The sequence below is a fragment of the Cupressus sempervirens genome, chromosome 5 (assembly GCF_028749045.1).
Source record: "Cupressus sempervirens isolate cs-2001-9-10 chromosome 5, ASM2874904v1, whole genome shotgun sequence".
Classification (NCBI taxonomy): domain Eukaryota; kingdom Viridiplantae; phylum Streptophyta; class Pinopsida; order Cupressales; family Cupressaceae; genus Cupressus; species Cupressus sempervirens.
The window spans coordinates 313,721,650-313,793,738 of record NC_143122.1 but is presented as its reverse complement, the minus strand read 5'-3'; the positions used below and the strand labels follow the sequence as shown (position 1 = coordinate 313,793,738).

At 32.9% G+C, this 72,089-nt stretch overlaps 1 protein-coding gene across 1 annotated transcript; it reads left to right on the top strand.

Moving 5' to 3' along the window:
- Positions 1 to 35,965: 35,965 nt before the first annotated feature.
- LOC149555902 (ribulose bisphosphate carboxylase small subunit, chloroplastic-like) lies at positions 35,966 to 38,735 on the top strand. The gene is made up of 4 exons (XM_089829997.1): positions 35,966 to 36,062; positions 36,202 to 36,435; positions 38,030 to 38,161; positions 38,286 to 38,735. The coding sequence occupies exons 2-4, from the start codon at positions 36,241 to 36,243 to the stop codon at positions 38,511 to 38,513; spliced, it is 555 nt and encodes a 184-aa protein (XP_089686123.1). The 5' UTR covers positions 35,966 to 36,062; positions 36,202 to 36,240; the 3' UTR covers positions 38,514 to 38,735.
- The last annotated feature ends 33,354 nt before the right edge of the window (positions 38,736 to 72,089 follow it).

Sequence of the window (72,089 nt, the reverse complement as noted above, 5' to 3'; positions counted from 1 at the left end):
GGTTTATGAAGATCTTGTTAGATGGCTCCAAGAGGATTGGACCTTGAGATGATTGCGAATATCCATGATATAGTGGAGAGGAATTTTTCTAAAATGTTTGCTTGGTTGGAAGTTAGCTTGGCTAATCGAGTTAGGGATGGGGTGAGGAAGGAATTTCGTGAATGTTTGTGGAGATGGAGTCTACTAATCTAAAAGAGAGTTGTCTGGCTGGTTAAAAGACTTGTTCATGAGAGAAGATGGCATAACAAGGTGGAAGAAGTTGGTTTTGTTGATCAATTTGTGGAGCCTGATACAGAACTTGCAAAGCAACTAGAGGTTTTTGCTGAGGATATTCCTAACCTTGTTGATGTTGGTATGGAGATTGGTTTTCATGATCAGTTGGTTGAGTTTGACATGGAGATTGCAGAGCACTTGGTCGTGGATGATCTAGTTATTGTTGGTGGTGGCTTGTATGTTGCAGAGCATCTTGTTGTGAGCAATGAGACTAATGGTGTTGTGAGTTTGGAATCTGTTGATGGAAATCTACATATTGTTGCTGATGTAGATTTTGTTACTGCTAATGTGGAGTTTTTTGTTGTTGGTGTGGATTCACTAGTTGTTGATGCAGATGAGGGTTTTCTGTTAAAGTATTATGTTCAGTTTGTTCCTGGGAGTGAGAATGCTAATTGGATGATTGAGATTCTGGTGTTTGACATATAGATGCAGATGTGGAAGATTTGCATGTTGGTTTTCTTGTCCCTATTGAGGTGGAAACCTTTGGTGAAGATGAAGATGGTTGTAGATCTTTCTTTTTGGTGTCAAAGTGTGGGACACATTTTTCTATCTACCGGGGGAGTCTGATGTAGGAGCATCTTACATCAAAATAAAGGAGGCATGTTGAAAGTAAAAAAAATTTAAAAAAATTAAATTTTTTTAAAAAAATATTGGAGGAGAGAGAAAGTGACGAAAATAGAAGGAAAAAAAATAGAAAATAGAAAAAAGAGAAAAATAGGAATTTCTATTTTTGAGGTGCATAGGTGGCATAAATAGAAAAATAAATTAAAATGGTTGTCATTCCATTTATTGAGGTTTGTAGGTGGAATTCTAGAAGGTTGTGGATATTGTGTAGGTGGAATCCTAGAAGGTTGTGGATATTGTGTAGGTGAAATTCTAGAAGGTTGTGAATAAATCATGCATTGGGTGGTAAGTGCCTATTTAAGCAAGGCATATGAGCATTTCTAATCAAGCTTTGGAAGGTCAAGCTTCAAGGTGCAAAGGTAGAAGGTGTAAAGGCTTCAAGGTGTGGAAGCTTCAAGGTGTGATCTCTTCTTAGTAGAAGTTTGGAGAGAAGGAGGAAGCTAAAGGGTGAGTTTTCCTAAGTCTATGGATAGAGCATCAAATGTGAGTTAGTTTATAGCAAGATTGTGGTGGAGTTGTGAGTGTGTGGACAGAGCGTCGAATGTGAGGCAGTTTACACTTGGATCTTGGATAAAGTTGGAGAAGAGCTAGTGGTTGTGGTTTAGAAATAAGGAGGTTGCTTAGTGGCTTGAGAGAACAAGTTGAGATCTTGGAGGCTTCTACCAGAGTGTGGATCTGCACTAGCTTGGGTTTGGATTGGATCTTGAGGGATCTTGCAGAGCTATTATTGTAATTGCTATTGTATTTGGCTGTGATCAAGAAGGCCTTATAGCCTGACACATTGCATGTAACAATTATTTTATTAATAAAGAGTTGTGATTTGATATTAGATCTTGCATTCTTGGTTATGTGTTGGTAGGGTGGTGTACCCCTTCATCATGATATCAAAAGATATCAAAGCTATACTTGACACATCAAGACTATTGAAAGAATTTGCACAACCTATGTATGTGTAAGAGTTTCACATCAATATTTAAGAATCTTTATATAGGTGATCTTGCATGTCCTGTTTGATTAAATGAAATGAAGTTTTTTGGCTACTTTCATGTAATTGAGTTGTTATATGTTGTGAATTATTTCCAAATGGGATCAAATTTTTATTTGGGTTTTCCAACTAGCCACCTTGGGCGGTGAAGCAAAAATTGAGTATAGGGTCCATGTATTGACCAACATGAACCCCGAAAGTTAAGGTGCACACATTTTGTCTCTTCTCACCTAGCATGGTTTGAATGTTAGATCTAATGTGAACATGCATAAAAATAGAACTTTTTGATTTTTTTTTATTATTCATAAATTGAATCCAAAAGATAATGTCTTTAAATTGATGAATGTGGTAAAATAATAAATTTGATAGTATAATATTTCTAATCTATCGATACAATTATTGAATTATAACTATCTCAAATGTGAGATATGTAATGTATTATGAGTAAAAAGTCATTATAATAGGCTATTTTAAATTCTGAAAATGATTAAAGGTATTGATCTAGATGTAAAGTGGTTTTAAATGAGTGTCACCTAGGGGAAACCTACAAGTTATTGCTCAAGGTGAAATAATTGAGTGCTCATTGATTTTCATACAATAAAAACTCTAGTAGTGGATCAAGTTTATATGTACAAAAACATATTTTATATATATCTTTTTTGGCTCCTGATTGGTCCATTTATGCACCACTATTAGAGATTTATGAACCAATACTTGGACATTTGTCCATAATAATTGGTGATATGATTGAAATGGTTTTTGGTGAAATGGAGGTTTTTTATTAGTCAACACATTTTAAAATCATGTTTTGACCCTTTTGTGTATAACATCTCCTATAGAGTGCGTCATTGTTGGCCATAAGGTAAAACCTTAACTTTAATAAGTTATGTTGTCATTACTGGTACGTTTCCCCTAGATAAAATGAATAATAATTTTTCCATTTCCTCTCATGAGAGTTGGGTATTTGTGAGCCTCTACTCATGAAAGATGACTTAACAAGTTTTTCTTATCGGCCACCAAATTTAATCCTAACAAAAATATCATAATTTGAATATCACAAATTGACTTGTTGTAAGTAACACCTACTTAACTATGGTTGTATGTGGTAGTAATTATTTTAAATATATCTTATTGCTTCCACTATTTTTAAAAACATAAAATATTTTAAATACCTAGCAATTTTAGAAAAGATTTTATTTAAATTTCACTAGTGACACTTGCATTGTTAAGATGGTTATGTTTCTTCTTGCATTTAATGACTTCTATATGGATATTTTATCAATAAAGTATTATGATGCATATACAACTTAATGTTAGTGTACTTTAGTGATAATATTAAAATTTCAAACCATTTTAAGATGTTAATTAATAGTTATACACCAAGTTTAATAGAACAGACAAGCCATTAAAATCTCCATTATTTAAAATTTGATTTTTTCTAACTAATTTATTTGTTTTTCTTGACTAATATTTATTTATTACATTAATAAAAAATATGACCATTCAACTCAATAGTGGTGAATTAGAATGTATTTTTCAAATGACTAAGTATATTTTTTATTTTTTAATTCAACATATGAGTAATATTTTCATGCATTGACATGACCTGGTATTTAAAATATATTTCATTACAACTTTATATTACTACTTGAGCTCTCTTTCATATCTCCAAGTGAAATGTTGAGAAATAATATCTTTTGAATATAAATAATAAACTTCTCTAAGACATCAAATCCTTGCACAGACCTTTAAGTGTGAATAGTTTTGCTCACGTTATCTACTTCTACATTTGTCTTGATAGAGAAAAAATTTAGGGGAGTCAATATTATGAAAGATCTCATAGTGACTTGAAAGGTGTTAAGGATAGATAGTTCACTTCTTCCTTCTTACATTATTTGTCTTCTAAAGCTATTCTATTGTTTGGAGGGAGTAGGAAAAATATTTTGGAATCCATTAGATTACCATGGTTAATGACAAATATATTTTTGGAATGTCATGAAACATGAATCTATTTGAAGATTTTTTTGTTCATTTATATCTTACATTTTAAATTAATTTTTTCGTACACTTGAAAGTGAAATTTTAGTTAATCTTAGGGTTGTAAAATGAATAGCTCAAGTCACCTTCTCTTACAACCATTGTATGAAGAGGTCTAATCTTCACTTGTTAACATTATAAAGGATTTAGCAAGTATACTCAATGGTAAAATTACTTAGATAAAGGGTTTGATTATGGTTCAAATGGTTTAGATTAAAGGGTTTTCTGAAAGTTAAAGATTACCTCACATGTGATTCTAGGGTTTGATAGATAGAGATCTATCTAAGGGTTTGGTTACCTAGTTTGATTTATAGGGAGATTACGTGGGGTGAATGCACAAAGTTGGGTCGCAATTTCGTGGAAGTCAAATTCACGAAATGAGGCCTCTTAGAAATAGGTACCCGATTTTAAAAAATGGGCACCCGTTTTCAGCTCGGGTGCTCGACCCTAAATTTAAAAAATAGGCACCCGTTATTTTTAAAAATTGGGTACCCATTTTTTATTCTCAAAAAGCGGGTACCCGTTTCTCAAAAAAAAATTATTTTTTAATTTTTTGAGAAATGGGTACCCGCTTTTTGAAAATAAAAAATGGGTACCCATCTTTTAAAAACCGGGTACCCATTTTTTAAAAGTAAAAAATGGGTACTCATTTCTTAAACATTCAAATTTTTAAGTTTTCAACAGATTTTACATGCCGCTTTTAGGTTTTCAAAATGAGTACCCATTTTTTGAAATTCAAATAACAGGTGCCCGTTTCTTACAACATGAGGCAGAATTATTTTTTCTTGCCTTGGATTTTGGTTTGGGACAGGCTTGGTGAGACCAAGCCTATGCCTTGGCCTCTCAAGATTTGGCTGAGGCATTGAACTGACAAATTCATGCCTTGCCATAATTTTTAGAGAGTCTTCCCGATCAAATTTTTTTACGAAACAAAACCCCATTAGAGCTCTCACTGTCCTGATTTTAGAAATATAAATTTTATAGAGTTATGATTTTATTTACTATTTTTTAATCAAAGGTGGTACCTAAATGTAGAATAGCAATGTTCACTAAAACTTTAATAAATTTTATATTTTATATTTTTTCTTAAATTAATTTATATGTCATCAATCTACATTCAATTATTTTGAAGTTTTTAAAAAAAATTGAAAAAAGTAAAATTTTGATCAAATTATGGTGTCCGTACACGAGAGGTTTTAAAATTTTCCTTTATAGCCAATTAATTAATTTTTTTTTTTTTAATATTCATTGAAAAATTCAAGAAAAATATTCTCATCAATCTTTGGTGTGTTAGGTAACTCCATTTAAAAGGATTTACAAAAATTCATTCATTTGTGTCAAATTATGGTGTTTGTACACGAGCGTGGTATGGTCCTGAAACATGCATTTTGAAAAAGGGGTTTTTAAAGATCCATACCAAAAAAATAATCTATCATATGGGTATACAAATAAATTACATATTCAAAAAGAAGATTCTAGGCACTACAATTTTTATTTCTAAAGATTTTTAATATTTAATCTCTAAATGGCTAAAATTTTGGCATCAATTGACAAAATATTTCAAAAACAGGAAAAACACTTCCACTTTTTGGCCAAAAGTGAGACCCAACTTCTTGCACTGACCCCATGGTTAGATTAATAGGGTTTGTGTTAGATTCAAATTTGATTAGGATTTCATTCTAGGGTTTGAGCTAGGGTAACTTGAGTTAGATTAGGGTTTCAATTTGAGTTAATGTTTAAAGATTAGGATTTCAGTTATGGTTAGGGTTAGGTTCTATTGTTATCTAGTTATCTATTAAGATTAGGATTTGAGTTAAAGATTAGGGTTTGATCTAAAGGGTTCAAATGATTTCTAGATTAGAGTTTGAGTGAACTAGACTTTAAAGGGTTTGGTTGGGGTTACGGTTGTACATTATTTACTTAAACTTGGTTTGAGTTAGGGTTTGATTTAAAGGGAACTTTTAATTTAGATTAAATTAGTTTAGGGTTTGAGTTAAAGATTAGGGTTTGGTTAGCATTTGATTTAAAAAGAAATTCTAGGGTAAATGAGTAAATATTAGTGTTTGAGTTTTTAGTTAGGAAATTAGATCTAAGGGTTTGATTTAGATTAGGGTTTGTGTTAGAAATCTAAGGGTTTCGATTAAATTTGGTTCCCAGATTAGATTATGGTTACAATTCAACCCAGGGTTACATTAGCTCGTTTTAGTTACGAAACTCTAGGGTTAAAGACTTTTCAAATTGGGGTTAGAATTTGAGTTGGGGTTAGAAATTAGGGTCAAATTTTGAGTTAGGGTTATGTTTTGTGTTATTTTTTAGGGTTGTAGTTAGTTTTAGGGCTATATCCAAATCTAGCTCATTCTAATATTTTTTAATTTTCTACACTAATTTGTTCCTTTTTTGTTTTTTCTAATATTTTGTAATGTTATATATACTAATTTATTTTCTTTAATGTTAAATACTAATATTTCATAATGTTATAATACTAGTTTATTTTTCTAATATTGTACAAGAAATTAATGTTTTTTTAATATTTCACATGGTAATATTTTCCTAATAATTCTACACTATTGTTTTAAAATATTTTTATAATGTTTTTCTAATATTTTCTAATTTTCAAGAAGTTAATATTTTAAAAAATATTTTCTAATGTTTTTTCTAATATTTTGTTATAGTTTTTAAATATTTTTCAAACTAATATTTTTAAATATATTTTCTAATGTTTTTCTAATATTTAAAAATGAAAAAAATTTATAATGTTTTTCTAATAAAATTAATATTTTTCTAAATTTGTTTTTCTAATGTTTTTATAATAAAACTATTATTTTTCTAAAAAAATTATTTCTAATTAAACTATTTTTTTTCTAATAAAACTAATATTTTTCAAAATTTTATTTTCCAATATTCTACACTATTGTTTTTAAAATATTTTATAATAATTTTCTAATATTTTCTAATTTTCAAGACTAACTTTTAAAAAAATATTTTCTAATGATTTTTCTGATATTTTTCTAATTTTTTCTAATTTTTTTTCTAATATTTTCTCATTGTTTTCTAATATTTTCTAAAGTAATATTTTTTTAAATATATTTTCTAACATATTTTTCTAATATTTAAATGTAATGTTTTTCTTATAAAAACTAATATTTGAATGTAATTTTTTTTCTAATATTTTGATATTCTAGAAATTAACTTTTTTTAATATTTTCTAATGTTTTTCTAATATTCTAAACTATTGTTTTTCTAATATTTATCTAATTTAACAGTAATTTTTCTCTAAATTTGTTTTCTAATGCTATATTAATATTTTCTAATATATAACAAACATATACAAAAAAAATTATAAATGTTAAATTAATAGAATTAAGTAACATAAATAAATAATAAAAATATTAAATTAACATTAAAATATTCTTTGAAAGCATTAAAAACATTCAAATAATAACATATAGACATACCTGAAATAGTGCAATGACGAGAATTTGGAGGAGAATGATGGGGCACGCTAACCAAGCAAGCACGTTCACTCCAACATATAAGTCAAAATCAACAGGCCATAAAAATGAAATGTGCAATTAAGAAAATGACATTTAAAAACATCATAGTCACCATAAAATATGTTTGCTACCAACATATTAATTAGGTATGTTTGTTGTGAACATGCCTAATAAATGTAAAACATGTTCACTGTGAACACTATTATATTATAGGTTCACTGCAAACATACTTACTATGTTCGCGCGAACAATGAAAAATGTGATTAGTGCATTTTGCAAAGTTTTTGGATTTTCTTTGTTCCACAAAAGTGGAACCCATTATTGTGGGTTCACCCATAATGGTTCTAAGTGTATGATTTAAGGAACTATAAAACTCATACATGCAGTAAGAAACATCATATAATAAAAATAAAAATAAACAAATTAGAAATAAGATATAAATGATTTATTCTTAGATGTGTAGTGTCATGATTAGAACCATTTATTGCTAAAGTGACCATAATGATTCAAATCACTATTGGGTCATTATTCTTATAGGTCTTGTGCTTTCACTAGGTTATTTAGCTCATTGTTTTAAAAAGTGAAGTGTTGGGATAAGGTCTCCCATTTCTAACCTTACCAATACATATATTTTAGTTAAAATTATTTCACATGGAGTTGGAGGTTGGGTCATACTAACATCAATGGTCAAGTTGAGTTTTCACACCACATTATTAAAAAAATAGATGCAATTGATTTGAATGAGAAAAATGAACAAGAAAGAAGCATGTGAAAACCTTCATGCAGTTGAATGTTCCAAAATACCTACATTTACAAATAAAATACAAATTATAGGGGATTATTTTGAGAATTTATGCAATCAAGTCCCTACTATGGTATTTCTTATTCCATGATAGTGACAAATAAATATTTACAAGATGAATTTTAAATCCTACAAATATTAAGAACTTAGAAGTAGTGATAGAAAGACAAAATATTCATATAATATCAACCCTAGAAAACTAGAAAATCATCATGTTGTTTTCATAAATTAAATAGATTAAAGTGATTTGATAATGGATGTGATAAATGCCTAAGAAGATCAGATGCACAAGATCAAAACAACAATGTTGGTATAAGGCTTGATTAAGAAAAAGAGAGGCTAAGAGAGAGTTGTAAATTTTTGTTGTTGTTGCATGCATGTGTGTGTGTGTGTGAGGGGGGGGGGGGGGGGGGAGAGAGAGAGAGAGAGAGAGAGAGAGAGAGAGAGAGAGAGAGAGAGAGAGAGAGAGAGAGAGAGAGAGAGAGAGAGAGAATAAGGCTCACTAGCTTATGCATCCAAAGTAGGAAATAATCACATATCTTTTTAAATTACATTGAAAGGGGAGTGATCCGATTGTCTCAAGATATTGGGCACAATGTGGATTCAAAAATCCCTTGTGAGGATTTGAAAATGATATCCCAATTATGTAAAATGTATATGGGATCTAGGGCTAAAGATGGAGAAGTGGGGATTTTAACATACTCATAATTATATAAAATAAATTTGTAGGCAAACATGAATAGATTTGGAAATTAAATGCATAGAAGTACTAGTTGCAAAATTTTGGGCTAGAATCTAAGGGACAACATCTACTTAGGACATACCTAGAATCTCAAAATACAAATAGAAGTGGGTTTTGGGATCAGAAAGTTACTCAAAGGATTCCCAAAGATATTTTTTTTAAATGTTCAAGATGACACTAGCTAGGGTAGTTTCAACCCTTCTATTTATTTATAGTTATTTGTTGCATTGGTCTAAATTTTAAATCACACCTTTGTACCCTATTACCTACATGCACACAAAAAAAAGGTTACTATAGGAATAATAATGCACAAAACACAATTGAGAAGGGGGGAGGGGTTGAGTCAGTTGTGACCAAATTAAAACTTTAAACCATCCATCACTTATTAGATCTGAAAATATTAATTTTAATACAAAAAAATAATAATTAATACCAAAATATTTTGCATGGAAACTCAGTTAAGGGAAAACCCCAATGGGATCAAACCCACTACAAGATGCACTAGAACATATAATTTTGGAAAAAGGTTCAATAGTGAATTCACATTCATTTGAAGCACTTACTTGGAGCTCATTACTCTAGTACAGCTAGGGAAATAAACTTGATTGACAACAATCCAAATAGAACAAGGGGAACAAGCCAATGAATGAACACCAATTCATTGTGGATAAATCCACTAAGATGATCATACCCAATACATTATTATATTCCACTCATAGCTCTTCTCAATCAATTCAAATCCCTATCTTTTATCTAAACTCACATCATCATATTCACGTCATATCATTTTCTCTACCAATACACACACAAACTCACAAATGAATCCACTCTCTTATACAAGTCTCAAAACACTTATTAGGTTAGCTCAATATGAGACCTAATTACACAATAAATTACATAAACTAATGTGACCCCTTAATTTTTAACTAGAACACATATATAATACATTATAATGTCAAATAACATGAAAATATCTATAATGCCCTACCAAGGAACCCAAAAGAAATTAACCTAAAGTGTCACTAAATTTGCCAATTTTTTGTTTTGAAAGATTAAAACAACAAGAGATAACATAGTGGAAGCAATAAATCACATACATACAAACAATCCATAAATAGATCACATGTCTTAAGGGTTCCATGACATTGAGTCACATACATAAGTTTTGTCAATACTTAGTCTGATACATAACAAAATCCACATCCTAGAATAACCACAAGTACAAATCCAATGAAATAATATACAATTACATAAGATACAACATGGCATAACTAGAACGCATAAACATCCATTACACAAGTCATAGGGAATGAAAAGCTCAAAGAATATACATCATGAATAAATACAACATCTCTTGAGATATCTAATAATCAAGTACAGTACACCAGAATATAACCATTGAACATAAACACAAGTACATCTAACAATGACATCTAGCTGTCGGATCTCAATGGTGTAAGAAACACTACCAGCCAACCTCATGGAACCTAAATAGCCCACTCCCACCATGCCGAGGAGATAATCTCAAGTCCCAAATAGATAAAAAATTGAATAGTCATAACCATCATCTAGGTCAAGGAAAATTGATAGCAATCTATCTCAAAGATACCAAGACACTAGTAACATCTAAACCCAGAGGCAACAAAGACACATAGAAAATCTACTATGTAAGTGGGAAAGTGTCATCACATGAGCCAACTCTAAGGTTACCCTGGCAGCCTCTTTGGACTCCAGCCCCCTAGTGACTCTATGTGATAGTAGTATCCTTTCATACAAACAAGGCATACTAATGATGCAAGGTTGCAACCAAGCAACCTCTCTACTCCCATCCTAGCATGTACCAGCACTCAAGGCATGGGCAAGGTAAAACACTAATTCTTATTAATTTATTTTAAACCCATGTAATGAAATATTATCACTTATTAAGACAACCTACAATGGGTTACCCAGGTAGCCTCTTTAGGGCTCTAGCCTCCATTGCAAGCCACTTCCCAACATACATAAAGATAACCTACTCGAAGCTCATAACAGAAAATATCATAAGGTCACAATGACCACATTAGCTCTATACAACCAATCAGAAATCACAATATAACCACTGATCCATATCTCAAAGATCAAATCACATAACCACGACATCACATATAACACCACAAAGCAATAACTCCCAAGCCTCTAGTAAACATCCAAAGCTGGTCAACATACTAAGTCAAACTCAACCCCAATAAAATAAATTATACATGACACTAAATGTAGTTTCACATATCAGTTGTTTAAAAACATAAAATTTTGATTTTCACAAATGGGTTTAAGTTTTCATTTTTCAAGTGTCATATTTGCTAAGGTTTTCGAGTTCACAAGTATCTGAAAAGACTCAACAATCCATTAGAATCACTTTAATATAAAACCCATTTTTTCTTATAAAATGAACTACCATTTAAACAAAATCCAAATCTCATTAAAAATCTCTTAATTAAAGAAAATCAAAATTACAATTATCAATTTTATATATTTATTTATTTATTTTAATGGTAACCCATTTAACAAAATATTTAATTAAATATTATTAAGATCTAATAAAAATTATTTAATTATTATTATTATTATTATTATTGAATTATTAATAATATAATATTTATTAAATTATTAATAACAATAACTGTTAAATTTACTATTATAAATTAACATTTATTAAATACTAATAATATTAATTAATTAAAAAAAAAATTAATAATTATTAAATTCAATTTAAAATATTTTTAAAATGGTGAATTTCAGTCTCAATGTGAAAAAGTAGAGTAGACTTGTGGGCATAGAAACAAAAACCATAAAAAATTTCAAGATGTAGGCAGACAACCAATGTTTGTTCTAAAGGATCGATTTAAATCTCATTCCTCAGCCATTCATTGGAAGAACCCTTACTTTCCAATTAAGAAAACAAAAAGATTCTCATTTTTGGATAGATTGGAAGAGATAGATCGGCAAAATTGGCACATCCACCATGAAACAGTTTCTCAGCAAAAGGAGTCAAATGAACGGTTGTCTGATTCAAAGATCTCCTAGGGCAATCTTAGTCATAATATTTCAAGAATATTAGGTAACTTGTGACCTTAGCCATTTTTACCATTGATAGTTTGGATGAACATATTAGAGTTTTTAACCTAACTAAGTATGCTCACGCTTGTCTGAGTAAGTTGCTACCTTATCCAATAGGATCTGATTTGTTAGCGACTACTAATCCATTGCATTCCACTAGTTTAAGGCCTAATATAACCTCTGGTTTTCCACATCTGAGTTTATATTCCTTCACACTGTTGACCTGTGGCTAAGGTTTCTATAGTTTCACCAAACCCTAGGGATTAGCTAGGCTCTTAGGCACCTCCAAAAGATGAAGTTAATTCCATCTTCATTGCTAATGAGGAAATTGAAGATTTATGGTGTGATTGTCAAGAAGTGGGAATCTTTGCCATATGGAATAGCCTAAAGGAAGATCTATTTCTTCTCACAGATTGGTTAGAAGACAACTATGAAGAATAGGTAAGTATATCTCACTTTTTGGATAGAATTATTTATTTGTGTTGTATGGATTAATCCATTAAAAAAGATTTTATTGATGTGTTTGAATGCTTTCTCAATGGTTATGCTGTTAATTTTGTGGAATGGAGCCCAAATTTCAATGTAGAAGGGTTAGATTTTATGTGTTCAACTTGGTTTAGTATCCAATCCTTACCACTAGAATTGAAGCAAATAGAGATCCTTAGGTCATTAGGGACTACATTGGGAGATCTTATAGGTGTTGATTCCTCCATTAAGTGTTGCAATAATGTGAAATTGCTCATCAGAACCAAGTTTAATCAACCATTTCAAATGCATAGGAAGATGAAAACAAATAGAACATCTTATGATTTAAATTTTAAAACATTCAAGGGGAAAATATCAAAAATCATCAAGCTAGATGATAACATGAAAATTTGACTCAAAACCTTGTTGCTTACTTTAGACTTTAGCAACAAGTTTCCTTGGATAAGAATTCAAAATAAGAAATTGAGACCAAGGTACTTAGATTAGAAAACTTCCACACCAGTTGATCATAACAATGAGAGATCAATTGATCCTTTGCAGACTAACAGGAAAGCCATGGACACGAATAAGAATATGATAGAAGATAAGGTAAGGATCAAATCAATTATAGTGGTTGATTAGAAGAAGAGTCCAAAATGACTCATGGGAATAAGTCAACAACAAAATAGAGATCCAAAAAAAGACAAGAAGGTTCAAAGAGTGTCATAGGGCAGAGTAGTTTTTCAAAAGAAGATAGTGGTAGGGATAAGAGTGTGACTAAGGCAAGATGTACTCAAGATCAGTCAGCTTCCAGAAAAAGGGGAGTGAATTTATTAAGCACTATCAACTATATTCAATAGGAACCACATACACCTCTCTGCAAAATTACTCTATTCAAAAATTCAAATTACACAAGTAAGGAAATCTCAGATAGATGGCTATCAACTTCTCATCAAAAAGTATTATGGGTTTTTGGAAAAGAGAATATAGAGGATCTAGAGAATTCCTTGTTATTTGAATCAAGTCCAGATAATGAAAGAAATCACACTACCCCAGAGGAAGTAATTAAAATGGAGGGAAGTAGGTTTCAAAGGTTAGAAATACATCACCTAACAAAGAGGATTTTTATAAATCATCCAAGTTTTGGCAAACTCCAACAGCTATTGTTAGTTCACCATTTACTCCAATTGGTATTTAGAAAGATGTGGACTACAACATAGAGATTGTAGAAATCTCCTTGGCAAAAGAGTTACAAAATTTTCTAAATAAGGATAGTGTTATGGATCGAGAACTGGCAATGCAAGAATCAAAAGATGAGTGTCTTGATCAGTTAATGGATGATTTAATTCAAGTCCTTTGTTTTGAGAACATTGACAACAGTACAGATACTCAGAAGAAAGATTTGATTCAAAGGATTCTTAAACTAGGTGGTAATATCTATACATATGAGGATTTGAGATGAGATCTATAGAACATTGAGGTTAAGGACAATAACATCGGTCAAATTCAGTCTAGTGAATATGCAATGCCTTCAGAACAAAAAGATAAAGGGGAAGATAAAGATAATATAGATGGCGTAGCCACAGAAATAAGAGATTAGTCCAATATATTGAATCAAATCTTAAGAGAACTTGAAAATGATGATTCTGAAGGAAAGGTCTGCAATAAGAATTTTGGTGCTCAAATTGACATAGAGCATCTAGGGATTTAGATGAATCAGGAAGGTTTAACCTCTCCCAATTATGACAAAGTCAAAGGCCAAAGAGGTAGAAGATATTTGATGGAACTCAGGGAAGCTGATGGTCTTAGCAAAGAACAACAAAAGATAGATCAATTATTTAACATTGGGAAGGGGAAGAGCCTTCCCAAGGAGCCATGAAGATTACTACATGGAATGCAAGGGGCTTAAATTCCCTTAGAATAAAAAAGCTTATTAAAACAAAACCTTAAACTATTTGAGTCAAATATTATTTTAGTACAAGAAATAAAGTTGGATAAGGTAGAAGGATCAAAATTAGACAAGATGCTCGGTTTATGGGGTTCCATATTTCAAGAATTAGCAGGTGCTTCAAGGGGTTTAGGTATATTCTGGAACCTTAGGAAAGTTTGCATAGATTTTCTGAAATGCAGTAATAATTGGATTTGTGTTAGGGTCTAGAGTCTAAAATCCAATCTTTAGTTCATTTTAATTAACTTATATGGTTCGATCAGTCATTTAGGGAAGAAAATTGTTTGAGAAGAAATTAGTATGTTCATGAATAATTTGGAGGACAGTTCTCTTATGATAGGCAGTGATTTTAATAATGTTTTAGATCTCTCTGAAAAACTAGGAGGCATTAGAAATCTCCCACAATCATCTTTGGATTTCAAAGCATGGTGTAGATATCATAACCTGATTGATATTCCTATCAATAATGGGAATTTTACGTGGAATAATAGGAGGAAAGATTTTGCGTACATTGGTGAAAAATTAGATAAGTTTTTCCTTAAAGGTGATTTGATTGCAAATAATTTTAACATTCATTCTTCTATTTTTCCTATTGCTAGGTTAGATCATTACCCAGTCTGATTAGAATTTGTTAAACCTATTAAACCTACTATGAACCCATTTAAATGCAAGAAAATGTGGTTCTAAGAGCCTAATTTCATCAAAAATATAAAAGAATGGTGGAGCAAGATAAAGTCGAAGGTTCTAAAATGTTTACTTTTGTTTCTAAGATGAAGATGCTTAAAGAATGAATACTTAGATGGAATAGAGAAAATTTCAATAGTATCTTCAAAGAAAAAAATGATGTAGAAGAGAAACTAAGGAACTTAAATCTAGAAGTTATTAAAATAGGTATCACTAATGAATGTTATTTTTTAGAAAAAAATTACTCGCTAAACAAGAGGAAATATTTTGGAGACAAAAATTGAGAGAGAAGTGGTTAGATGAAGGGGATCACAATACAAAATTCTTCCATAATTCCACTTTATATAACAGGTCAAAGAGCAGAATAATCAGTATTAAAAATCAATTGGGTATCTGGACTTAAAATCCTTGCAAAATTATAGATACCTTCGTTTCACACTTTCAAGGAATTTTAAATAATTATGAAGGTTCAAACAGAGAGGAGCAAGTTAAATTACTCAAATTTATCCCAAAATTAATTACACCTGAGGATAATAAGGTCTTGAACAAACCTATTACTTTAGGAGAAGTTAGAATGGTCATTTTTAATATGAACCATGATAAGTCCCTGAGTCCTGATGGTTTTTAGGCCTCCTTTTTTCAAAAATGTTGGGATATTACTGGAGAAGACCTCTAGAAAGCTATTGAAGCTTCAAGGAATGGTGGTACTTTGTTAGAAGAAATCAACTACTCCTTTCTCATGCTGATACCTAAAAGGACTAAACCTGAGACACCTTTGGACTTCCAACCTATCGCAATCTATAATATAGTGTATAAGATATTGTCCAAGATATTAGCAAATAGACTAAAGGAGTTCCTCCTGAGGTTGATCTTTGAGGAACAATCAGGCTTCGTCCTAGCAAGTCGATCCTTGATGGTATCCTCACTATTCAAGAAACTATTCATTCGGCATGTAAGAGCAAAGAACCTTGTATGTTCATGAAATTAGACATTCAAAAAGCTTATGACATGGTTGATTTGTGGTTCCTTTGTAAGATCCTCAAGTCCTTTGGATTCTTGTAGTAGTGGATCAATCTCATTTTTAAATTCATTTCCACTCCCAAAATTTTAGTTTTGATCAATGGGATGCCGAAAGGTTTTTTTGAAATTTCTAGGGGTATTAGACAAGGAGATCCATTATCTCCTTCCTTATATATTATTATGGCAGAGGCCTTCAAGAGAGCTATGTCACATGCTTATAATATTCAGCAAATCTCAAGTATTATGGTTGCTAAGAACATGCCTAACATTACGCATAAGAAATATGTAGATGATACTATTCTACCTAGCAAAATTGTAGCAATAGAAGTGTATGGGCTAAAAGCCATCATTGATTCATATATGGGTGCATCTGGTGAAAAAGTAAATGAGCTCAAATTTGAGATTTATTTTTTGAATACCAAAAAAGAAGTGGAAAAAAGGATCTATAAAATCATGGGTTATAAAAAAGGTCAGTTTCTGTGTAAATATTTGGGCATTGCCCTTGAAAAGGGATCAAAGTCCAGCAAGGTTTGGTGCAACACGTTGGATAAATTGGATGCTAAGATTGGGAGTTGGAAAGATAAATGGCTCTCCAAGGTAGGTAAGACTACAAAAATCAAATTTGTTTTATCTGCCATGCCTATCTTTCCTCTTTCTTGTCTCCCTCTCTGCAAGAGTACTCTCCTAAAATTTGAAGCTAAGTGTAGGAATTTTCTTTGTAAAGATTTTGAGCAAGATAAAATACTAGTGCTCATCAAATGGGAGAATATTTGTAAACCTAAAGACATGGGAGGTCTTGGAATTAAGAATTTGCAATGGCAAAACAAAGCCTTAGGTGCAAAACTAATCTAGCGTCTATATAAAGAAAGGAACCACAAATGGGCCAAGATATTTTACAACAAATATCTTAATGTGGATGATCCTCTATCCATCTTTAGAATGAAGAATCTTCCTAGAGGATCTGAAAGATGGAATTTTATGATAAAGTGTCGACATTTGATCTACAAGTTTCTAACATGGGATGTTTGTTTGTGTGATGAGGCCTTATTCTGGGAGGATTCTTAGGATGGACATCCCCCAATCGTTTCTAAGTCCTTCCCTCAGGATCTCAAAGACAAATTAGTCTCTATCTGGGGTCCTAAAGTTAGTAACTATAACATCCAAATCCCCTTGGAAGGATCTTCTAGATGGGTCTAGAAATATTTGGATGGGGAGGATGTAAAGTCTTTGGCTAGAGAGGCATGTGACAAGATTTTGGTAGATAGGAACATTAAGAAAACTAACAAGAAAGATGAACTTATTTGTGCTGCTTCGAATGATGGAAAATATAGCGTGAGGAATGGATACAATGTTTTAATACATTCACAAAGTTGGGACAAAATAGATATACCTCTTAAGCTCTGTTGGGATGTTGCTTGTCTACCCAAAGTAGGTTTATTTTTGTGGTTGGCTTTTCAAAATAGAATTTTGATGGTAGACAGGCTTCATAAATTTGGTTTTCAAGGTCCTTCTAGGTGTGTGTTATGTAAACATAATAGTGAGGATCTGGATCATTTATTATATAATTGCTCCTTTTCACAAACTAGTTGGGAATGGCTTCAATCCAGATTAGGGTGGTCTACTCTTTTTCCAAAATCCTTTCATGATCTTCTCAAAGGAGGGCCTACAAAAATGGTGAAAGGTATTTATAATAAACTCTAGAACGTCTATCCATCTATTGTATCATGGGAGATTTGAAAAGAGAGAAATAGATGCATCTTTCAAGATTCTAAAATGAAATCAGAAGATTTATTATTAAAAATTGAGGCTAGCATTATGGAAGTAAATTAATTCCCATCTTAGAAATTCAAGGAAAGAATAAGGTTCTTTCTCTCTTTGGGATGGTCTCATGAAGAAGAATTGGACTAACCTAATCAATCCTCCTCGAGTTTACTTCAAGAAAAGCAAGGAAGCTAGAGAAGTTGTAAATGGTCTCCCCCTCCACATGGATGGTATAAACTGAATTTTGATGGTGTAACTAGAGGCAATCCAAGTATGGCAAGAATTGGCTACATCATCAATGAAGATTTTGGCAAATGGATAGCAAAGAAAGCCCCATCGATTCGACCTACATCCAACAATTTGGTTGAATTAGAGGCTTTGGAAAAAAGTCTTCTTTGTCATGAGTTAGGTTTGGAAAGAGTTATCATAGAAGGTGATTCTCAGATCATCCTAAATGCGTTAAGAAAGCATGCTACCCCTAACTAGATACTCAATTCGAAGCTAGGTGAGGTCCTTAATCTTCTAGATTGATTTGTTGATTGTCGTATAGATCATATATTCTAGGAAGGAAATCAGAAGGTGGATCATTTAGCCAATAAAGGAACTGATGGTGTTAATTTCTAGATCGTTAATGTAACATAGTGTATTCAATTTTAGTCTATATCATAACCCTAGGTATTCTTTTTTCTTATTTTATTGTTAATTTATTTTTAATTTTTAATTAACTAATTTTTTTTTTGGTTTCTCCATCCTCATAGTTTATTTCTTTTGATCAGTCATTTCAAGTTGTGGTTTGCTAATGTGGTGATTTTATGATTCATATGTGATAGTTTCATTGGTTTCCTTGCAATCATGATTTTCTTTGGGCTCTCTCATATATTTCATGTCTTTATCGAGTAGTGATCTGTTTGTGTCATCATGACTCTAGGTCATGTTAGAAAGAGTTTCTAGACTATTCAATTCGTTTATTTTTTGTAGTGTCATTTTCTTTTCTTGTGAGGTGTTGGATTCCACGGCTATCATTTTCCATCCTTATTGTTTTATTTTTTCTCATATACAGTGGAGTCCAACATTCATGTTTTCCATACTAAGGAATCCCACATGATGTCCTTCTGTGGCAACGTGAAACCAGAGCATTGGAGTAGAATACTAAATCTAGTGGATGATATGATAAGGATGGCTATGAGCAAGGTAATTGGGGAAGGAGTCTTTGACTACAAATTCACTTGGAGGAAAAAAAATGATATAATTGGATCCTTAAGTGGTTTCTTGGCAAGAGCTAGGGTGGAGCACGGGGACATAATCCATCTCTGTTGTGACAGTTTTCATCCAACTTAGAGGAAGGGGCTCGAACAAGAAATTAGGAGCATTGATGACAAGTTTTGAGTTTTGCTTCTAGAGAAGTACATGGCTCTTCCACCAGGGGCCCCAGATTTGGAGGTTGTGTATCGTCGTCCATCTCTGATCATTCGGGAGAACCTTGCATTTTACAAGGAATGGCCCAAGACGATAGCAAATATCAAGTTTTTACTGCATTGGAAGGCCATTGTAGATGAGGTGAATAGGGCCTGGCTTATTGAATACCTCAATGTTTTTAATGCTTATATTCATCCTTAAGTAATATTTGACAATCTGGATGCCCTAATTTTTTGCACTCCAAATGTAGAGAAGACTAGAAGGGTAAAATCTGCCTTTGAATTCCCCCCCAACTTTCATGTGGAAAACCCTAATAACATCTCTGAGGTCATTATGGTTTTTTTGAAGTAGGGTTTTTGGATGTTGGTAATTTTCTAAGTCTTGTGATTTGGTTTGATTCTCAAGAATCTTTGCTAAGTGTTTTTTATAATAGACTTTAATGACACAGTATCAGTGTATTTAGCTGTATTAAAGCATTTTGAATTAGTTTTTAGGATATAAAAGTAGGTAGTTGTTGAAAACTCTTATATCATGGATATGTAAATAGATATATTATCATATCAATAATAGAAAGTATTAGTAATGCTACGTGGCTTTGTTTTGTCAATTTATGTTATGTGACTAGCAGTTTTGATAATCAATTTTTTAGATTCTAGAGCATGGTTGAAAGTAAGGTAGATTATTTGCTGATTTATGCTAGAAATTTCAATAAGATTATGTATGCAATTTATATTTAAGACTATAGTAAACTAATTCCACTTATGGGTGAATATCATATAGTAGATAGCTATTTTTTGAGATAGACAGTATTTAGTATGATATATTAGATTTTCATTTTTTCATCAAATATCTTGGGTAAAATGGAGGTTGTTGCTTGCTTTCAATTAAGGGGAGGTACTTTGTTTTTTCTCTTGTTAACCAGAGTTTTGGATGATAATCAAGGTTGGACTGTCATATTTCTACTTCTCCATTTTTATTCATCATTTCCTGTGAATGAAAGATGGTTTTAGTTAAATGATATTTGTAGTATATTGCTCTTTATATGGCTGGTAGTCGGTATACATCCTATTATTATGGTCTTCAGTTGAAGCTCCCATATCTTTTCCAATTATTCTACCTTCTTGTTTCTTCATTATAGTCTTTGTTTATATTAAGTTAGGCTTCTCTTTAGATTGGTATATTAATGTTTGATCTGCAATTTGTGATGTTGGTCCAAATTTGGAAAGAAGAAATTGGGCGATGTTTATTTTACTTGATGAATTTAGCTGTTGAATTTTAGAACTATTTAGTTCTAACAATAATTATGATATCCATTTTAGACATTTATAGGTTAACTTCATCTTTAACTATCTTGTTTTAAATAGGCATAATTATTACTAATTTGTTGATTTTTTTAGGAGATAATGAATGATGTTACCTTTGCTTTCATTAAGGAGCTTAACATTCTTGTATCAATTTTAGATAGAATATTATCTTAGACTCTATATTCTTTATTAACCAATTTGATTGTAAGATAGCTAGACAGGGATGATGGCATTTGGTCTCTATGCATAATTAAGATGGAATTCTTGCCAAGAGAATGTAGTGGTCCAAAAAGAGTTGTCCTTTAATCTTGATGTAAACAGATATTTACATTGTAATGTATAATTTAGATATTCTGACTAGGGTATGCCCCTTTTATGTTGTAATAATATAGGACTATGGTCTCGAGCTAGACTGGATGTTTTCTTTCCCCGTTCTTTCCTACCAGTGCCCGTTTGAATGATGGATTGCTATTGTATTTTTTTTATAATAATATATTATCATGGCCTTGGACATTTACTGATAAAAAATAATAATATATTAATTAATTAAAATTTAATATAAATTTAAAAAACTCTTTTTTTTCCTTTTCAAAAAAAAATAAAATAAAACAAAATATTTTATAGCTCGATGGGCTTTCATGCTATGCATGAGGCTGCAAGGCTGCATGAGCTTGATGTGGTGGCTGGAAAGAGGTAAGAGGGGTGGGGTAATGGCCCACCTCCTCAATTTTTTTTATATTATTTTTTTAATAAATTAAACAAACAAAAATCCCCAATAACATTTTCAATATTATTACCACAGTAATAATTGATTACTGCGGTAATTAATACATATTTTTTTAATATACATTTCAAATTTAGACCTGATAGGGCAAAGAAATTGAAATAGTCAAGATTAATAAATTAAATTTGGTTTTCTTTTCCAAACCCTATCTTGATTCATACTTTTCTAAATCAATTCAATTTTCCAACAAGAGTTTCTCAAACAAGAGTTTTAGATTTGATTTCATTCATAGACATTTTAATAATGAAGAACAGTAAATTTATCAACAAAAGTTTCAACCAGAACCATTTTTGAAAATAGATCCATAAAAAAACACAGAGAAGGCAAAGGAAATTCAAAGAGAAATTATTGTAAAAATCTCAAGAAATATCCTACCTCGATCTGATGCTAATTAGATGAATGCTCAAAAGGTGCAAGAATTCCCGTCTTCTCAGAAACCCTTTTTCTCAAAATTTGCTCATCCAAACCTATGTGTGGAGAAATGAGATCTAATTTCTTAATAAAGAGCTTTCTCCTTTAGGGTTTTAGTTTTTACAAACACGAAAAGCCTTTTCTTTATTATTTTATTTATTTTAATTTCATGTGCAAACTTTTTGCATTTGAATTAAAATAAACTTTATTTAATTTATTCTCTCTCTTTTATTAAATCACAAGATGTATTTAATAATATATTTATTAATTTAAATATTAATAATATTTAGAGTTCATTAATTAAAATAGAACACAACAGACCCACAAAGTTGAATAAGGAAACCTATATGAAAGACAGTATAGATTCAAACTCAAGGGTCAAAATCTCAAATGAAGGATTTGAGCAATACAAATCCACAAAGCCCGAAGAATAGCTACATATAGAAACATGTCACAGAGAAGAAAAAGACAAGAAGAGGCAAGGGTTTTCTTTGAAAATATGCAAATTGTATTCTCAAAAATGAAAAAGATAAGAGATAATTACAAAAATTAATCCTTATAGAAGGAGATCAAAACCCAAAAAAAGGGTAACTTAAAATGGAAAAGCCATTTAATAATTGCTAATTAATTATTAAATGTGAATGCATAAGTGCATAAAGTGAAATTTTAAGAAGGAAGAAAAGGTAATTTAATAAATGAAATTAAATTAACCTTTTTCTCTAACACCTCCCCTTAAGATGAGCAACAATGCAACTACAAACAATGGAGAAAAAGCAAGGAAACTACAATGCAATGCGTAAAGAAAAATTGGGTCCTAAGAACAAGGCCTAAAGAGATACCCAATCACAATCAAATCTCTATGAAACAAAGAAATAGAGAAAACCTAGTGGGGAAAACCCTACTCCAAAAAGAGATAGGAAAGGATGCACAAATGAAACATCTTAAGAGAATCTCTCAAGACCATAAGCACAATGAAATCCTCCATGATAGAAGCTTGAGACTCCATAGCCCCACTAGAATGGCAAAATTCTTGTGTCAATAAACATATCAATGTGGCTCCAATCTAAAGGAAACAAAGGCAATGGACAAGGATGATAAAACCCATGTATGTAAGGTGCAGCCGAAAGTCCTAGCTGATGCTTAAAGGAGAAAGCATGAGAATCTTGAAATAGAATCTCCAATGGAGGTGGGATAACAGGTGTGTTGAATCTGTCATCTAAGAGGAGATGTGTGTCCTCTGATATATCCTCAACAACTCCAATAGGTGGCTCGATGATTAAAGATACAATAGTAGGCAATGTTGAAGAGTAATTATGTGCAAGAGATGGAATCTGAACATGAGGTAATGTGTAGAAGTCACAACATTGGTCTCAGGAACAACACATAAGTTCAAGCAACCTGACTTCACCTTAGTAGACTCTTGTAAAAAAACAAAGTGAGTCTCTAATAGTGGAGATGGTGGACCAAAATGTACGAAGGAATATAGGTGGGAAGCATGATCAAAAGCCCCTATAGCAATAATATTGCATGTCTCACTATCTCTAATGTGCACTAAATCTTGTGAAAACTCAACTATCTTCCCTATCCCACTATGTGTAATTTGATAAATAGAGAGAAGGTTAGAGGAAAAAGATGGAACACAAAGTGCATCATAAAATGTACCATCATTACTGTCAATAGAACCTTTCCCACATATAGTCATAACTGTGTTGTTCGCCATCAAAATGTGTGGAGTATGAGAAGCCTCAAAAGAAGAGAACAAATCCTGACAAGATGTCATATGGTGTGAAGCACCTAAATCTAGTAACTAGCTAGAAGAATGAGGAATAGTAGTTGCACATAGTACATGACCCTTTCCTATATCTTTAGCATCTGACTGAAATAATGATGATGAAGAAGATTTGTCAGAAGAAGAAGGAATATCAATGTTGCTCTTGTGAAGGAGAGCTGTCAAATATGAAACATGTTTGGCATAGCCATCTAACTTCTTCTCATAACAATGTGACTTATAATGATTAGGTTTATTACAATAAGCACACTTTGGTCTTTTTGGCTTTGTTTTAGCCCATTTATGAGGAGGTGCCCCTGATGAACTGTGAGTGCTAGAATCAATTTGAGACTCTATAGAATGAGATTTATGTGTCAACTCTTTCGTCCCTAAAGATGGTCAAGCTACCAATGCATAAGTCTGTGAGCCTATGAGAGAATCTAACTAAGAGATCTTAGCTTTCTTTCGAGTCAAATGATCACAAAAAACCTCAAAGGATGGTATCGTATATCTATTACCTAAAGCATATTTGGTGGAATAGAAGGTAGAAGAAAAAATCTAAAAGTTTCCATGAAGCTTAGAAAGAATAAGGTAGATGCACTCAATATTAGTCTTGGTCTTCTCACAACCCTGCAATAAAGATCTTTGCTAATTGAACTTCATCAAGAAGTCCTCAATGGAAGGAAAAGAATCTAGTACAAAAGAGGTAAGTTCTACCTCAATCTAAAGTGCCCTAAACTCATCCACTATACCAAACAAGCCTTCAATCTTGGTCCACATAGCTAGAGGGGTATTTCACCCATCAAGATGAAATTGTAGACTATTAGATACTTGTAAAGCAATCAACCCCATTGCCTCATCCATCTTGTTCATGTACTACATGACCTCAAAAGACCTTTGTAAAACTGGTTGCATGGCATCTAAACAAGACCACAACCCTTTTGATCGGAGAAGCCATGTAATCAAGGTCTTCTATGTGTGATAGTTATGAGGGGTCAGAAGTTCTAGGTAACCAAATGATTAAAGTACTACATCCACTCAATATTACTCCAAATTGATACCAGATCTGAAAAATAGACAAAAAAAATTCACTTTTAAAAAAATAGCACTTGAATATGTTTCCATATGAGCCCGAATGAAGCCTTTGAAGTTGCAAAAATTGGGATTTGCAATTTTCAAAAAGCTTTAGAAAATAGATTATAAACAACCTGTAGCAATGTATAGATCACAAAGTTCTACCCCAAAACAAAAACAAAAAATTGCTCTGAAAAAGGAGTCCATATGAGTGAGATATCATTGTTTGAAAATCACCTCTGTAATTATTATTTTTGAATCGTCGTCATTGCATCTCCAAAAATAAAATAAAAATGCTTGAAAAATGTCAGATGTGTTCTATCAAACCCTCATTCTCCTTTTTCTTCAAATACCAAACAAGTTGCAATAGATATGGCTCTAATACCATGAAGGATTTGAGCAATACAAATCCATAAAGCTCAAAGAATACCTACATGTAAAAACATGCCACAAAGAAGAAAAAGACAAGAAGAGGTAAGGGTTTGCTCTAAAAATATGCAAATTGTATTCTCATAAATGAAAAAGATAAGAGATAATTAAAAAAGATAAATCCTTATAGAAGGAGATCGAAACCCGAAAAAAGAGTGACCTAAAACGGAAAAGCCATTTAATAATTACTAATTAATTATTAAATTTGAATGCATAAGAGCATAAAGTGAAATCTTAAGAAGGGAGAAAAGGTAATTTAATAAATTAAATTAAATTAACCTTTTTCTCTAACATCGAATTCGTGTCACTTTGATGAATTTAGAAGGGTGAATATCTCAGATACTTGTCCTATTTTCTAGGACAATTGTATTAGGGTTAGGATTTGGACTTAAGAACTATCTCCCTCTTTACCATTGAGATACTGCAATAGGGCATGCTCATCATGGTAATTAAGGGAAGTCAATGTCTAGTACCTGCAATCTACATAAAAGCCAAAAGTGTACATATACATATATCTAAACTAAATAGGAAATGGTAGGGAATGGTGCATCGTGTAGATCCTGGCTAGTAGGTGACTATGACTCCCTCCCTCAACCATATCAGAAATGTCAAAGATAAAGTAAAACATACAAGTGCACCATACACATGCAAGTATAGGGTATGTAACCATATAAAATTGCATATAGATCATCCATCTAACTATCATCATAAAATAACTGAAATCACGATATGAACATACAAGCATCATCGTCGAAATAATAATCATGAACACATGAAATAACCAAGTATCAAGTAGCTAATCAAATATATAATTGAGTATAAATAACATCCAATCAAATCAGGTAATTGAGTACCACTAAATCATAAAATATAACCATAAAGATGACGTAAAATAATTTGATAATATAACATGAAAAGTAAACTATGGGTAGGCACTAAAATATCCAATAAGTAATCATAATAATTCAAACAACACATTTTCTGATGGAGTCAATCAAGAAATAAATTCCCTTTTACTATACAACAAGAAAGATGAATTTTGAGTCATCGATCCTGAAGAAAAATTGTCAATAGACACGAACTTACATCTTCATGAGGTATCCTAATTTATAGACCAATTTTTTTCTCTTTTAACCTAATAATATATCAAACCACAATCTCGAGTAGTTTACAATAACGCTATCAACAACCAATCTTCAACAAATCTCATGAAATTTCTTTGAATCAACTAAAAAATACATGCAATAGAAAACATAATAGGTAGACACACCAAACATCATCTCATAATGTTTTCTAGTTTAGGTATGGCAAAGTTTTTCTTCACCAAAACACTCTCTCCATTGGTCATCAATAAGAACATTATTTAATAGACATATATGTTGACATGAATGAAAAAACAATAATGCCAAAGATAACCAACAATAAATAAAAATATGAATCTCTAATAGTCTCCAAAAAACTCCCTCTTTATCATTGATGACAACATATGATGTGAAAAACCTTCAATGCACAAAGTAATATCTATGATACATCTCTCCCTCACATAATTATTCAATCAGATATCTCTCTCTTTACTGATTTCTCAATTTTTTTGCATATCCCTCTCTCCCCTTTTGACATCAGTGGAAAAGGTTCAAATCTTCCTTTGCATAGTTTTTCCCAAGTACTCCACCACTCAACTACTCCCCCGTTAGGGGCACCTCCCAAAACATCAAGTCTAGGTACATAGCATAAGTCAATTAAGAGCATTGGACTAATGACATCGTATATCAACCAATTCATGAAAAAGGAGGGGTCATGACCCAAGTATACCTCTGAGATATTCAATGACATTCTTTGGTATTGCCTTTGTAGAGATTTTAGCTCAATATGTTCCTCAGTAGACACATACTTTATATTTACTTGTTTCACACTTGCCTCTATCAAGAAATGACACTTGATTGAAATATAATTTTTCCTTTAATGTAACACAAGACTCTTTGAAATATTTTTACAACTTGGCTTATCACAATAAATAGCAATCAATTTATCATAGATAATTTTGATATCATTCAAAATTTCCTTCATTTGGAAACAATTTGTGTATAATTAATAGAAGTAATAACATATTTAGCTTTGACATCAGATTGTGAAATACAATCTTGCTTTTTACTTAAACAAGAAACAAACCTTCTTCTTAAGAAGATGCTCGTCCACTAGTGCTCTTTCTGGACATTAATAGTCCCTTCTCAATTTGCACTATTATATACATGAAGTGTAAAACCATCGTCTCTATTATACCATAATCCACAATCCATTACTTCTTTTAGGTATTTGAATATTCTTTTAATAGTAGAAACATGTGATTCCTTTGGATCAATTTGAAATCTAGCAACAATTCTAACTACATTAGATATGCTAGGTCTTGTATAAGTTAAGTATTGTAATCCACCAATCATATATCTATATCTAGTCTAATTAGTATTGTTAGATTCATCATCCTTTATCACATTTCATCCTCTAATCATCAAGATTTAAACTAGCTTTGAATCTTCTGTACAAATTTATTGAATAGTTCTTGTATATACATGCTCTATGATATGAAAATGTGTGTCTGGGTTTGAGTAATTTGCAAACCAAAAAAGAGTTTCATCTCTTCTATCAAAGACATCTCAAATTCCTTCAACACCTCATAGAAAAATTTGAACTCATCTTATTAGTGAAAATGATATTATCCACAAAGGCTTCACCAATCATAATGCTTTCATAACTAACTTTAAAATATTAAATATCATCTGTAGTACCTTTATTGAATCCAAGCTTCAACAAATATTTTTATAATCATGCATACTAGACCCTAGGGGCTTTCTTTAATCCATATAAATCTTTCTTCAATTTGGGAACCAAGTCCTTTTGATCATCCATAATAAATCCATTTGGTTGCCCTTTCTCATTTCTCTTTTTAATTGATAATAAAAAAATGATTGAAAAAAAGATCTTTCGAATCTCTTTAGAAATAGTTGTATGATACAATCTTATTTTCTAAATCTATTTTAATTTTCTCTATCCAAATTTTTTACTTTTGCATTCTAATAGATATTACTAAACTTTATCTTTTATAAATAAGATTTATAAATAATATATTATAATAACATATTTTAATGTCTAGTCTTATACTTTATTTTAAAATTAGTTTTTCCCACATATTTCTATATAAATTTATATCTAATATTTCTTCAATATTTAAAAATAATATAATTTTATAGAAAAAAAAAATTACATAAATTACTAAATTCAATCACTATTTTGTAATACTAATAAATTAGAAGTATTAATGAAGTTGAATGACAATGATCATTAGAATTGCATTTTTCTATATGAAAGAGAAATTTCCACCACTCTCTAGTATTTTATGTAGAAATACTAATTGAGCAGTGAAACAACCATTAAATCCCAAATACAAGACAAAATGAATGGAATCATTATTTAAAACTCTTTACATATGTGAAGTATGAATTAAAGTATTCCAAATTTCTATTTGATGATAGTCCAATTGTATAAAGCCGCTAAGCATTCCACCAAATCGAAAGGTAACACTAACAGCATATTAATAAAAGGTCATAGATAGTTCCAGAACTTTTCTTTTATTGCAAATGACATTTGTCATTGTTTGTCTTATTATTCATTACTTTCTTCTTGGTGTATCACACAAAAAGAGTTAAATGTTAATTGCATATTATTGTTAGTGCAATGCAAAAAAAACACCAAAAATAGAAAGGTAATACTAACATCATATTAATAAAAGGTCATATTTATAGTTCCGGAACTTTTCTTTTATTGGAAATGACATTTTCTGTCATTTGTCTTATTATTCATTACTTTCTTCTTGTTGTATCACGCAAAAGAGTTAAATGTTAATTGCATATTATTGTTAGTGCAATGCAAAACAAACACCAAAAATAGAAAGGTAATACTAACAGCATATTAATAAAAGGTCATATCTATAGTTCTGAAACTTTTCTTTTATTGCAAATGACATTTTCCGTCATTTGTCTTATTATTCATTACTTTCTTCTTGTTGTATCACGCAAAAGAGTTAAATGTGAATTGCATATTATTGTTAGTGCAATGCAAAACAAACACCAAAAATAGAAAGGTAATACTAACATCATATTAATAAAATGTCATAGATAGTTATGGAACTTTTCTTATATTGCAAATGACATTTGCCGTCATTTTTCTTATTATTTATTACTTTCTTCTTGTTGTATCACACAAAAGAGTTAAATGTTTATTGCATATTATTGTTAGTGCAATGCAAAACAAACACCAATAAACAAGTTGTAGCTAAAACAACAAGCACATTTTTGTTGAAACCACACTTTCTAACATGACTTATGCAAATATGATGGTTATGCACAAACAATGTAGTTATTGTATTTTTTGTGGGGTTTAACTTGATACTCCATTAATGGATTCATTTTTTTAAACATATTTTTCAAAGAGTAGTTTTTATAAGGATTTGTAAATGTGGAGTATAAAAGTGTCTTGTTTTTGGAAATATCTATTTGATCTTTGAAATGTAAAGAAAAATCTATATTTCTAATTTATTATAAATGTGTTAGATATATGTTTAGTGCATTTTAGGTGTTGGATAGACATTTCTATATGTATCATTTTTCATTTTTTATGACTAAGAATTGGAAGTCAAGGTTTCTATTATTAGTAAATAAATAAGCAAAAATTGCATAGAAATGCATAGTTATATATGTTCATAATATTTCATCATCATTTTTCCTTGTCTATTTACTTTATGTTGTTATCTATAGATGTCTTTAAATTTTGTGATAGATATTTTATTGGTAATTTCTTGTATACTTATAAATCTTGAATTTATTATATGTATAAATTTTTGGGTATGAAATCTTGAACAAATTAAGAACAAATCATGTTATTAACAAGCTATGCAAAAATCAAATATAAAAAATAGTTAATTAAAAAGAATGAAAGTATTAAAGGATTTCACCACCACAAACTTTTTTTGCACCAAAATATGAATGTCATGTTTAAATATGGTCGATTTCATAGTATGTGAGTGTCTTAGTTGTTAACTTAATAGTTTTTATGAGGATGGAATAAAAAGTCAGTGTTGATACTAACTTATGGATTTTGGGCCAAGGATTAGATGGTTGGGATGTGAAATAGAGATCAAGGATTCAAATTGGTTGAACCATGCTTGAGATGATGAAAGGGAAACAAGTTTCCTCACATTTTTTGGTGGATTGAGAAGAGTCCAAGATCAAAGTGCAATCTATGGTTGAGAATCCCTTTAGAGAAAGTGAAGGGATACTTCACAATACCTAGATGGATGTGGAAGTCATTTGACACATGTGTCAGTTAGACTTTTGGTTAGGTGTCTCCCTATTAAGTATTTGAGCTCTTCGAGATCTTAGTCAATTGTGTCTTTGACATTAGTTTTGATTTTGAATTCTATTTTTCCTCACGTTCAATGTCTCACACTCAACATCAACCTTTTATTGATAATTTCAAAATAATCTTAATCTTTCTTCTTTCTATATTAAATGCATTTTCTCAACTAATCATATATTTAACTACTAACATAACTAATGTGTTTGAATTGTATTCATGAATAAAATATTCATAGGATGTGTTTTATTCCTCAATGTTGTATGTTGTGTATGAACTAGGTTTGTTACATTATGACTTAGATTCATTCATGCTCTAAGAAAGAAAAGTGGCTAGGTAAATATTGTTCAATATTGAGTACTTTTAAAAACTTTTCAAATTATGTGGACCAATGTAGTTTCGTAGTTTGAAATAGTTAGGTATTATAAATATATTACCTACTTAATATAATGATATACACACCATTGTAATGAATGAAAAGAAAAAAATCCAATGTTGCCTATGATAATATGGGTATAATGTGATTTTGGTATTGTCAAGACAATGATGGAGTTGACAAGAATGGATAAAGATGGAGTTCGATAAATCGAAAAGGGTGGAGTTATAAAATTATAACTAAAAATGACATAGAGTTTCTATCATTAAGATAATTATGGAGTTGACGAGAATGGCAAAAGATAGATTTTGATAAATTTCAAAGGATGGAGCTATAATATTATAGCTAAAAATAAATCCAACAATTAATTTTATATAGCAATTGTATCTTATTGATAGGGGATAATAATTAATGGTCATATATTTAATTAAATGGATAAATATCAAGTTGAATTTATAATGATTCTATAAAACAAAAGAGGATAGAGATAGATAAAATGTGTTCTAAGGGCCTGATGTTGAATACATTGTAAAAAATTGAGAATAAGACACAAAAAGGTTCACAAATGTTTATGCTCTTGTCGATCTCCTTGGAAAATTGAAGCTTAGGTCTTGTTTTGTTTATTTGTTCTCTTGCTCTTTTTCTTTCTTGGATTGATGCTGGTGACTTTAATATTGTCTATTATCATGGAGGAAAAAAGAGGTGGCATAGTCAAGATTGGTCCATCTATTAAACTCCTAAAAGTTAATATTGATTTGTTGAATTTAATTCATTTGAAATCAAATGATGAAAATTTCACTTCAAATAATAAAAGAAGCAGAGATAATTCTATTTCAAAGAGGCTTAATAAATTCCTTATATCTTATTGTTGAATTTGGGATATGTGGGCTACTATCTCAATGATCTTTTATTGGTAAGGCTCTACTCACTTGTAGATAAATTCTTGATTGTTTTATTTTGGGCTTCAACAAACCACTATTTTAAGTTTTTAACGTATGAGATTGCATGGTACTTTTCTATAGCAACTAATAATTGATTGGTGGTACAAAGGGGTTATGCATGTGAAATATGTCTTGGAGAAGTAGAATATGCCATGCTATAGAAACCTCACTTGAATAGAATGGTGGCTCAAGATCAATTGGATATTTCTACTTTCCAAATCTAGGATTAATCTCTAACTAAGGATTTGTGTAGAGAGCAGATATTGTCAACTTAGGAGTTGGAGAAATGGGAGCTTTGTGGGAAGACTTTTTGGAATAATAATTTGATTAGGGAAGATATAAATATTGTCTTTTTTCATAACTCTATTAAAGATAGAAGAAATAAAATTCTTATTAACTCTCTAATGTCCTTGGAGGTGGTTCAACTTCATTAACTATGAGATATTTATTAGGATGCTTCTCAATGATTCTCATTTTGGTTTATTTGGGACTCTCCCCCTAGGAATGAAGATGAAAATGCTATTTTAGACTACACTCTCTTTATTTTAATAAGACAAATGTAGTCCTAATTTGGCCCATCTCACTAAAGAACTACATGAAGTTTTGTTTTAAATGCAAAAAGAAAAGATACATGCTCTAATGGTTTTCTGATTGAGTTCTTTCACAAGTCTTAAGATGTTATAGAATTGGATCTTGTAGAGAGGGTGCAAGAGTCACAAAGAAATAAATAAATTCTATGAATAGTGAATTCTATTGTTGTAGATCTTATTCCTAAAAGGAAACGTGTTAATTGTTAGGCCATTTTGGATCTATTTCTCTTTGCAATGTGGTTTATAAAAATATCACTAAGGAGATTGCAAAAAGGCTTATGTTGTGACTCAATTCTTTGATATTTGAAGAGGGTTAGATTTCTTGATGGTAGAAAAATTCTTGATAGAATTGTGATTTCTTTTGAGCTCATTCATACTAAGTAAATCTCTAAGGAGAAGGTCATGTTCATCAATCTTAACATGGATAAAGCATATAATAGGGGGTTAAGTGAGCCTTTTTCAAAAATTTCTTCTAGCTTTTGGATTCCACATTGATTAGATTAATTGGATCATATTTGAGTTGTGTAACTTCAACTTCATTTTTAGTTCTTATAATGGTGAGTTGTCTCAGCTATTCAAAGCTTCAAGAGGTCTTCTGAAGGTGGATCCTATATCTCCTTATTTATTTATTATTATGGATGGGTGGTTGGGAAGATTTATCAAGTCTCGTGTTAGGCAATGTTTGATACAAGGTTAGATTTAGCGAAATAGGTTGCCCCCTTAAATTGTCACCTTTAGTTTGTAGATAATAAAATATTGATGTGAATGACTAGAATAAATAGAGATGTGAGTTTAAGATGAATTTTGTACACTCACTTGGTTGCATCTAGTCAAAATATTAATGAGTGACAAGTCTTTTGTTTTCTTGTTCAATACTCTTTCACTTATCCAAAGAAAGATTGATTAAATTCTTAGATTTCAAAACAGTCTCTTCCTTTGGGATTCCCCTTATTATGGGATCTAAAGTTAGAGACTTTTGGCAAGAGAAGCTAGATAAATTTCACTAGAGGAGTAAGCCATTGGACTTGTAGATGGATTCCTTCTTCTAGGTGAGTGCCTCTTTTGAAGTTGGTGGTGTAGGCCATCCCTATTTATAGATGCTTTGTACAAGTAACCCCTTCAAACTTTGCTAAGTAGTTTGATGCCCTTGACCAATAATTTCAATGGGTAGGAGTTTTATCTCTTTGAAGTAGATTTTACTTAGGTAGGATTTTGTTTGTAGATTAAAACATGAGGGAGGTCCTAACTTTAGATTCATATAGGTTTGAATGGTTTTAGTTGCCAAGATATATTAAAACTGTATACATGTCAAGATCAAGGTTGGACTCAATGATATCTATGATATATTATGTTGAATACATTTAAAAGAGGAGTTAAGCTCATCAAATAAGATATTTTTGGGTTTGTAATAAGGGCTCTTATACTCTTTTATAATATAATTCTTGGGATGCTTATCCATGTATTATATTAATGCTTCACCATTTACAATCTCTTTGTAATTATTTTCTTCAAGTTGGTTCTCGAGTAAGGTCCAACAAGTTAAAATTTATTAGGTTATGGTCAAGGTGGAGGTGATTCATTAGAAGGATCCTTAGGAGTGGGTGTTAAGATGTATCAAGGACAATCAACAAGAGCTAGCTAAGATCTTGGTCAGTAAAATGCACAATTTCTTTAAAGGGGAAGGATACTCTATAATCTAGCTTGGGGCCCTAATCCAAAGGATAATTATTTAGTTGCTTCATGTTGCTTGGAGATAGATAAATAGTTGTATAGAAAGGTTTGCAATTCTTAGTAGAAGTAGGAATGAAATCAATTTTCTTAGCCCGAGTGCAATTTCTTCATATGGTTGGTGGTCTAAAATAGATACCTTACTTGGGAATTTACAGAAGACCGACTTCTAGGGTCCTTCTTTTAGTATTATTTGAAATAAATGAAAAAATTGTGCTTCATATCTGTTCTTGTAGTGACCTTTCTCTAGGGATATTTGGCACCTCTGGTGAGGGCATGCAATCATCCTTGTGTTCTTGCTACAACTTTGGTTAGGTATTATGAAAGTTCAGGTGGACCTCTCGTTGAGACCTATTTTCTTTAGGTTGCTTGGGTTATTGGCCCTTCTTTCATTATCTAACATCATTGCTTAGAAATTATTTGAGGACATTTTTTTACTTTGAAAATAGTGGGGGCTCATTTGTGGAGAAAGATCATTAGTGAGCTCCAAGAAACTTTTTTAGTTAAATGTGATCTTGCAATTATAGTGGATCCTAGTGATTTGGCTATTATAAGGAATATGAGTATGGTTGATAGCACTTTTGGTTTTTTAGAGGCTAATAAGAAGAATTGTTGAGAGGGTTGGTGACCTCCTCCTCAAATAGTTCTTTAAGGGAGAGTTCTAGACATCCAAGGATTGATGACATTGTCGTTGATAATGATAGAAGTGTTGTATTTTTTCCTTTATCTATAAAGAGCAATGTACTAATAACCTAATGGATGTCGAGCTATTTTTTATGTAGTTGAACGAGGTTGTTCCCTTGGATGGAAAAATATAATTTTTGAATTGGATTTGGATATTTTGTTGGATATATTGAATGAGCAAGGTTTAGATGGAGTTAATTAGCAATTGACCTTAGTGGGTAAGCAATTGTTTTGAGTTTGAGTTCAATTTTAGATATATATCATTTTGACATACTTCTCGATAGTCGAATAGAGTATCAAATTGCTAGGCTAGGTGGGCTTCTAAGAATTTAATGAGGTGGGATATTCATGACTAAGAGTTCTTGTCCCCAAAGTATTTTGAAGCTTTGGATAATTTAATAATGTAAGACAACAATATGTAGTTGGTTCTTCTATAAAGTTCCTCTTAAAAGTTCTTGCTATTAGTTGATTATCATTAGATAAACACATGACCATTTTCTTTATAATCTTCTTTTAAACTAGATTAATTGTTGTCCCTTTTTTTTTGTTGCAGGTTCAAATAATATCTTCAACTAAGAACCAAGGATTGAGGGGTATCTATTCCACCAAAATTTACTCAAGGCATGATCTTGACCTCATCGGTTATTATGTTATAGTGGGATCAAGACTTGATCCCTAATCAGCTCGTTGCTCAAAACCAAACAACTTCACTTACCAATAGACCAAAAACCTATTAACTTCTATCCCTCTTTAAATAAAAGAATATCCATACTTTTCTACTTGAGGTTCTTGCCCTAGAAATTAACCTACCAACAAAGACACTTAGAAAAGAACAAAGATAGAATCCCATGGGTTCGATATAATCGGACTAATCAAACACTTCTATTTCGAGTTAGGAGTCCAAAGGAAGGTTATCCTTGTTTCCTCCTACCACCCAAATGTCCATCCAATGTGCCATCATCGCTCTGGTTTGTTTGTTTCGACTATATATAGAAAAAAAAGATATGCAATACAAACAAGTGGGTCAAACAATCCATAGTTTTTTAAAATTAAATATAAATAAAATACAGATGGAAGTTAGAAAGTTGGCATAAAGCAGACCCCACGGTGACATCAGAGGTCCTAATTTCATGAACTCTCTTTAAGGAAGTGTGATAAAACAAGACTGTAATGATGTGTCAGCCCTCGATGATTTGAGGATTTAATAGCAATCTTCACAGGTGATACCTTTTCACCATTGATCTGTCCTTAGCAGATGGCTAAAAGTAACTTCTGACTTATTTATTAGATCACCCATCTTCACAACGCCTTAATTTTGAATTTGAAAATTTGGAGAGTTTATTTTTCATTTCTGTTTAGGGGTTGTGGCAAAGAGGATCACAATTTTGGTGAAGGGCAATGGCATCCTCAGTGATGGTGTCTATGTCTTCCTCAGTCTCAGCTCTGAGAAATAGTAGTACCGCTCAAAACAATGCTGTGCCGGCCTTCAGTGGCCTCAAGCCTACCAGTGCTGTTCTTGCATTACCTTCTCTTAGGAAGGAGAAAAATTATAGGAAGATTGGAGGAAGTAGCACCAAAGTCTATTGCATGAAGGTGATCAGATCTTCATATTTTGTTTTTAAGTTTTTCTTCTTTAGCTATGGTGTTTAACATGTGTATCTGGCTGAGATCTTGTTGGGCTGAGATCATGTTCAATTGGGTAGCCATTTTTTTCCCCTAATTGATTTTTACCTGTAATATTACTGATGTGATCTACGTGTATTGCTAAATTGTTTTTGAATTAGATTATTATCAACATATTTCTGTATGATCTATCCCTTCATGATAATAGAAAACACAGGGGAATAAAAATGATCCAAGAGTTACAGAACATGAAATCCCTTCAATGAAACGGTATACTCCAACTAATGGGTCTACATAGCACACAAGCTCTATTTATAAGGTGACTAAGTGGATGTAGGTGTTAATAGATAAACATCATGTCTGTGATCTAAGCCTAAAGATGACTGTTATGTTATGTTCTGTTCTCTGTAGAGAAGAAGAAAAATCAGGGCTCTACCATTTGGGGGAAATGGATATTATCAATGGAACCCTTGACAAAAGATGAAAACTGAGAGGAAAGGGGAGTAAAACTGTATATAGAGTTGTAGTAATATGTCTGACATATAAGTTTGGTTCAGTAGGAGTTCCATATTTTCCTGGCTTAAAAAAAAAATCTAACAGAACAATAATAACAGCAGTAATGTTTATCATAAGGGTTTGATTCATTCAAGTTTTTAGCGCAGCGGATTTTGATTTATGCTGCTTGTAGAATTGATCCACATGTACTGCTTCTATAATTCTAAGGAAGATCGAATCATCACCGACATCCTTCATAAATTGGGTTTAGGTTTTCCCTACAGTAAAATCTGGTGTAAACTGCATTTAACGATCAATGTGTATTTTTGCTAAAAATGTAAGGAGGGAAAGCAAATCAGTTAAATAAAACTCATCTGTGATGTGGGTTGGCTTTAGTCTTTTTTGTGATTTATGCAGTGTAATGATGCAGGTGTAATTCAGCTACAATTATGAGCCTAAAATATGGGTTTGTTTGATCCATGCTTTTTCTCCCTATATTTTGATTTATGCTGCTTATATTGATCCAAGTGTTCCTCTGACATGGAGGCGTCCATCTCTGTAAACGAGGAATTCAGGGCTTTGTTTGATAGATCTGGCAACTGGGTATTGATTCACAGTGAACCACGGGTACTCACACCCATTTTAAAACCTCGAAGTACTTGATTCTGAGACATCGATGCCAACCACACTGCAGTCAGGATGGGTATTTGAATTTTTATTTGATTTTTGATTTTTAAATGTTACTATTAGGTATGTACTATGTTAATTTGTTAAATATTCAATGTTCTGGTTAGTGTTGTGATTTTGCTATGTTCAAGTCTTCCAGTTTAATATGTCATACTAAAACATTATTTTATTACTAGATTTGAAATTCTACATGTGTAGGATACGGCACCCTTGCCAGTACCACCATTTCCTACCGTCCCAAAATTAAGACCCTCTGTCCCCCGTCCCGAAAACTCATCCCAGCATCCTAATGTTCCCACGTACCCCAGTACTAGTGTTACACTGATATTGAATTATAATATCATGTATTGATCTGATTATGTGGGTTATGATGAATATGCAGACATGGTCTCCAATAGACAACAGGAAATATGAGACCTTATCATATCTGCCTGCTCTCACAGAAGAATCCATTATCAAGGAGATCGAGTACATAGTTACTAAAGGGTGGATTCCATGCTTGGAATTTGATGCTGTAAATCATTTGAAAAACCCTCCGAACCCTCTTTTTCGAAAATTGGTCTACTTTTCAAAAGTTATTTTCACATTTTATGTTTCCTTTCTTTGAATTTTTGTCTTTGGAATCCTTGGAATTGCAGGTGGGTAAAATACACAGAGCTAATAGTAATTTCCCAGGATACTACGATGGAAGGTTTTGGACTCTGTGGAAACTTCCCATGCTTGGGTGCACAGATGGTTCGCAGGTGTTGGCAGAGATTCAGGAATGCAAAAAGACTTTTCCCAATTCGTACATACGTTGTTTGGGCTTTGACAACCAGAAACAAACACAATGTGTTGCCTTCATCGTTCACAAGCCTGGGCAATGAATTGATCAATAGAAAAGCTTAGATGGGGATGACTAATATTTGTTTATTGCTAAAAAAGCAGGATGAAACCTGCATTATAAAGATTTGAAAACTTGCTCGAGCATTTAATGGCATCAAAAACTTCTGCCTTCAAAAATTACAGTGATTTGAGATGCCTGAAATTAGATTGTCAATTCATTGTTTAAGATTAGAATTAAAGAGTTTTTCATGTTGGGTATTGAACGGTATTTCTTTAAATTCTGTGTGAAGAGTATAGTTGGATGGAAATTGGATATAGTATTCAGCTGTTTTTTCTTTTAAATGTTTCAATATCCAGTCTGTCTTACTCATTAGTGATTGAGCAAGTTGCTTTAAATTCTCTATCAAGATATAGCTTAATGGACATTGAATATTGTGTTCAACTGGTTTTCGGGAAAATGTTTGAATATGCAGTGTTATTTGTTCATAATTGATTGACGTATTGTCAATCAAGTCTTTAATTTAATTAATCAAAATTAATCAATTAATCAGTTACATATTGTTAATTAATTAAACCGATGACTTAAAATATTGTCAATTAAATTTTATTCTTTAATTTGATCAATCAAAATTCAGAAGCATTTACGAGTAAACCCAACACTTATTAAGCACTCAAACTTCAATAATTTACCCTTGCCTTTAAGATGGTTTATGTTTTCATTTCAACTTTGTGAAATAATACTAGAGCTTTTTACAATTGATATGACTATCATTAATTTTTTTTTTTATAGAAAATTTAAAATTTTAAGAAAAAAGATGTATCTGTGTGTTAGTATTAGAGATCACAATTCAATCCATGTATAGAAGATATATAGACAAACAGATAGATAGAGATATTTAAAATGGGATGCATTAGATCAATATGTTTTGTATATAGAATATTAGTTTTTAGATTTTATTTGTATTGTGTAGTTTATATTAATAATGATGAGAAACATATGTTGGAAGTGTTACTTGATTTATAAGTTATAAGTACAACTTCGAAAAGTATGTAATATCTTATAGAACATTTGAACAATGATTATATACATAATTGGTCATGATCAATTGAGGAATATTGTGGAACTATATTTTTGTTTAGGATAGAAGGTTAACAATTGTACACAAATGACAAGTTCAACTATGTGCCTAATCACCCTACTCTATAATGATTTTTGGGCAAGATCAAGTGGTAGAGGACTAATTAGAACCATCACCATCCATTGCTCCCTCTAAATAGTATAAATTGTTCTTCCATTTCTGTGCAAGGATATGATTATAAAAAGTAAAATTAATGAACAAATGGAAAGATGCATTTTAGGTTTTAGATCTATTTGTTATTGTCTTTCAATGCATTTATAGCATAACTTGCTTGAAAGGGTCACCAAACAACTTGACTAGATGAAAAAATTTAGTTCCATATTTCAACACTTTTGATTAATGCAAAAATAGGTTTTGAAGGGACCTAAAACCCTTTACACATCAATTGGATTTTCAAAGATGCTCTCTTGCAAGAGACACAGAGACATATAATGAACAAGAAAAAAAAAAAAAAAAAACTGCTAAACCAACCCATCTTCAAAAGAGAGCTAGCCAAAAGCCAACAAAACACAACTAACATCAAAAAGAGAGAAAAAAGAAATTAGCCCAATTTAATTAAGGTTGCAATGACCCCCTCCTGACATTGGCTCATCCATTGGACAAATTTCTTTAGTTCTAGGATTTCTTGAGGCAAGGGGTGTGGCCTTCTTCTTCATGCCAACTCTTGTTCTTTTACCTAGACCCACACAATATCTCTAACTAACACCTCTTTGTCATGTTCAAGGTCAACAATTTATCTTTCTTAATGAGACATCTTTAGACTAGCCACCAAAGATTTTATACCCTTTGTAGAAGATTTAAGAATTTTATGGCTATGGCCCATTAACATCATGAGAGTAGCATCTATATTGTCAATACTTTGGTTCATTTGCTCCATCTTTTTCTAAAAGATTATCAATAGCATAAATTTGGTACTTTATAGTTTTGATATTTTAAGAAAGTAACTAAAGTGGACTATTGCATGATCATTCAAGATTAAATGATTTTCTTGACCACTTGAAATAGATCTGACTTGAGGCACCTAGTTATCTCCAATCCTTGATTTTTTACCAAGCCATCATGAATAGTGTTATATATTCCCTTTATTATATAATATTGCAAATATCTTTTTTATTTGACATATGAAATTACAAATATTTATCAAATTCTAATGTTTTTGGATTATAGTAAAAATAGGTTTTGAGGGGACCCAAAACCCCTTACAAAAAACCAAAAAGATATCCAAAAAATAGTCCACTAGGTTTTACAAGGACCTGGAACCTATAGTATTAGAAAAAACTCCAAACCTAGGTTTTAAAAGGACCTAGAACCTAAATATTAGAAGACATACAAAATAAAGTTGGAAAAGGCAAAACAAAGGAAACAACCAACAAATAGAGCTAGGACTAGATATCTGGACGAAAAACCAAAACCTGCAGCAAGAAAAGTAGGAAATTACTCTAGTTCGTCTACAACCTTAGTCAGTATTAGCAACCTCCTAAAGGAGACATTGAACACTTGAAACAAGAGCAGCTTCAATGACCCTTTTAGTACTCAGCCTAGTCCTTCTACTTGGTCCACCAATCATCTCGGCAAGCATAGGGGAAATGATTTCCTCATTGCTCCTCCTACCAATTCTAGCCACCTCTGCACATAGACTAAAAGTAATCATGTCCATATGTTGGCCACTATCCTTGACTAGTTGCCTTAGCCCATCTTCATAAGTTATCAATTTTTCAAGAATATTCCCAGCTTTACTCTCTACCTCAATCCTTTTGGTTTTTTCATTATCTGTAGATCTTTTAAAATTTTCTTTAGGGTCATGATTTCATTATAAAGCCAAGTATTTACTTAAAGAGTCACATACACCTTCAATTTGACTTTATTAAGAAACCTAAGCCTCCCATTGATATTCCTCTCCTCATTGCCCTTATCAGAAATATTATCCTCGAGATGATCAATATCATTATGGACATCTTCAGGCATAGTGTCTTTCTCCCCAACCAAAGCCTTATCATCAGTGTTATTCTTCTAGGTAGTATCAATGATTTTTGGCTCTTGAGAAATAAGGATCATATTCCTATCTTTATCATCTTTATTAGTATCCATGGATTGCCCCTTCTCCTCATCAGCTTCATGGGTAGGCATATTATCTTTCACATTCTTGTCTTTGGCCTTGGAGCAATTCAGAGACACATCATCTTCCTTCTTTTCCAAGTTTAGAGAACCCACATTACTCTCCATACCACCAGACTTCACCAAGGATTCATCTTGACTACCTAAATACCCATCATTGTTCAAGCTATAATCTCCACTCTTTATTCCTCCCTCCTCTTCTCCATCATTATTTTCTTTTGATGCACCCTTATCATCTTCCAAAATTTCTTTAGTTTTGGCCTTTGGTTCACCCTTTAGTTTACCTTCACCCTTAGTATTTCTATTTTTCTATTTCTTGGCACATTCCTTCTCACTTGTCGAGTTTCTATTTGACTTAATGTCCATTTCCTTGATCTCCTCAATTTTGACACTATGAATTTTAAGCTTTTTTGCATTGGACTTATCCAATGTTTTCTTCCCAATTATAGTCTTTCTCTTTCTAGCCGAGGGGAGAACTTCACAACATTCTCTCTACAATATTCCTCAATTAACAGAATGAGCCCTTCGTGGAGAGCATGCCTAGAACTTTTTTTTCCTATAAGCACTGAGGTTATTTAACAAGGAGAATTTCAGGTAGAAAGGGAAAGAACCCTATCCTTGTATCTGAAATGGTTTAAGAAAACAAAATGGAAATTATGCACTCTTTTAGACCTCCTACCAAGAATGAAATATTCATAGATGCAGGACAACACATCTTTCCATAGAACCTTAATCCAGTCAAGATGAAAGAAACCCCCCTCCTTAACCAGTTTTCTTTCTTCTTCTGGGTTCTTCAAAAATTTCTTTAGGGAAGCATTCAAGCTTTTGGTCTCTTTTTTAAATGTTATTCCCTCCAACAAGGAGCCCAATAATTTTTACTATAAACTCTTCAGTGATAGACACAAAAACCCCATGCAAAGTCACTTCCTCCCCAACCCAATTTTAAAAAACTTCTTTAGTAATATGGGGTTTGTAGCCATAAATTTTTTCAAGGTAACCAGTTACCTTACCTTTGAAAAGAACATTCTAGACCATCATTTTCTCCTTCTAGGGCTTGCAACTTGTAGGCTCTTGCTTCCTCGGCTTGCCACCCATACTACAACCCATGCTAATAAACTAACTTCTGTGAAGAGGAAAAATTTTGCAAAAAAAAAACTTGTAAACTTTCACCTTTATTCCCAAAATTTCCCACAATACCTACTAGATTAAGAGGGTAATAATGAAGAGGTACCTCCTCATTAAATGATTACAACCATCATTAAAGTTACATCTTCCTTTATATTCTAGAAAATTCTTAATTAATCTTTGCTTCCACTACATTTGTCACATCAAACTGAACATGCACCTTTAAATTAGCTTCATTTCTTAGGTCATTCACCCATGACATCGGTTTGTTCATACACACCACTTTGTTTGCAATCCAATCAGCAATCCTATTACCTTCATGATAAATATGGGTTATGAAAACCTTTTCAAAATTAGTAAGGAGACTTTTAATTTCCCTAATAATCATTTCAATATTCCACATTATGGAATAGTTATAATTTAGCATGTTAATAATAATCAAAGAATCCCCTTCCAACCATAAATTCTATTAAACAGTTTCCATAGCCCTAAGGACAATAAAGAAAGTTGTTGACACTTCCTCCCTATGACTAGTATAGGAACCAAAAAGAACAACTACAAAATCCATCGTGCTACTATTATGTTCTTTGAGAATTCCACCACACATAGCTCTCCCCAGGTTTCATTTGGCAAAACCATCAAAATTAGCTTTGAGTCACCCAATAGAAGGAGATTTCCAGATAACTCCTCTATTGGTTTTATCATTGATATATTTGCTTCTCATAGGGTAAGTTATATCAAAATCTTTTCTTTGATTTAAGAAGTTTTCTTTTACAACCCTTAGGATTTTGTGGCCTACCACCCAAGTAGGATAATCTTTATCTCTAAAAATAATATTTTTTCTTTCTTTCCAAAGCCCCCAACAGAGGTGAGGAAGAGGAAAGTTCCAAAGGGTATGAACTTTAGGAAAAATTATGGGGCATCTCAAACTTTGAAAACATTCCATAAGGCTCTTGGGTTGGACCCATTGAAGATTCCAGTACTCAAGAAGGATATTCTAGATAATGTGACTAAAATTGGAATGGATGAAGAGGTTAATACTATCAAATTCTAATTTTGGAAGGAAATAAATTTCTTAAAACATTCCAAAAAGCTTGGTCAAATATAATATTTTGACACTTTGGAGTATACAATAATCCAAGTTTGAGATTTTTTTTCTCTATCAAGTAGAGAAAGTTGAACTATACATTATATAATTTCACTTTATTTGCAACCTTTACAACTTCTTTCCTAATGTCACTCTTACTCATAATATCATTGTATTCTAAATTTGAAGGTGGAAAATACACCAAAATGACATTGATGGTGTAAGGCCTTACCTTGCTTGAGATTCTTGTGACACCTTTCCCTACTTTGGCCTTAATGTTACCAGCTATTTGATTTCATGAACCTTGTAACTTTTTTTTCTAATATACTTTTAACAACATCAACTCTTGAATGAATCTTATAGATATTTTTTATACTACAAACTTGATGTTATGAACTTTTATGGTTATTAAGGTTTTGCATAAATGATGTGGTTGACAAACAATGCATATCATTATGTTTGATAATACTAGTTATTTGAAAATGTATCAATTATCCATAATAAGTCTTTTATCATTCTTGATTAATTATATGTGTTGATTGGTTGAAAATTATGTTCCTCTTGGAAACCATTGAATCATTTAAATATGTTGTGTATTATCAAGGGAGATAAATATGGTATAGTTGAATGGATTAGTATCATTGGCTAACCATTTATGGTTGATTTCTCTATGATAAATTCATGACTAAATAATGATTTATTTTTCTCTTATATTTGGTTCCAATTGCTATCTTTAATGTTATCTCATGTATATAATTTATCAAATATAGCAATAAATATTTGATATGTCAGAATTGTGTGGTTAACATCCTTAGATCTTAATAAAGATGAAAAGAGGCCACAAGTTGGTCAAGACCAAGTGAGAAGGAAATCTTTAAGGATTGTAGAACAAAGAGAAGAGAGAAGAAGATTATGAGAAAGCATTGAGAAAACTCTAATCAAACAATTACCAAGTTGAAGTCCTTCCTGAGGATAAAGTTAAAAGTTGAAGCATTAGTCAATGTCATGGTTGAAAAGAGAGGAAAAGTTTCATTGAAGAACTCTTGAAGGGAGATCTGGAAGAAATTTAAGGAAATTTATTGCTCCCCAATAAAACATGCATTTCCAACCAAGCAATACAATTATTCATATAGATGGCGTTGAATGTGTACAAATAATTAAATGTTGAATCGAAAGACAATTACACTACATTGAGAATTTTCCATCTCAAAGAGCCTAAAATTGGAGGATCTAAAATAAAGACCCCCAAATGGGGGGATTCTAATAAAATTTTAGTCTAAAAATGCCTTGAGTGTTGGGATGTTGGAGATGAACACATAGAGAAGACACATATGGTTGAGAGTGCAAGGAAAGAAATAGAATTCAATGGTCAAATTTGTCCACTCAAGTCTAGTACATAAGGGAGTAAGTAGGTGAGAAAGATGGTGATTGCTTTGATAAGTCCCAATGTAGATTAGTAAAACTGAAAAAGTTCATGGTATCCTATGAGGTAATACAAGATATGTGAGACCATGTAGATAGAAGGTGGTTAGGAGGACAATGAATATTGGTTGAGTTCATTTCCAACAATGTTATGGGGAATGGCTATTGATTGGTTTACTAGACTATATGTTACAAGTGTTGTCGTTATTACACCAAAAGATTGATCTCTAAATGCATGATACAACCACTAGACTAATAGAACCATAGAATCTGGTTAGTCCCTTGTCACTAACCCCAAGTGGAGCACTAACCATTTTACCAAAAATCTCCCCCTCAACATTATCCAATGGAATTCAAACCTATGATCAATCTCTAATATCACTTATTATAAGTGACCAAAAGATTGTCCTCTTAATGCATGATACAATCACTAGACTTATAGAATTGATAGGAGGCAGTTAGTCTATTGTCATGATCCCCAAGGGAAGAACTAACCATTCTTCCAACACTGGATGGTTAATCTACATCTTGAGAAGTGATGATGATGCAGGGGCATCCTTGAATTGTTGGCAATCATGAATCACCACAAATATTTCCCTTTTATATGTTTACTCTTCATTTGAGTTTTTTTCTTTTTGTTCAATGTGTAATCAATCCAGTGGGTTCATTTTCATATGAAATCCTAATGGAATGATCTAAGCATCATCAACATCCTATCCCTAGGTTTGCATCATGATCTAATCCACATGAAGCTATCTTAAGATTATTCTATTCTTATCTTGGTTTTCCTATTCTAATGGATAGTTCAGAAAGATGCAACTTGAGATGAAGATTGATGACTTGTGGTGAATGTCGGTGCATTGTTATATGTTTAAATACATTTTATTGATTTTCTTATATGTTCACACAATACGATGTATCCATTTGGGGATTATTCTTATAATTTGGGTCCTAACCTATTTGTATGTAATATATTTCCTTTATCTTGGGATTTAATGATCAAATAAGTTGACTTGTGTTTGGTGATCTTGTATATAAGTAGGCTAGAGGGTCTAGTTTTAGGAACTACAAGGTAGAGCCTAGAAGTACAAGTTTGTGGCACAAAGTGTCAAAAAAGTGATAGATATTTCTAAAGGAAGTTTAGAAGCAATTGGAAGGATATGTCTATAATTTTGAGGGATGGTCAACTACAAACTTGCCAATAGTTGTTATTGACAATGTAAATGTAATATCTACATTTTTGGGTCAACTTGATGATAATTTGATGATGGTCTTCCTATTATAAATAGGGAATACTGGGGGGGTGAATCAATTATGTTCCACAAACTTTTGCCCAACTATGAATATTATTAACAATCTTTAAACTTGGATAGATGACAATACTGAAAACTAAATATAACCATAATAGAATGAAACTCATAAAATCATTATTTTTTGGATAGGGAAACCCTAGCCAAGGGAAAACCTTGGTGGGAATGGTACCCAAAAAATGACCCACTAATCAAAAGTATCTTGTGAAAGATATCGACCCTGTTAGGAGTCTATTACATCTGTATAGTGTATCTTTCCTTGTTAGAGGAATAGATCTTTTTAGAATCCCCAACATTGTTAGGAGTTAGTATTACAATACAAAATATGCAATAAGATCTCACTACTTAAATATGTAAATACAACTTTATAATTCTATCAATATAGATAGATACAAAGACCTTCACACAGTGTTGATATCTTCAATATTTGATTTGTCCTTTTGGTTCCTTCTTCAAAACTAATCATAAAAAGGTTCAGCCAAATTTGCATCTACTCTAATCATATAAAATTTGCATTCAAAAATTATACCATTACAATACAATGCACTACAAAATTTGGGGTCAAATTGTGATGATAATTTGCGATGACAATGTAATTTGTGGTGATTTTCATGTTTGTTTTTTGCAATTGTCTCTGGCGTCCTTTTTCATACAAATATTAGCATTGTAATTGTGATGCCCACATGAGTATAAGCAAAAAAAAACATGACATAAATCATTCCCCATTTGTTTTGATTTTGGAGAGCTACATGCATAAGAGGGTGGAGAGCTCCAAACAAGTGTATAGAGCTCTGAACATTGTCATGCCCTTGTGATATTTGTATTTCATTGTTGTGACCTTGTTTTGCAACTTTTTTGCCATGCCCTTGTGATCCCTATATTTTCTTGTTATGCTCTTTCTTTGTGAGTTTGTTTTCGTGTCGTGCCCTTGTGATCTCTATGCCATTTCTCTATAATTTCATTGTTGTGATGTGCCCTTGTGATCTTTGTGTGCTTGCCATGTGATTTTCTTCAAGGTCTATTTAAATGTTCTTTTCTTTTACTTTTAAACATGTATCTCTTTATATTTCCTTCTAAACATGTTTATCTTAGAGATATTTTTTAAGGTTCTTATTATATCTTAGCACAATAGAAAAATTGATCTAGATGCATACATATTCCAAAATCCAAATAATACAATAATAAAACTCACTCAACCTGTGTCAAGTGAGTTACCTCAAGATCATGCACCAAAAGAATGTAGACCAGGAAAAATGAGTAAAGTTCGCAAGAAATTTTACAAAAACATATCATAGCAGATTTTTTTAGAAAGAAACTAGCCATAACCTAGTTAAATTGGTCTAGTTTTTTATTAGCTAGGTTGATACAAATTCATGTAGAACTATCGTCAAATTATGTATAGTAAAATGAATCATCAGTTGTTCCTAGTTGGCAGGATCAAATACACTTTTCCAAGGTGATAAAATTTCATATGTAGATGCATCACTTGCATGTCAAGCATGAAGTGCATTCCCCCAATTTATAATAAATGGTTGGATATAAAGGTTCAATATGTTGGCTCAATAATGGAAGCCAAATATGTAACCATACATGTATTGGCACACTCTCCCTATTAGGATCCCAAGTATCTATTGGTTTTGTTAAATGGGCATCATTGGATGATCCAAAATATTATGAAGTACTAAAGCCAAAAGTAACTTATCCCATGTCTCCAAAAATAGTAGCATAAGTTTAGGGTCCCTTGGCTCCCAAGAATTTGTAGTAGCTCTTCTCACTACTAGAAGAATAATTTCAATGAAGAGTTGAGTGTAAGGAGTTGAAGAAGCAAGTTCTGCTTATGTGTGAATACCATTATCATGAGGCTTATTCCCTTGTAGAAGCCTCTGCCACAATGACATTACCTCTAAACCATGCAAAGGATGTTGAAGTGGTTCCCAACCTTGAAACACTCTTATAAGCATTTTATACTTGGGATCATCACAAGCAGACTATGCCAATACTTAAACCACTCTTATAAGCAAGTGTACATGCAATACATGACAAATTACACAACTTGTAGTCCTCCCGATATTTGGATTGTAAATTCTCAAAGGCACTTGCTAGTGATTCCAATGTCATAATACCTACCACAACACTTTCTTGGATTCTATCTAGGGGCTCCCATAATATCCTCTATGTTGTCTAGTCATTGTTTCTGTCATGCAGTCTCATTCTAAAGCTACTCCTTTGTCTCTTTCTAAAGTCGCTCCCTCTCCTTTTGTCTCATGCCTTAAATTTTGATTATCAAAATTCTAAATATTTTCCTCTACCATATCTAAAATCAACTTCACATTGTGTTGTAACTCTAGCATAGGTGTTTGATCATCGAAAAATTTCATTTCAGCATTCAATTTTTCAAGATTGGTCAACACCATCACTTGCATACCTCTCATGTCAAGCACTTTTCGTACTATTTCAACACCATCTTCTTGCTTCTAAGATAATATTTCTGTAGGTACATTTTCTTGTAAAACATTAATCTTGTTGAACAATTGTAAACCCTTAGAAAGTGCATTGTCGTTTTCATGTATGGATGTTGTTGGTTAACAATTTGTCTTTCTTGATATTTTGGTTTATACCTTGACTCTTAGATTGCCCAATGGCTTATGTAAAATAAAGAAGTTAACATCAAAATGGGTTAGTGGAGTATTATATCAAAGACCCCTAAATTGAAAGGTACATGTCCCTTATGAATGCAAGATATGCAATGAATTTTTTTTTTTTGGGTTTTGGGGTATCCTCTTAACCAGTGAGTAGAAGAGGCAAATAACCAAGTTGCTCAACACTTTAAACAACTTAGAAAATTAAAAGGGGGACTAACTCACAACATGCAATCTATTAGGACCTAGATGCAAGGAATGGAAACATGCATCACTAACTAAGATAGAAGGAAGAAAGGAAGAGATGGTGTAATAAGTAACTCCCAAATTACAAAATTAGATGATGATTTGACAATACCCAATTATCTATCCCTTAGTTACTCCACACACTAGTTTCTAGCTTCCTTATGCAAAAAACTATACTAAACACATAGACAATGACATACAATAGATAGAACATAAGACATGCTTGTGCTATGGAAAGTAAGATGAACAATCTTTTGAATGAAGAAAACAAGACCAAGTTTATTCACATTCATTCAATTCTCAATGTTAGCACTTTCATTCCATATACTCTACTTTAAATTAAATGAACAACAAAACTTAAAATGAACTCAGAGTCACAAATAGTAGTCCTAGCTACAGGGGCTTGCCCAAAGTAAATTTTGTTAGTCTTATTAAATTCATAAAAGGTTACATTTATAGGCCTTCTTAAAATTGCTGGTTATATTGGATGATTACTTTGCATAGCATCTTTGAGAAAAATAATCTAAAAAAGGGACAAGCTTGGATCATTGTCTATTATAGAGACTGATGAAATGCCAAGAATGGCTACAAAAATAAAGAGAAATGGAAGAATAATAGATGTCTAGAAAAGCACCAAAACATCATGTCTTCTTAGGAGTAACTGATTTAGCTCTATAGGATTTCATAGCTTCAGTTACTTTGTCCAACTCTTTGACATATGGAATGATGATATTGTCAATTTGGACCATCCAGTAGTCATGCATTTCTATTAGTTCATCAATTTTGACAACCCTTGACTAGAATTTCTTTGTTTATCTTCTTATGATTGCATCTATTGTTGAGAGTTCCTAGATCTTGGACACTTAGAAGTTGAGTGGGTGAACAATTTCATGAACAAATGCCAAGAACTTTGATTTCATTCTCTCAGTGTCCATGAGCTTTCCATTAGTGGACACAAAGGACTCTCTGTGCAAGGTCTTCAAATACTGAAAAACTTTTAATGACCTTTTGCACCAGGTCGTGCACATCTTTGAGCTCATTTGCAAATCTCATGGCTCTCTCTATAAAAAACTCCAAGGATTGCTTCCAATGAAATGGTGACTTCTTATTAGTCTTCACAATCCTGTGAGCAATGGCTAGATTTGTCTTCATGTCTATTACTTCATGTAGAAGGATCAATTTCACTAATAGCTTATCGGTTGCCTTCTATATGGTTGTGTGATGACTTGAAGCCACTTCCCTAAGCTTGTGAGCATCCAATATTAGGCTTCCTAAGTTTTCAACTAGTGGGGGACCTCGAGCCTTCATCTAATCTACCCATGCTTGACCTACCTACCCAATTTCACTTTCTTGTTATAGATTTAGAAGTAAGTTCTTATTCTCCTCTACATTCAGGTCAAGTTGACTTGAAGTGCTCCTGAGTGAAAACCTTATGTATTTCACTAACTCTTTGTTTGAGGCCTTCAGTATTTCCTTCTTTTCTCTATGCTCTTCCATCTTATCCTCAATTTTTTTATTGGTGGATCTCCACATGTTCACCATGGATTCATGAACTAGGGTGCCAAGATCCATTGTCCTAATCTAGAAATTATCCTTTTAGAGTTCATGAAATTCCCTCTTTATGTGGCTTGACAATCTCAACTAGCATGTGGCCAGTTATTGAATTCATTGCCAGTGCAATAATTGTCTTATGCTTATTTGTCTTTTTGGATGGCTTAGAGGAGGTGACTTGTGTGATCAATTCATTTGTTGGGGTTACACCCTCATATCTCCTCTTCTTCCTATCAATGGTCTCTTTGAGACATGACTCTGTAGAGAGCATATTGATATTAGATTGCAATGCAATGGCATCAAACAACTTCCTCAGGATTAATTGAGTTGGATTTCTTCGAGAAGAAATAGGGAAGGTAGCTACCTTAGTTATTGAAAGGGATAAAGTATCCCCTTGCTGAGATGTATCCTATTCTTGGTCATCCATGAGGTTAGTTTTACCATCCAAATTGATGACATGGATGAGGGAAGATGGCTTAGCTACTAATTTTTCTTGTTCTTTCCCCTTATCCTTGTTATCTTGCTTCTCCCCAACCTTCCTAATGTTTAGAATAGGGCCAAATTTGTAGGTAGGAGTGAGTGGCACATTCTTTTCTGGAGGTTGGTCTCCATCTTGGCCAATAGATTGTAATGGCCTTGTAGGTGTTGATGTAGTGGTCATAGTGGTTGTTGTTGCGATTGACTGGGAGGCTCCAATTGATACTCCACCCATAAAATCAATACTTTCATTCCTCTTCTTCCTTGCTCGGGTCCACTCCACCCATTTGTTTATTCTCTTAATTATTCCCTACATAGGAACCTCCATTGTGCCAATGACTTGATCTATAGGTGGGGTAGACAAAATTGGGGTGCATTTAGGCTCCATCATCTGCAAGGTCAAAAACATCCATAGAATCATTATATAATTTAATCTCATCAATGGTTAGCCAGAATCAAAATATCCCCCGAGTTTGGTACTCATTGAGACACCTAGACTAGAAGTATTCAATATCCAAGACATGCCTATAGGCATATCCCAACTTTGGATGATCCCTTACAAAGTTAACTAGATCATATTGAGGCTTGAGTACCTCACAATCTAACAACTTGATTTTTCTCTCAAAGCTCATTACCGAATTTTGAGCATTTGATCTAGAGGCACATGAATATGAGCCAACCACTATAGGTAAGGGGATCTATACTATTGATTCAACAAGCTCTTTACTACCATGTTAAGTACATGAACCACAAAATGAGAGTGTAGAATATAGAATCTAAAATTTTTCAAAGCTTTAACCATGATGAAGGCATGTTTTTCAATCTGAGAGTATCTTAGCTCATGACTCTTTAGGGGTATACTCATGAAGGTGATAGGGGCTTGTACTCCTTTATTATCCTACATGAGGATAGCTGACAAGGTGTGTTTAGAAGCATAACAATAGATCATAAAATCTAGCTTGTAATTAGTATGACATAGGGTTGGGGCATTAGCAATAGTAGTCATTATATTTTGGAAGGCTTTTTTTCTATCATCATTCCATTTATTTGAATTCCCTTTCATCATATCTACAATACATTTAGTGGTTTTGGCGAAGTCAGGCACAAATCTTGTGAGGAAATTCACTTGTCCAAAAAAGGACTTAACTCCCATCTTTCTTACAGGTAGATTTAGTCTTCGAATGGCCTCAATTCATTTAGGATCAATTTTGATGCCCTCTTGTGATACTATATGGCTGAGAAACTTTCTTTCTCTCACATAGAAGATGGATATCTTAGGATTTATAGAGATTTCATGCTCCTAACATCTTTGCAACACTTTCCTCAAATCTTCTATGTGATTTTTTCTCTTCCTCAAGAATACATTAAGGTCATCCAAGTATATGACAATGATTCTATCCTTCAAATTAGTAAAATATTTATTCATACACATTTGAAATGTGGCACTAATGTTGATAAGGCCAAATGGCATCCTATGGTATGCGAATGTACCCCAAGGAGTGGCCAAAACTATCTTGTTTTGATCTCTCTCTTCTATTTCTATCTGGTTATATCTTGAGAAGCCATCAAATATGGACATCATTTTAGCTATGGCCACCATTTTTAGTAGATCATCCATATTTGGGAGAGTGTAATTATCCTTCAAAGATGAATGGTTTAGATTTTTGAAATCTATACAAATCCTTATCTCTTTGTTCTTCTTTCTGACTGGTACTATGTTTGCTATCCACGTAGAGTGATGAATAGGGTAAATGATTCTTTCTTTTAGCACCTTGTCCACCTATCAAGGTATGGCATCAACTAGCTTTAGATTATAGTTTCTCCACTTTTGTCAAAAAGGAGTTGCATCAGGTTTCAAGGGAATCTGATGTTTTTTTTTTCTTGCCTCTATAGCTTTTCAAATCCTCATAACTCCATGCAAATACATGTTGATATTCTACAAAAAATTGTCTGGTGGCTTCCTTTTTTTCAAACATGCAACATTTTTTGATATTATTCATTTTGGGACTTTGCATGTCTCCAATGTTTACCCCCTCATACTCACCAGTAGTAGGTCCTTTTTCTATTCTCTTTTTCTTAATGTAAGTATCATGTCTATTAAATAACTTTTCAAATGATACAAAGTATGGGGCAATGATATTACCTTGTAACTCAATTGCATTACCTCCATCCTCTTTTTTTCTTCTTGCGAGGATCTTCTTGAACAGTTTCATTAGAATGATCTTCACGAACAATTCTAGCATTTTCTAAAACTAGTTGTAGACATCTATCATCTTCAAACACTTACCAAGCTTCTATATTGTCAGGCACTAAAGGTCTATATACAATTTCTACTTGAAACTATTTTTTTTGAATTTTGGATGAGAAAGTAGTAAGGAGGTAGAAATGGCTAGTGGATTCACCTTAGAGTTCATCTCCCTCAGCACTAATTCAATTGATAATGCATCTAACCTTTCGATTTTATCCTAGACCCTATTTTAAAATTTTTTTAATTTGTGATTCTTTATAGAGTACTACCCTTTGATTTTTTGCACAACAAGCTTCACATCACTGTGAGATTTCAGTATCTTTATCCCTTTTTATTTTGATCTATTATCCTGAGGAATAGGACCTCATATTCTTACATGTTGTTTGTGTTCCCAAATTCTAACTTGAATGCCATGGGTTGAGGTTCTCCCTTAAGTGATATCAATACCACCCCTACTCCAGAACTGAATGAGGAACAACTTCCATCAAATTCTAGCATCCATATTGATGGTGATTCTTCATCCTCAATAAGAATTTGATCCCTCGCCCCTTTAACATCTTGTTTGTTTGAGACCTCTTTAGTGAACAATGTATAATTACTAAATTCTAATTCTTGATAGAGGATTTCAGCTTTGGGATCATTTGACTTGAAAACTATAAACTTAGCTTTCCCTTTAGGTTCCAATTTCACTTTCTTGCTTCCTATGGGTATCATAGTCTGAGACCAATCCAATTTTATTTCTCCTCCCGAGTCTCTAGAAAAACCTATGTTTAGAAGCAAACCATAGCTGGCCAGAATGTCTATGACTAAGATAGTCAGCACTTACTTCTTTTCTAGGTGAGAGGCCAATGCTAATTGTGTGTCTTTTATTTACCCAAGCATGGGAACTTGTTTAGCATCCATGGAGTAACACCTACCATGAACTTTAGTGAGAGTAAGGCCTAGAGCCTTAGCCACTGGGTAGGGCATCATGTTGTCTGAGGCACTTGAATCAATTATACAGTTGCTTAGTTTGCACCCATTAATATATAATGACACGTAAAATGGGTTAGGTTTCTATCCAAGAAAGGTTACCAAAACTATAGATTCTTCTTGGTCAAAAAGATTAGATGTTAAGGATTCATCTTCTTCTTTTAGTTGTGACATTATGATTAAGTTTATATTGTCCCCTTTTGCAATAATCTACCAATATTTTTAATTTCAAGGGATAATATTTTAAGTAGTATATAGGGGAAATTTGAAATCTAGAATCTTTAGAAAATTGAATGAAATCAAAAGAGACCTTTTCCTTACCCGACTAAGAAATCTTGGCTCCTTGATCAATATTACCAACATTTGAAGTAGAAGCCTCATTACCACCTAGAGGATGACCCAAAATATGATTCTTATTTTTTTGGCTTCTAGTCAACATTGTATATGTGGTCCCATCAATAGTAGAATAACATTTTCTTGGTCCTTTTGAATTTGACTCGTACTCTAAAAATAAATGTCTAGAGTCACCATTTGAGTACCAATTTGACACAGGAATAGAAGATGTAACGCTCAACTTGTTAGTGAATAGAAACTGCATTATATAGGATATTTTGGGACAACTTTCATTATCATGTTCCATGTTTAAGTGAAAGACACACATATTCCCCTTTTTGGGTGTTGCTTCAATAGCCAACCTTTATGGTGGATTGGTGAGCTATAGAGTTTTCCCATTGATATTCCTCCCAGGTTGATTTTCAAAATTTTTTTGGTAAATATTATTGAAACGAGGGAGTTGCCTCTTCATAGAAACTAGTTCATATTATAATTTTTGAAAAATCTCATAGATGAAGTGGTATTATGAGTACTTTCCTTGGTCTAAAATTCTCATTTCTACTTTTCGATGGAGATCAATTCATCCTCTAGTTCAAGTGTTTTCTTGTGGGCATCTGCCAAATCCTTATATCATAGTTAATATCTAGTGGCATCACACTTATAAAGAAATTTTTTAAATTACCCACAGTAGGTTTGTCAGTAGTAGTGATTCTATTAGTGATCTTATTGAAATTAGCAACAAAATCCCTCATACTTATATTAGCTTATTTTTTGATAGATGTCAACTGTGCCAGCAAGGAGTGTTTATCTTTTGTAGTTTTGAATCTTGTTTCAAAAGTTGTTCTCATCATAGTCCAACTCATTAATGAGGCATTTTCCAAGTGATAAAACCAATCCACCACACTTTCTATTAGAGTTTCCATAAATAGTCTCACAGCTATGTCTTCATGTGCTACTCCTTAGATATGAGTGGTTTCAAAGAAAGAAATGATGTGTTCATCGGTAGTAACTTTCCCATCACCTAAAAACTTGGGGAAGTTCTTTTTTGACCCATATAGGAGTGGATGATATGTTGTGAAGTCCAATGAACTAGTCATTACAGCCTAGGGAGTGGCCATAATTGTTCTATCAAGGTATGGTAGAAAATTGACAACTAGAAGAGAAACTACTCCATGTAAAGCCAATATCTGACAAGTTGCATGTGATGAATGTTGATTTCTAGAAAGTGAAGATGGGTTGCTCCTACTCTTCTTGTCACTCTTTTGTTGAGGTATTTCTAGGATGGGAAAATCAAGTTCTACAATTCTTTCAAAAATAGGGTCTTACCCACCTTGATCTTTGGTGTTTCTAAGGAATCTTACTTGTTCTAGTATTTCTAATTACTCTAGCCCCACTTTTTTATGCTATTCAAAGCTCTCTCCTCTAAATAGCTCTTTCTTATGCTTCAATTATAGCTTCTTCTTCTTCTAGTACTTGGCTAGCATTTCTATAGTGTTATGCATTCCTCCTATATCTCCAAACAAATATATTTAGGAATGAGATAATATCTTCTTGGTCATCTTGGAATCCAAGGTTGGGTTAGAGTACAGGGAATATGTTCTCATGAGGTAGCACCATCTTTCTTCATGCTATAACTCTTCTAGTCTAGAGACTATTCATCTTCCCAGTAGAGTCACTAAAAATCTATTGGTAAATAGATTGTTCACTTTAATTAACTCTTTGAATTCCCAATACTTTTGAAGAAGAACTTATTGCAATAGTTTGGAAATTGTAGTTAATTAACAACTAATTTCCCTTTGAATTTTATAGGTACAACTTCCTTATTGTTATGATTTACAATGATTTTCTTTGTTCCTAATTCTAAAAGGGGTTTGTTCTTGACCAGAGAATAGAAGAGGCAAACCAAGTTAGGGCTAAATAGGAACTAACTTAGGAAAGGATTCAAGTCTTAATACTAATCAAATTTGTAAATGCGTACATCTTATGAACTTGCTGAATTTGACAATATAGTAATGAAATCTATCTATGAAATTGCTACTTAACAAAATGAGTCTAACTCTAACATGTAGAGGACTAACTTAAGGAAGAATGAGAGACAAAATCTCTTGTAACCTTCAATAACACTATTATTATCCTCACTTTGTTGCATAGGGGAAAAAATTGTGTTTATTCCATAACTCAATTCGACTGAAAGAGATATCTTAAACTATCATAAACAATGGAATAGTAAATAATTGATAAAAAACACATTCAACTTGTCTCTGAAACATGAAGTATTTCACACCAAAAATCAGCCAACCTCTTCATTAATTTTCAAATGAGTACATCTAGTATTTTGAGATGAATTGCTACAAAAGAATGAGTTAGTTCATCTTCTTTCTCAAAATCGACAAATGGAAAGAAGATAATTATTAGTTACAAATACATGGCCAAAATACAAGAGAATGGGAACAATATCATTTCCGTTTCTTTTTCTTCTCCAATTCTGCTTTATAGACATTTGCAACGATGATAATTGGAATGAGTTCTTTGTGTCTAACAATGTGGATGTTAGTGTGTCAAATTAGCCATTTGTAGTGTTCTCTTGCCAATTCTTTGATTGCATCTAACTATTCTTATATCTCTTTTATTACCACATGATTGTATCCACTGAGTTGTTGAAGATCAGATGCTCTATTTTGATGACTGAAGCATTTATTTGCTAACTTATCCAAGTAGTTAGTGAAAGCCTTTTGCATAACAGTGACTCTCACTAATCCTTTTCCTTGTCCACTCATTTGAGAGTCACTGTGTAGGCCCTTTAGCAACTCATAGTTTCTATCATGTTCTTCTTTAACTTTACTCTTTATCTCCTTTAGTCGCTCTTCTGCAAAAGAAATAATATATGCTTTGAACTGTAAGCTTTGTTGCCACTCAAACAAGGCTCATCTCCCTTTGGAATTTTTTTGGCTTCAACTGCTACCTTAGCCTTCATTTGGGTGATCATTTTTAAGAGAGAGATGCATTCTTTGTATTTGGCCTTTTCTCTAGATAGAGTTGTCATGTCCACTATGATATTGTCATTTTTCATCTCAAGCCTTAGTACTACATTACCTACCCACTCTCTAAAAGTGCTTCAGGATTGAGTTTTACAATCCAATCTCTATAAATTTGACTGAAATACTTGTCTTCCTATAGTTAGGAGATGATAGCCTAAATATCTTTGGTTGTAGGGTCACTGGTAGCTGGTACTCCTAAGATATTTTCTAGTAGGGAAATTAGTTACCTAATGAAGTAGTTAAGTTCATGGATCTCTACCTTCATCCTGACTTTTTCAAGCTTGAGACCTTCCAAATATCCCTCTATCACTTCATTTGTTGATTTCCACAGACCTACTTTGGTTTCATGCATAACTTCTCCGAGGTCTAGAGATTGCAATGTGAATTCATCTATAGTTAGGTCTTCAATTCTCCCCTCCTTGGTGGGCTTAGCAATCCCCATAGTTAAGTGTCTTATATTAGGGGCTTGGCTAAGAATTGATAGAGTTTTCTACTTCTTAACTTTACTCAACGCTAAACTAGAATGGATGGCTAGAGATAAAGTCTCTTTATTTTGGGCTCCCTCTTCTTTTCTTTTCCTCTTTCTATCTAAGGTGTTCTCAAGCCATGACTCGGTGCCAATGACCTTAGATGCAATCCCTAATGTATCTACAATGAACATTTTCCTTTTAACTAGATTCAATGTCTTTGAAACTAAAGAGAAAGGATTTTTTGAGGCCAAGGAAATGAGATTTTGAGCTTCAAATACTTTCTCCACTTTAGATGCTTTCTCCACCTTAGATGTTTTCCTTGCTACTTCATCTAACTCAGTAGAATCACTTTCACTACTCCCACCATCTCCAAGTTCAACCAATTGTATTTGGGGGCTACTTGGTAGGAGTAATGTGGTACTGATGGATGGGATTAGACTGTTGTGTTGTAAGAGAGCCAACATGACTACATAGTCCTTCAATTCTTCTACCTTCTTCTTCTTGGTCTCTATCTATGTTTCGATCACTGGCACTGAACCATCCTGACAAGTTTTATCAAGTGGGATGTTCTTGTTAGAAGATTGATCACCTCCTCTAGCTAGTTGAGTGGGTCCTTAAGTGAGAGGTAGGATTGTGCCTAAATCACCACTTTGAGAAGATGAAGGTTTTGCTACATTTGGGGAGGACTAGGTAGGTGTGCCTTTGCTCCTGCTTCATCATGCCATGGTCCAATTGACCCACTTTCCAGTTCTCTTGTAGATTTTGGCCATCATCATATCTAGATCCTCCACAACATCTTCAAAAGGCTCAAAACTCATGGGAGTATTCATCAACTTAGTCAAATAAGTATTTCCATACATATTTTGAATGTCATCTTCAATTCCATCTACATCTATATTCACCTTATACATTTTCACTTGATCAATTGTCAATCTGGCAAAGGTTTGATCATGGCTCTTGAACTCATCTTTACATTCTACCCAATAATATTTGATCGTGGTGATATGCTTTATCATCTTCCCAATTTTTAGAACATTTCTAGCATACCCATTTGGGTCAAACATAGGCCTCAGGACTTCATACATGTCAAGCTTATATTTCCTCTTGAACACCTTCATCATGTTCTTGGCATCAGACCGAGTGTCGCAAATGAAGGCTCCAACCTTCATAGGGAATTTATATTCTTTCTTCTTCAAGATTCCATTCAAGATGTTCACTTGTAGAGCTTGTCATATAATCTCAATCAACATGATCATGTCACTTGGATACCTCGGTAGATTCAAGGGGAACCCATAAAATTCTACAAGATGCAAATAATTAAATGATGAGAACTAAATCAAGTAACATCCAAACTGAATGATGGCAACCATAGCTTTGGGGCTAAATCGTCTCTCTAGGCATCATTGCAGTTCCCTACAATTCCTCATGGTAAATGCATCATTCACCTTAACATAATCTGTATAACTATTATGCAATTGGAGACATGGGTAAAAATCATAAGACTTAACATCATTAGGGAAGTCCTCTAATCTTGGAAGACCTGGCCATAATTGCAATGAAGGAAGCATGTAAATCAAGAAGGAATACATGTAGAATGTATTGTAAAACTTGGCTTCCTAGAGAGCATTGGAATATTCACACCATTGAGTAACTTGACTTTCTACTCTTGAAGCCACTAGAGAAGTAGTTATTTTCATTTCCTTGGGGCAAAAAATTCCTTAGCAACATTTTCTAGATTGGGGCATAGCAACAACACTACATCCTTTCACCTCAATCTAAGAGCCTCAAAGCTAGATCTTTAACATGCCTTACTAATTATATGCCCAAAAATGGTTCATTCATCATTTTTCTCACATTATCTAGTCATTGGGATTGAGATTTGGCTCAAGTTTATACAACATCAAAAGCAGAACAGAACAACTTCACTTCCATCAGTATGCAATAAAAAATCCATATACCCATTTTCCTTTTAGCACTTGGTCTTATCTCCACAAATTTGAATGGGATTCATTCTAGCTTCAATCCATAGCTTGGAAGGTCTTTCTAGCGTGACATAAGCATATTCTTAGCTTTTTAATCATTATCATGGCTTCATCCTTTGGATTTACAATTGATGCACTTTGCTCAAGGGGAAAATCTGCTCATAAGCTTAGAATCTGTGGGACATGAAATGTTAGGGAAAGATAATAGATAATGAGGTGTGTAAAAAATTCTCATTAGGATGATGCAAAAATACATCTCAACCATGCCTATATCACAAAGACCCCACATACACTAGAAAAATAGGAAACTTGCATAGGTGGTGGGTAAAGGTAATGCAAGGGAGACCTAGAAAATAAAGAAAGTAGAGTACTTTAGGAAATATGAGAAGTATGTGACCTAAAGGAAACTTAGACATCACACTCACTTTCATACAATGACTTCAAATTCTAAAGGGGTAAGAATACAACTAGGAAATAGTTGGCTTTGATGGGGAATTGGTCATTGCAAATCTTTAAGAAGGAACCCAAAATCTCTGGTTTCACATAGTTGGAAAGGAAAACTATAGTAGGCAACTAAACTAAGCATGCAATAGAAATGAAAACTAACCTAGGATAGTAGGAAAACAAAGAAAGGAAAGATGCAAAGGAATCTACCTATACTAACACTAATTGTATGGGTTACCTACTTTTTAGTTATGAACTTGATACAACTTTAGATCCTATTCATTGTAAGAAAATTATAGAATCTCTCTAGAAGGATACATTGGGATGAAAGAGTTGTTCTAGTTTGGTTACATAATCTTGAAAGTCCCTTCTAGAGGGAGTCTAACTTGTGATGCATATCATTGGGCTTGTGCCTTCTATCCTATAATATGACTAGGTTTCCCCACATGAACTTCCTTGGTCTAGCCTTCTTATTGAAGAATGTCTTCACACACTTTTGATGTTTTGTAATACGATCAATCATCCTTTCACATTGACGTAGGGAGGTGTGAGTAACTAAGGCCAATTGGCACACTCAACTACCCAAACCACCATGCAAGAGTTAAAAAAATAGAATCATATGCAAAAGAGAACAACACCATAGAGAGAAAAAGAGAATAATATTCTTTATTGATTCATGAAAATATCATCATACATGCCTAGCTATAAGGCCTTCTAGGTTATGGCTAGATACAAAATACATTCAAACCCAAGATCTAGCTTCAAGTTTGGATTTTCAAACACATATTATTTTCATTTCCTATCCTCCTTATATCATCTACCTTTTCTCTACACCAACACATGCTCCTTATATAGCTAGCTAAGCCACAAGTCGGGTAGTCAAGCATTTAATTACAATGTAGGTCCACCTTGGAAGAGTAAACCAAAACTATAACAAACATGAGAAAAAATAAATGAAAAGTTATATTTAGGGCCAAACATGACCCAATAACATGTCCCTAACTTAACAAGATCCCATTTCATTCTAAAAAACTACACAAAATGAAAACTCCACATGTTTCACATCAAACTGTCTGAAAATTGATGCCTAAGAAAAATCATGATATCTCCTAGCTCTAATTGAATTAGAACTTGTGCTTTGATCTAAAGGTATTAATTTATGTCCTATACAACCCCTTAAGTTCTCAAAGACTAATTCATCGAGGATAAGTACACATCCATTCTAAAAGTCATGCACAAAAACCCATCGTGCAAACTGCCAGAAATCAATACCCTCGGGGAATTGCCATATCTCCCAACTTATAATGAATTAGGATTTGCACCTTTGAAAAAATGGATTAATCTAGGTCATATTTAATACCTAAAATTTTTATCCTCTAACTCATTGTTCACAATAGTTACATAGCTCACAATAGGCACTAAGAAACCAGAAAAAACACAGCTCCAGTAGCAAGGTAAAAATGGCTCAAACCTTAACATGCTAACTCCAATCTCTTTGCGCACATAGGACAAGGTTCCCCAATGTGTCTCCAATGCTCAAAAACTATTGAAATCTTTTCAATGTAAGACATTACAACTTGGCAAAACTAGGAAAAACTAAAAAACATGTAGGATTGACCTCTAGGTTGCATTCCAGTAACAATCTCAAAAGGTGTCTTCCCTATATGCCTATTCACATAATTATTATATATAAATTCAGCTTGTTCTAATACCATCTCCTAGTTACTTGGATTATTCCCAACTAAACATCTCAACAAATTACCCAAGCTTCTATTCACAACCTCTACCTGTCCATCTATTTATGGATGGAATGAAGAACTAAACTTCAACTTAGTACCCATCTTCTTCCACAAAGTCTTCCAAAAATAACCAGCAAACTTACTGTCTCTATCAGAAATAATACATCTTGGTAGTCCATGCAATCTCATAATATCCTTGAAGAAAAGTTCAACAACATGCTCAACATCTGATGTCTTCTTACATGGTATGAAATGAGCCATCTTAGAAAATCTATCAACTACAAAAAATATGGAATCATACCCCTTCACTGTCTTAGGTAATCCCAGAACAAAATCCATACTAATGTCAATTCAAGGTTTCTTAGGGCCAACAATAGGTATATACAAACTAGTATTCTGACTTACTCCTTTTACAACTTGACAAACTCCACAACTCTTTACAAATTTTTGAACATCCTTATACATTTGGGGCCAATAATACTTCTCCTTTAGCAAACACAATGTCTTATCAATTCCAAAATGTCCAACCAATCCACCACTATGCTTTTCCTTAATCAAATTAACTCTCATAGAACTTCTAGAAATACACAACTGAATACCTTTGAATAGCATAACTTCTTGAACAAAATATTCATCATACTTACTGATGTGGTCTCTCAGATTTGGTGCTTTGCACTCTCTCCATGCCTCGAAAAAATTAGGATTGGCATTATACAACTCTTTCATGTCATCAAAACCAAGAACTTCAACCTTCATTTCGATCAATAAAGAATGTCTTCTGCTCAATGCATCAGCAAATCTGTTATTAACCCCACTCTTATGCTTGATCACAAATGTAAAATTCTACAAGTACTCAACCCACTTCATATGTCTTTGATTCAATTTATGTTGACTTCCCAAGTACTGTAAATTTTTATGATCAATATACAACAAAAACTCCTTAGGAATCAAATAATGTATCCACTTATTCAAGGCTTGAACAATAGCATTAAATTCTTGATCATACATAGAATACTTTCTTTTAGCATCATTCAGCTTTTCACTAAAGAAAGCAACAATTTTACCTTCTTGACTTAATATAGCTCCTATTGCACTACTACTTGCATCACACTCAACTTGAAATACTTTGTTGAAATTAGGTAAAGCCAATATAGGTAATTCAACAACCTTTAGTTTCAAAGTCTCAAATTGAATTCTTTTTTATCTCCCCTCATTGTCTTAGTCATAGCATTACAAATAGAACTAAAGTTTCTTATGAATTTTTTGTAAAAACTAGCCAAACCATGGAATGATCTTACCTCACTCACATTCTCAAGTGTAGGCCACTCCAAAATTGCTTTGACCTTCTTAGGATCCATCTTGAAATCATTAGCTGAAATCAAAAATCCCCAATACACAATCTCCTCTTGCATAAAAGAACACTTTTTCTAATTAATCAACAACTTTTCCTCTTTCAACATCTGCAATACTTGTCTAATATGCTCAAGATGCTTTTCCTTAGTCTTGTTGAATATTAAAATATCATCCAAATAAACAATCAAAGACTTACCCAAGAATCTTTTCAAAACTTCATTCATCAGCCTCATGAAAGTACTATGTACATTAGTCAAACCAAAAGACATAACCAACCATTCATACAAACCATCTTTTGTCTTGAAAGTAGTTTTCCACTCATCACTTTTTTTTTATTCTAATCTAATGATAAGCACTCTTCAAATCAGTCTTGGTAAAATACTTTGTTCCAGTCAAACAATCCATTATGTCATCCATCCTAAGTATAGGAAACCTATATTTCATTGTGATTTTATTAATAGCTTTTCAATTAGTACAAATTCTCCATTCTACATTCTTTTTAGGTGCTGATATAGTAGGTACAACACATAGACTCAAACTTTCTCTAATCAAACCTTTCTACAACAACTCATGCACTTCTTTGTTAAGTTCTTCATTCTCTATAGGTGTCAATCTATATAGTGCTTTGTTTGACAAACTAACTCCAAGAATCAGATCCATACAATGACTTATACTTCTTACTAGTGGTAAACCATCAGGAATATGTATAGCAACAATATCCTTATACTCATTCAGCAATTCTATAATTTCTTCTGGTACTTGGCTACCATTATCTATTGTCACTTTGTCATTACCAACTTCTACTACTCAGTCATTACTACCAACACTTAGTCCTCTAGGAACTATAGCAAAACAAACTTGATTCTTCTTTACTTCCTTTTCAAATTGCTTTCCATTAACCATACAAATTTTTATTGCAATACATCTGACCTCATCTAGACTTTCAATTAAAGGAAAAAATATTTGTTTCTTCCCATTTACCCAAATAGTATATTGATTCAATCTTCCATCATGTACAACATATCGATCATGTTGCCAAGGTCTACCCAACAAAATTTGAAAACAATCCCTAGGCATAATATCACACAAAACTTCATCAAAGTAATGTCCAATCTTGAACTTCACAAGACATTGCTCATTTACCAATATCTTATGCTCATCTTTGATCCATGAAACATGATAAGGTTTGGGATGTTTTAACCTTTGCCACTACAACTTTGTAACCAACTCTTCTAATGCCAAATTTGTAGAATTTCTATTATCAATGATCAGCTTGCAACATATCTGGTCTTGAAAAGACTTCTTCTTAAAATAGGTTCCTCATCACTTTCCTTATTACATAAGGTTCTCCTCACTATCAAATTCTCTCTAGTCTTAGGTTCACTTGGTGAACTCATAATGTCTTCTTGAATCACAACATTTCTATTATTCTTTCCACTTTCAAAAGATCTACATTCAAAAGATATATTCCCTTCTTTACCACATCTAAAACAATTAGCACAAAAACTACCTCTAGAATATGAATTACCTCTTCCTCAGTAAGAACTAGTACCTCCTTGGTAAGAACTACCCCCTTTCGATTCGGTCTTGTCTTTGTCACCATTGCTCCATTCAAATTTTCCTTTATCATGAATAGAACTATTAGATTTTCCACCTTCACCATAAAATCTTCCTCTACTTTTCTAGAATCTATGACTTCTACCTCTTTGTCTTTGTTCATGCTTCTTTGTCAAGATCTCCTCAGCTTTCAAGGCATATTGATATGCTTCTTCCACACTTTCCAACTTCATAAAACTTATTTCATCTTGAATTCTAGATCTTAATCCATTTATGTACCTTGTAATTCAACATCATCATCCACATGTCCAGATTTGATTTCCAATCTATAGAATTCCTCGATATACTTTTTCACAGTCATGTCCTTTTGTCTCAAATTTTGCATCTTTCTCAACAAGCTAACTTGGTAATCATTAGGAAAGAATTTGTTCTTTACCTTGTTCACCATCTTCAATTAAGTTTTGATCTTCTCCTTTCCTCTCCTTTGTCTATCAGTTTGCAAATGCTCCCACCCTAGTGAAGCATGATCTTTCAACCTACTAACTGCAATCTCCACCTTATTATCAAGAGTTTTTTAATACTCAAAGAAATTCTCAATATCTGGGATCCAATCTAGTACAACATTAGTATCCAATTTTCCATCATAAGGAACAACTTCTATAATAGGCTTTGAATTTTCCCTAGACAACACTCTCAATAACCTTGCTTCATCTTGGTCTTCTTCCAATTCTAGATTAGGGTTTAGTGCTATTGCTTCATTATCACTTACATCCTCAAGATGTGCTCCTCTTCTCTGGGTTGTCTCCATAGCATCTAATCTGGCTACAATTTGTCTCAATTGATCCAATATAGTATTATCAACATTTCCTCTACCATGAACCATCTTTACAAATTAGGTTCCTATAAGATCATAACCCTTTGCAAGTTATAGCTCAAATCCATAGATCTACAACCTTACAACCAAATTTGAATCAAGGTTATACACGATCCAAAGTCGTGGTATAAATTGCCTCACACTTTGGCAATCTTCTAGCACACTTAGGAGCAACTATGCTTTGATACCACCTGATGCAAGGAGGTGTGAGTAACTAAGGCCAACTGGCACACTTAGCTACCCAAACCACCGTGTAAGAGTTAACACAATGGAAGTAAACAAAAAATACAATAGCACCATAAAGAGAGAGAGAGAGAACAATATTCTTTATTGATTCATGAAAATTTCATCATACATGCCCAACTGTAAGGCCTTCTAGGTTACGACTAGATACAAAATACATTCAAACCCAGGATCTAGCTTTGAGTTTTGATTTCTAGACACATATAATTTTCATTTCCTATCCTCCTTCTATCATCTATCTTTTTTCCACATCAACACATGCTCCTTATATAGCCAGCTAAGCCACAAGTCAGCTAGTTAAGCATTTAATTACAATATAGGTCCACTTTGGAAGAGTAAACCAAAACTATAACAAACATGAGAAAAATTAAATGAAAAGTTATATTTAGACCCACACATTTCCTAATAACATGTCCCTAACTTAATAAGATCCCATTTCATCCTAAAAAACTATGCAAAATGAAAACTCCACACGTTTCATGTGAAACTATCTAAAAATCAATACCTAAGAAAAATTATAATATCTCCTAGATCTAATTGAATTATAACTTTTTCTTTGAGCTGGAGGTATTAATTTAGGTCCCCTACAACCCCTTAATTTTTCAAAGGCTGATTCACTAAGGATAAGTGTGCATACATCCCAAAACTCGCACACAGAAACCCATCATGCAAACTGCCAGAAATTGATACTCTAGGAAAATTGCCATATCTCCCAACTCATAATAAATTAGGACTTGTGCCTTTGATAAAAGGGATTAATCTAGGTCCTCTTCAATATCTAAAAGTTTCATCCTTTAACTAATTTTTCAAAATTGGTTACATAGCTTGTAACAGGTGCCAAGAAACCAAAAAAAACATAGCTCTAGTAGCAAGGTAAAAATGACTCAAACCTTAACATGCTAACTCCAATGCTCGGAAACTACTAAAATCTCAAAAATTTAAGACATTACAACTCGATAAAACTACTAAAAACTAAAAAAATTTGGGATAACATTGCAACCTAGGATGCTCCTGCATCACACATTCTTCTTCTAACTTAGTTAGGTACATAATGTATTGCACAAATCCATCTTGGAAAATTGGATCCTTGATCACTTACTATAGTTTATAGATGGATAACTCTAAAGGGAGAGGAAGGCTAACTTCCACTCTATATACTATCTCAAATGGGGAAATCTCAATTGCCTTCTTTTGTGTTACTCTGTCTACCTAAAGCACATCGTGTGACTTCTTGTGCCATTTTTTCTAGTTCTTAGTGACCAACTTCTTCATGATAATGATCAATTTTTTATTACTTGATTCTTCTTTACCATTTCCTTGAGTAAAATATTTAGATTAATGGCTGAGATTTATGCTATTATTGTAGAAGAATTATGTAATTTCTATAGAAGAAAAATAAGAATTGTTACTCATGTCAAGCTTCGTTGGCACTCCAAACCTTATCAAAATCTTCTCCTTGATGAACTCATAGACAACCTCAGAAGTAGTCTTCTTAGTTGACTTGGCCTCTACCCATTTGGTGAAGTAATACATAATAGTGATGACATAAAAATGACTAGAAAAAGAGGGAAAATTGATTGGTCCAATGAAATCAATTCCCCATTGTTGAAAGGGGCCTTCAATTACAACTAGCTTTAGGGGTAGAGAAGGTAATTGAGGCTTTTTGGAGAAAATTTTACACTTGTCACACTTTCCCACCCACTTATAAGCATCCTTGAACATGTCAAGCTAGTAATAACATTGCCTCGAAATATTGTATGTTGTAATTGTTGATGAAAATGACCACCACAAGCCTCATTGTGGAAACTATGAAGCAACCTTTCTTGTTGAGGTTTATCCACACATCTCGAGAAGGTTCCATCTATTGATCTCTTATACAATTGATCATCATATATGAAATACTTAGCTGATATGATTTTAAGGTCTCTTTTCTACTTGTATGTCACTCCATCAGGGAAATCCTTGTAAGTTAGAAAATGGTCAATGTTCGAGAACTAGGTGTCTTGGAGACTGACCATTAGTGCCCTTGAAGGTTCATTTTCTTGTCCCAAGTCCTAATTTTCTGCAATTATCATGCACAAGATATTTCCTCACACCAATTTTATTGGCTTTAGGTCAATGTCATACTCTTGAACCTTTTCTATCCATGCAACTCTAGTGTTGCAACCGAGCTCTTGTTGGGTCAATATGCTTTTGATAGCGGAATCGAGTACAAACACAATAGAATGAGAGTGTAATACAAAGAATCTAAAATTTTTGAATGCTCTTACCATTCAATAGGCATGATTCTCCATTTGAGAGTATCTCAACTTATGTTTCTTAAGGGGGGATACTCATGAAAGCTATTGGCACTTGGATACCTTCATTGTTCTCTTGCATGTGTATTGTAGATAATGTATGGGTTGAGGCATAATACTATAGTAAGAACTCCTTGGTGTAGTCTAGATTGACTAACCTAGGTTCTTTGGCTATGGCATCTTTAATTTGATCGAAACCTTTTCTTCTAGAATCATCCCATTTTGACTTCCTTTCATCATATAAATAATGCACTTGATGATTTTGGAAAAAGCAGGGATGAAGTGTCTTAGAGAGCTCATCTGTACAATGAATTATTTGACTCCAAATTTAAATCATGAAAAATTTAGTTTTTGGATGGCTCTAACATGTTCTGGGTCAATCCTGATACCTTCTTGAGAAACTATGTGACCTAGAAGTTTTCCTTCTCTAACATAGAAGACTGATTTCTTGGGATTGATTGAAATCCTATGCTCCCTGCATATTTTCAACACTTCCTCCAAGTCCCTTAGATGATTTTCTCTTTTCTTGGAGAAGATGGTTAGATCATCCAGGTAGATAGAGATGATCTTAGCCTTTAGATCAGTGATGGATGAATTCATATCCCTTTGAAAGGTGGTGCCAACATTAATGAGCCCAAATGACATTCTATTATATGCAAATGCTCCCCAAGGAGTGGTGAATGTAGTATTGAATTGATCTTCTAAATTTACCTCAATTTGATTAAAACTTGAAAATCCATCTAGCATGGACACCTTTTTGGAGTTGGCCACTATTTGGAGTAGATGATCCATATTGGGAAAGGCATAATTGTCCTTCAAAGATACTTGGTTCAAATTCCTAAAATCCACACAAATTCTAATCTTCCTACTCTTTTTTTGGTATGGGACAATGTTAGCTATCCATGTTGAATGATGTATGGGGTAGATAGTTCCTGCTTCCAACATCTTTTGAACTTCCCTAAAGATGGCATCTAAGACCAAACGGTTATAGTTATGCTACTTTTGCCTAAAGGGAGTAGCTTTAGGCTTGAAGGAAATCTTGTGCTTGACTCACCATTCCTAAAGGTCTTTAGGTCTTCATATCCCCAAAAAAATACATCTTGGAATTCTATCAATAGTCCTTTTTCTTTTTCTCTTTCTTCCTTTGAGAAACTGTTACCAATATTAACCATTTTAGGCTTATATTCATTGCCAATGTTCATTTTTTCATATTCTCTAGAAGTTCTATCTTTTCTTCCCCTCCCCCTTCTAATAAATGCATCATGCCTATCAAATAGTTTCTCAATGGAAATAAGAGGTTGAGGGATCTTGTTACCTCTAAGTTGTTCGGCTCCAAGCTCCAACTCTTTCTTGGTATTAGGGGAGAAATCCTTGCATGAATTTTTATTGCCTTCAAAGTATTGGTCTCTAAAAGGTTTAGATCCTTCCAAGAAAGACTGGATCTACTTATAATCATTTAACACTTGCCGTGTCTCAATGTTGTCTGAAATATTTGGCCTGAACAAGACTTTGATCTTTTACTAATTACCTTTGAAATCTAGATGTGGGAGTAGTAGCAAGGATGATGTGGCTAACAAGTTTTCCCTTGTATTCTACTCCCTTGGAATAGCTTGTATTGAGAAGGGATCCAAATGCTCAATCTCATCCAAGACCCTATATTTGTAATTCCTAAGCCTAGCATTCTTTATAGTGTATTGAGCTTGAACTTGCTTCACTATAAGTTCAGCATCTCCTTGAGCTCTTAAGACATTCACTCCTCTTTCCTTTGCAATAGTGTTACCTAAAAAAAGGGCTTCATACTCTATTGTATTTTTGGTGTTTTTGAATTTTAGCTTGTATGCAAGTTGAGTCACATCTCCATTTGGGGATGTAAGCACCACATTAGCTCTAGACCTAGTAGTAGTGCAATTGTCATCGAACTCTAGGTTCCAAATCTCTAGATCACTAGAAGGATCTGGTTGTTCCTCAAAATATTTGAAGTTAGAAAACATCATGTAATTTCCAAATTCCATTTCTTGATATAGGATTTCTACCTTAGGATCATTAGAATTCAAGACCATGAATTTGGCCTTCTCCTTAGGTTCTAACTTGATCTTTTTGTTACTCATGGAAATTATGACATGAGACCAATCCATTATGATCTCTCCTCCCATATCTCTACAAAATCTTCTACTCAAAATCATACCATAGCTGGCCAAAATATCTACTACTAGGATGGTTAGCTTTATTCTCCTTGTAGGGTGAGAAGCCAATGCTACTTGTGTATCTTTTACTTGACCTATTAGAAGAACCTACTTTGCATCCATGGAATAGAAATGCCTAAATATTTTGGTAAGGGTCAAGCCAAGGGCATGAGAAACTAAAGAGGGCATGACATTATCAAAGGCTCTAGAATCAATAATGCAATTACTAAGTTGATGGCCATTCACGTATAAGGACATATTGAATGGGTTTGGCTTCTAACTAGGGGAAGTAGCCAAAATGAATGCTTCTTCCTCTTTGAAGAGCATAGGAAAAATAGGATATTCATCAGCTAGTGGGACACTATCCAATTGAGGTTGGTCATCGCTAATGGTAGAGTTGACATTAGATTGGGTTTTGACATTAGCATCACCTTTACAATAATCTACTAGCTTTTGCAATTTGGTAGGATGAGTCTTGAGATAATCAAGGGGAGACACCTAGATAGAAGCATTCTTATAGTATTGTATTGTGTGAAATGAGGAATGAGTCTTACCATTTGGATCAAACCTTGATTGCACTTTCCTCCAAAATGAGCAAGTGGATGCTCCAACTGTAGCTAGAGAAGGGCTAGTGGCTGTGTTCTAGGAAGTGATAGAGTTCACTAAGTTCTTCCCTCTCTGAAAAATCATAGCCACAATAATTTGAATTCTATCTAAGGTGCCAAAGCAGTTGCCTCCAACATCCAAATCTAATTCATACTCTAAAAAGAATG

Bases quoted from the DNA above. Each gene is read 5' to 3' on its own strand.
- LOC149555902 (XM_089829997.1), top strand. From the start codon at position 36,241: ATGGCATCCTCAGTGATGGTGTCTATGTCTTCCTCAGTCTCAGCTCTG. The intron at 36,436-38,029 runs GTGATCAGATCT...ATGAATATGCAG, and splicing joins CCAAAGTCTATTGCATGAAG to ACATGGTCTCCAATAGACAA. The intron at 38,162-38,285 runs GTAAATCATTTG...TTGGAATTGCAG, and splicing joins CATGCTTGGAATTTGATGCT to GTGGGTAAAATACACAGAGC.